Source organism: Peromyscus eremicus, chromosome 7 (assembly GCF_949786415.1).
Source record: "Peromyscus eremicus chromosome 7, PerEre_H2_v1, whole genome shotgun sequence".
In the NCBI taxonomy this organism is placed as follows: Eukaryota; Metazoa; Chordata; class Mammalia; order Rodentia; family Cricetidae; genus Peromyscus; species Peromyscus eremicus.
Window position 1 is genome coordinate 22,902,618 of NC_081422.1, and position 70,114 is coordinate 22,972,731.

Genomic DNA, 70,114 nt, shown 5'->3' on the forward strand with positions numbered 1-70,114 from the left:
CCAAGTCTCCTAGCTTACAGCCCTGAAACATAATATGCTGTGTCACCAAATTATTTAGTATGCTTTGTACAGACTGCTTCCCTCCTGGTCTAGGAGCTAACGGTGATAGGAATATGAGTTGTTACCATCTCTGGCACCTCCCCATCATGTGCCAGGCATTAGTCTGGGTGCCCTGTGGCTCACAACAGCTGTGTAAGGTATACACATTTTTGGCTTGTGTATAAGCCTCCCTAACCACAGAGGTTGGATCAGTCCTGACTGCACATCCCCTTCTGGATGCAGTAAGGGATCCAGACTTCACTGCTGAGGAAATGCTAGGGGTTTTCCTGCTGATGTAGAGGTCTGGCTACCACGATGAGGAAGCTGGCAGGACTTGGAGGCCAGGTACATAGAGACTGCCCCTTTCTGTCTCCCCTTCCCCCTTTCCTGAAATCGGGAGGCTCACTGTCTATACATATATCTCATGTCCCCAGAGGCTCAGAAATTAGGATGCTGTGCAATATAGGAGAGCCTCTTCTTTTTCAATTTCTCCGGGGTGTGAGGGCATGGGAATTTACAGATCCAGCACCAAATGTGTGAGAGTACACACCTGTGCTTGTTCATGCAGAGCAGTGTGTGTCTTTGTGGCAATTATATGTATCCCTAAGGTTCTCTCTGGGCCTGTATATATGTGTGAAAGTGTGTGGGCGAGCAGGTCTGTATGTGGCAGCACAGCACCTGTCTGTGTGGGTGTTATGATCGTGTGTGTGTGTGTGTGTGTGTGTGTGTGTGTGTGTGTGTATGTGTGTGTGTGTGACTCCAGTGTGTGAGGTGGGGTATATGTGGGAGGAGGCTAACAACTGTGGTCTGCACAGTGTGGTTGGTGTGGCTGGGAGAGTTCTAGCTTGCTTGGTTTCATCTTACGTAGCAGCACCTGCAGAACTGTATACACACTCTCCCTCCATTCTCAAGCTTATACGCACCTATTTGACCCACATCCACTGACACACAGATAGCTGCCTGACATGGTGCGGCACTCATGTGGTGGTGGAGACCTAACCCATGTGTGCACGTGCCCAATCCCAACGGCTCACACAGAAATGGCTCTTCTGATCCCTCCCTCTGTACTGTTATTTGTGCTCTCTCTTTTCCTCCTGGGAGTGGTCATCGTTAGCTAGAATGCCTGACAAATTCATTTCCAGGCTTGGCTCTGGCACAGTAAAGAGGGTTTTTCACCCACTGGCATGACCAGGTTTCCTTCTAGAAATGTAATTTGTCCTCATTAATACCACTCCCGGTTCCAAGAGGCTCCTGATGGTGCCACCTGCTGGTGGCTATTCCTTAGTATTTGTAGCTGGGGGAGCTGGGTACCCTACAAACCAGGATGAAGATGAGTTTATACACGTCAACCTAGATGTTGGGTACTGTGCGAGCATGAAAAAGGTTTATTTTGTGGGGGTAAATGCTCTTGGGACAGGATCCAGATAGACAAGAAAGGAAGCATATTCTAGGGACACCCATGCTGAGAGTTCTGTTGCGGCAGACCACAGACAACCAACGTGCACCTGAACTGTGGTTCAGTGTCTATGAGCCCGACAATACCTGGGGGAGTACCACACCTGCCCACAGAGTGGCTGTAGAGTGAGTGGGCTTTGTAGGTTATGCATATGCAGTGATCTAATGGGATTCTGGGTACCAATCTACATGCAGAGTGTCCTGCCTTGATATGTGGGTTTCCATACACATGCTCTGGCACACACATGTATGTCTTCTGAACTAGTGTTTGTGCAGTTCATTGCTTTGTGTGTTCACGTGGAGATGTGGGTTTGGGTTGTAGTAACACCATATAAAAAGATCCTGGTATTTCTGTTCATGCCAACTCTCCCATCCTAGAAAACGAGCCCTGAGAGTGTCTCCATTTTCTCCTACAGTGTAGACGCCTCGTTTCCATGCCTCTGACACTTGCTTCCTCTTCTCTTCCTGTCCGCTTCATGCACTTTAAAAAATGTCCATCACTTCTGTGGTGGAGATTGACTTCGTGGAGTTCTGTGTGCAGAGGTTTCCTAACTGCTGTCATTTCAGGGTTCAAGGACTGTTGAACTAGGTCCTGATGTCCTTCCTGTCTGCCCCCAAAGGACTGTCTGCTTGGAGGATGAATGGACGCCCCACCCTGAAACCCACCATGAGTTTTGTAGGACTCATGTTCCAGAAGGAGCATCAGCGGAGGGCAGAGAAAGGGCCCTTCTCCCCACGGTAACCACTCAACCCGCCTCCCTAGTGTTGGAATGTTGCAGAGTCTGCTTGGTGCCCCTCGATTAACCTTGGGACGTTGCCAGGCAAGCAGCGCTCGTGGCAGCCTGCCCCTCTGTCCCTTTTTCCCGCATTCCTCCTTCTATCGGCTCATTGTGCTGGATTCCCATGAAACTCTCTTTTGAGAGCCTCCAACGGCCTCCCCGAACCTCCTACGGGCAGCTGCGCCTGCCCCCAAGTCCACAGGCTTTTCCTTCTCTAACTTGGTTTCCTAGAAAGGGATTGAGTCTTTCTCTGCCTATCTCTCTTTGTGTCTTTCTCTCTATCTCTGTCTCTCTCCCCCTCTCTCTCTGTCTCTGTCATCTCTGTGTCTTTCTATCTCTGTCTCTCTGTCTCTCCCTCAGTACACAGGCACCTATCTTCTGATCTCTCAGGAGTTGGGGCTCTGGATAAAATTATTTTCCCTTTTCCAAACATATTGTATCACGATTTATCTTTCACTTCATCACGCCCCCAGGAACACACCTCATACACACAAATGTCTCTATAGTTAGGCTTTCTTGGGTCCAGCAAACTGTTTCCTATGTGGATGAGTTCTCACTCTCCTTTTGTCTCTTGTTTCTAATTACCTAGAGTAGACATTGGCTGTGGGCAAGCCTTGGGATTCAGCACTAACTCATACTTCCACCCGGAGTCACAACACTTACATTCAATTGGAGGTCTCAGGATCTGCTGTACCTTGTGGGCATGCCAGTCCTTGAACTCTGACATTGGATTGGCTTTCTGTTTGCACCATTCTTCCAAGCAACCCTATTGCTATTAACTGCCAGTTGTGTGAATGCAGGGACCATGTGGAGGGGTAGTATACCACATGTGGAAGGGCAGTACACCACAGGTATTCTGTGTACTCCTGGTGTGCAAGCTGCTGAGTGGGCATTACAAAATCCTGATGGTAGTGATTGAATGTTTGATCACTGGCAGGATCCCCAGCATAGCTTTGGGAGGCTAAATGTCTTATTTAAGGATACATCACTAATGGAATGAGGCGCAGATGGGACTCAGGGCTGAAAACTCTGTGGCCAGAAATCTCTCCCTAGACCTCATTTGCTTGTGTCCAAGCACCATGGAAACTTGTTGCTGTGGTATGTTTTGTCCTGGATGTTTGCCAAGAGTAAATCGGGCTCTGTCTCTAGGTTCCCCTGACTCTGCAGCCCAGCAAGAGAAGGATAGAGAGGGAGAGAAGGAAGAAACTGAGAAGAGGGGCTTGTGGTAGAAGGGCCATGGAAGTGGAACAGGGGGCCAGGGGAAGGAGCCAGCAGGAGGATGCTGAGGGGTGGGCTGGTGAGAAGGTAGCAGTGGGGACAGGCTGGTGCTTCCCTCTGCCCTCTGGCTCCTGTCTGGTGCCCAACCCCTCCCTTCCTGCCTCCCGCACCTGGTGGAGTGCTGTTCATGCCAAGGCTCTGGGGAGGGAGGCAATGATATAAAGATGCATTGCATCTCCTGGCACTCCCACACAAGGCCCTTTTTGTGCAGAGTTGAGAGCTAAGCGTGGAGGGGTCCGGGAATGAGAGGTCTGGGGTCGAATGGGTGCCAAAAATAGACCCCTGCAAACTCTCCAGCTGTGGCTTCAGGGCCTGTGCTCCTCCCCCGTCCCCAGCCCGACCATCTGTGGGTCCACAGCAGAATCACAGCCTCCTCCTCACATCATTGGAGGGGCTTCTTTGACTCCCAGCTTCAGGAACCAAAAGTGATGCTTTCTTCTCTGCCCGTCCATAGGACCAGACCTTGCTTGTCATCTCTCTGCTAACACTGTACTAAGTACTTAGTACTTATTCGTGTTACTCTGGTTTGCCTACTCCTTGGTCTTAGCTTCACCAGTTGGCCAGTTTCCTCATATTCTTAACACACTATTCTCTCTCTCTATATTTTTTTCCTCTCCCAGAGACAGGGTTTCTCTGTGTAGCCCTGGCTGCCCTGGAACTCACTGAGATCTGCCTGCCTCTGCCTCCTGAGTGCTGGGATAAAAGGCATGCGCCACCCCACTTGATCTCTCTTTTCCTAACATGGAAGCATCTTTGTGATACAAACTGGCTAGAGAGATCAATTTATCATCACCTCTGCATATTCACTTGCCATGATCGCTTGCTGAATGTACACTCTGAGATGGACAGGAGGGATGCTCGCCGTATGGGCTTGCTCTTGCCTTCAACAGGCCACAGACCCACAACTTACTCCTCAGCAGTCTCTTTGTTCTCTTTCACTCTTTACTGAAGACTGAGCTCAGACCTTACCTACCCATACCACCACCTTCTCGCAGGCCTATGGCTGTGTGAGCTTGGGCACCGTAGTGTAGATGTGGCTTTGTCCTTGAAATGGTCATGTGTTGAAACTTGGCCACTACTGGGCAGAGAGGTGGTAGGATTTTAAGGTAACACATAGTGAGAGGAGCCACATCATTGAGTGGGCTGACCCTGGAAGGGACAAAGGTAGTTCTTGTAGGTGGGACCCTGGGTTTCTGTGATACTGAGTTATGAGAGTGAGCCCAAGCTTTGACTTGTCCTCTGGCTTCTTGTCTTGCAATGTGACCTTTCACATTTACAGTGACACTAGCCACAATTAGATCTTGCAAACCTTCACCAGAAAGAGCCAATGAGTCTTAGATTTTTATCTCTAAATTGGAGCTAAATAAACATTGTTTTCAATTTTATTTTTATTTATGTGTATGTGTGTGTATGCGTCACGTGCCAGCCTATGCCAGAAGATGGTAGAAGAGTGGCAGCTCCCCCAGAACTGGAGTTACAGCTGCCTGTGAACCATCTGACATGGGTGCTGGGAGTTGAGTTTAGTCCCCTAGAAGAGCAATCAGTGCTGTTAACTACTGAGCCATCTCTCCAGCTCCCAAACCTCTTTGTTTTTATTTTTTACCAGGGAAGTTACCAGAACAGGTGAGATTGAGCAGTGGGTACAAAGTGATTGCCAACAAGCTGATGAACTGAGTTCAACTTCTAGATTCCATGATGGTGGGAGAGAATTGACTCTTGAAGGTTGTTCTCTAACTTCCACACAAAGGCTCTGGCATGTGTCCTCATACTCACATATACCACACAAACGCACCCCTACAAAAATAACAATAAATAATATAAAGTAAAATTGTTACCCGTATTTGAATATTCTGTCATAGTAACCAAAATGGACCAGGCCAGTATCTTTCTGTGGTCTAGTATTGACAGACATGCATAAGAATTGTTCACATGGTCAGACTCAAGTGTGTATCTGGGTGCCAAGAGCCTTGTCTCTGCTGTCTCCTCAATTGGAGATTTGTGTTCAAGGTCTACTTAGCCACTGGGAAGCTTTTTCTGCTGATGCTTCCTGAGCCCAAGTCCTGATCTCCCTATTGCCGGCACTAACCATGACCTGATAATTTCGTATACCTTTCTGACCCTTGGCTTCTAACAGCCTGTTGTTGGTTTCAAGGTACCAGATTCTTGAGTCTATGACCCCATGTACTTCTGGGAACACTTCTATGCTATTTTAGAATCCATGGCCCTGCAATGCTTTGGGAAAAACTCCAGATTCCATTTACCTCCTATACAGTATCACAGAGGAATGAAATCGGGTTATTGGGAGAACCTAGGAAAGAGCTAGATTGTAACAATGTTTAAGTCTTCTCCTGCAGACTTCAGTTCCTACCAGCTTCTACTGTCTCTTCTGTAGTTGGAAGAATAATAACTTAAATGAAAGGGAGTGATCCAAACCCCTAATCTGTTGTGGCTATGGCTTGAGCAATCCAGTAGAGAGCAGATTTTTAGCTGTCTGTTAGACTTCTACATGATAGAGTGTGGAAGTAAGGACCATTTCCACCTATCTGTGCCAGCACCTTACCACTGAATCCTTTAGCCCCGGGCAGGCACAGGTATACCCAGGTGTACCAGAGTTGTCCCAGGAAGCCAAGAACCACACCTTTCATAATGCAGCCTTTGACAAGGTGAGGAATTATTGAGGGGCGATGGTGACATATGCTGGGTGACAGTCCACAAAGAAGGCTATCACTCAGATCCTGAGTTCTGTGAGACAAACGTCATGCAGAGCAGCAACTCTCCCTTTTGTGCCCCTGAATGAAGCCACACAAATATGGCATGTGTCTTCTAACACCAAGAGAAAAGAGAAAAAGAGTGAGCATGGTTTTCAAATAGAGACACCTAAGTTATAGGTGCCTTGCTCCTTTTTTTTTTTTTTTTTTTGACCAAGCAAGAAATGAATATAGTTTGTCTAAAATTCCAGGAATTAGCTTCTATTGTAGTGGTATAAGTATGTGTTTAAGAACCACGACTTTCAGGTTCAACATACAAGAATTCTTTATATCCTGGTCACACCTGTTGTGCACATGCGAGGTAGGTAACAGAGTCCTTTGCGTCTTCAGTGCATGCAACTCTTATTGCATCTGTCCAAGATGGCAAAGCAACAGTGAAGCAACGGGAAGCTGCTCCTGAAATGGATGGGCTTCTGGCAGACCCTCCTCTTGGGCTTTGGGCTCATCGGGACGGCACAGTTCAGAGTAGTCCAGGCATGTTTTACCTGGATCTGTTAGCACCGCCTAACTAGGCTATGACCTTTAGGGCTAACTGCAGCTGGGAAGCACAATTCTGGATAGCCAGAGAAACTTGAGTCATAATCAAATTTTAATAGAGGAAAAAGTTGTCAGGAACTTGTTTTTGAAGAGTCAAAGGTGAACTGGTAGGATAGCTACTAGGGTCTGTAGAAACAAGAGTCCACAGGCCGAGAGACAAGTGGGATGGGAGAGAAGGAAGCCAAGCAAGGGGCAACGTAGACAGAATCAGTGTTTGCATTTCAGTCAAAAGAACACGTGTTATAACTTGAGAGTCCGAGAAGCTTTCAAAACTCTCCTCCAATGGCCTGCATCAAATACCTTAAGATTGGCTATTGGAAGTCCAATATCCTTCGTGTTCAGTTCCTCCTCCATCCCCCAACCCTCCCCTCCCCTTCCCTTCCTTCCCTCTCTCCCTTCCTCCCTCCCTTCTTCTCTCCCTCCCCCAACTCTCCCTCCTTCCCTTCCTCCCTCCCTCCCTTCCTCCCTTCTTCCCTCCTTCCCTCCCTCCCCCAATCCTCCCTCCTTTCCTCTGTCCCTTCTTCCCTTCCTCCTTCCCTCCCTCCCTTCCTTTCTTTTTGAGACAAGTGTCACTGTACAGCCCTGGTTGGCTTCCAACTGACAGAACTCTACCAGTCTCTGGCTCCCAATTAATCCCAATTCTGGAATTAAAGGCATGCTCCACCAGGCTTGGCACTAAGTTCTTCCAAATCATACGGACTGGCTCTATGTTGTATTGAGAGAAAACAAGGTAGCAGAATTGGCTTCTTAAATTGGCTAGTCTTTTGAAAGTGTCAAGGGTACATCTCTGGGTCTAAGGAACATAGAGCAGCAGCTTGATTTAACATGAGAACAATCTTAGATCCAGATATTGTATGTCAAACACTTTTGTGATGGGTAACTTTAGATGTCTGCTCTATTGGGCTAAAGGTACCCCATGGTACCTTTTATGGGCAAAAGATGACTTTGTGGTGTGCTGTGAAGATATTTCCTGAAGAAGTCAGCCTTGGAGCAGTAGGCTGAGTGGGTGTCGCCTGCCACCATGAGTGGGCATCATTCAGCCTGTTGAGAGCAAGACTGAAGAGAAAGGGTGAACTGCTTTCTTCTCAAGCTGGACACCCACCTTCTGCCCTTCCGACACTGGCATTCTAGGCTGTTAGGTCTTCAGATTCCATAACTCACACCTGCTTTCGGGCTTTTGGACTCAACGCTGAATCACACTACCAGTCTCTCTGGTTCTCCAGCCTTTAGACAACATATTGTTAGACTTCTCAGCTTCCATAATTGCATGAGGCAATTTCCATATTATAATTTTTCCCAGAGATTTCTTCTAGAGTTCACTTTTTGCTTTTATTTTGAAGACTGTTTTCACAGCAAATTGTACCATTCCCAAAATGCCTGCAACGCACCCTCCATTCCACAAGCTCATCGCAGAATGTGACGCAGACATCATTGCATGGAGAGGCAGAGATATACATGGTTTCCTTTTTAGCTTGGCAGGTAGTCCACACATAGGCATGAGGCAGTGTTATCCAGGATAGGAGAATATAAAGGCTATTTCTACTTGGTTCTGTTGGGACACTCCTCTTGGAACCTAGCCACCAAGCTGTGAGGAAGCCCAGGTAGCCTATAGAGAATTTGGCAAGAGAATGAGATTTGAACCTTCACCAACAAGCCTGGCTAACAACCAGCTAACAGCCAGGTGCTTGGGCCATCTTGAGTAAAATGCCCATGCTCCACTGAAGCTAATGTTTGGTGTTCCCACTAAGCATTGCTCAAACAAGTTTAAGTCACTATAATTTTGGTATGAGTTTTTTATATGGTGAGACTGTTAGTACAGTTTTCAAATTGTATAAACACCAAACATTTTTGAATTTATTTTGGATAAATTCCTTTGGTTTATATCATCTCCTCTTCCTTCTAAGGAGCTGCCTCAATCACTGTCCTATCCAAGATCCTATCAAGAGCTCCAAAGAAGGTAAGCTCAAGCTGCTGCTTTTAGCTTGATTACTTAGTGGGTATAAAGAGGGAACCTAGGTTTTCACTGGCTGCCTTTTTATGTGTCCTCTGAGGGCTTTTGGGCACGTGAGAGTGGGTAGCCAGTGTGTTTTCCTTGGAATAACTGATCAGAGTAGAATTATGTATTTCTGGAAGTGAACTTTTCCATGAGGCTGAAAGATGACAGACCTTCTCATACCCAGTGGGCAGGGCAGTGAACCATGTACACCTATTCATAGGGCTTGGCTTGTGTTCCTTCCTCATCTGCTTCTTGGAAGCTGAGGTCCATGCTGCCCCTGAGTATTCAGCTTGATGTCTCTGCTAGGGAGGGAGGGATTGCCATCCTTCCTGAATCAAATGCTCAGCCATATGTCAAGAGGAAAAGATCCGAATGGCCTCATTCCTCTCTGCCAGTTGCTACAACATGTCTCTCTTGCGCTGATCTGAAATGAACTGACACATGTTGTATGATAATGGTCACGATGCTAATTTTTCCCCTTTTCAAATCAATTTTCTTCCCTTTCCTCTCTGCCATCACTCTTCTGTTCTATTCTATTTCCAGTAGAGTTCTCCAGATGAGATTTATTCTCTTTAGATAGTTTCCTTTGAATATTTCCCCAGTTCACTTTATTCTTTTAAGCTCTAATGTTCTTTCTTTTCTTTCTGATTTAAGATACAATTTTAACTTCCTAGCAGAAATCACCACCTTCCCGAGGACAACCTGGGTGGCCAAGCACGTATAGTGGGGGTGGATTGCGGGAGTTATTCCATCTTTTCCTCACTTTGGGACACTAGAAGAAAGTTCCTCAGAATAGATGCTCTATAGATGTTAAGCAGGTATGTCTCATCCACCTCAAGGATTCAAGGAACAGGGGATAGCCTAGGGACTCAACATTGCCTGTACCCCAGCATCAGAAGACACAGAACATCACTTCACAGGTATCAAAAGGCTGTGTAGAGCTTATGAGGGGGGAGGAATCCTGTGGTCATCAGTTGTATCACCCAGTTTTTTTGTTGACATCACGAAACATCCAAGGAAGTAGACTCCATGGAGAAAAATAGATTTACTTAGCACACAATTCTGTAGGTTCATGAGTGTGGTATCTGCGTTGGTTTATTTCTGATGAAGGTTTATATCTGATGATAGATGGGGGATGGCAATAGCATTAGTGTGTCCTGGCAACTGGCTGGATTTCAAGTCAAGGTAGCAGGTAGAGAGAGGGAGGGACCAGTCTTTCCCCCTTTATAACAGCTCTTCCTTTGGTTTTCTTTTTCTTTTTTTGAGATAGGGTCTCTAGTAGCTCAGGGTGACCTTAAATTTCTTGTGTAGCTGAGGACGGATCTTGTACTCCTGATCTTCCAAAGGCTAGGATGATTCATGTGAGCCACCATATCCATCTCTGTTCATGATAATCTTCTTATGAGAATACCAAGGGGATCCCAGGAGAATTACCTTGCAATAGCTTGCCTCCCAGCGACTTGCAAACTTCTCAGTAGACCTCACCTCTTTATGTATTTTAAATTATATGCATATGTGTGTCTTTGTGTGTGTTTGTGCACAGGAGTGCACTGCCTGTGAAAGGGTGTTAGATCCTCTGGAGCAGGAGTTGCAGGTAGTGGTGAGAAACCTGGTAAGGATGCTGTGAACCAAACTCGAGCCCTCTGCAAGAGTAGTTGATGTTCTTAACTGCTGAGCCGTTTCTGCAGCCCCTAGGACTCACCTCTTAAAGGTTCCATTCTCTTGGTACTACCACCTTGGGGATCAGGTTTCCAACATGAACCTTTGTGAGGTCACAATTAAACCATATCACCTGTTCTGCAAATGGATCCCAGAAAGTCTTGATAGATCTAAGACCCAGAGAAAGTATGTATAGGTGTATGTGAATGCGTGCAAACATGTTTGTGGGTACACATGTATATGTATGTGTTGGAGGTAGAATTGCTATTCTGTGGCATGTTGCCCGAGAATTAGTGCATCAATGAGGTCTAGAGCTTGCAGCTTTCATCAAAGCCCCAGGAAAGGCATCTTGGCCCAGAAAGAGACCATAAAGCTGAGGTCTGCATCCTCAGAGTGATACATCGTAAGTGTGTTTGCAGGAACAGAGTGAGTGGGCAAGCTGGAGGTCAGAGTGATACATCATGAGTGTGTGTTGCAAGAACAGAGTGAGTGGGCAAGCTGGAGGTGTTCAGAAGTCCGGTTCTCCAGATTATATTCAGATAGTAGAAGCTTATCAACGTGCTTGCTTCTCTGCTTAGGGTCACCAGCTTTTCATCTTCTGCATGGCAATGAGAGTGGACTTCTCTGAAAAGGCTGGCCCTCCACCATCCAAGGCCACTTTTGATGTGAGATGCACGAGTCTATGTGCACAGGTGGGCTTTTCCAGCAGCAACAAGTCCATGTGTTGTTTCGTGTGGTGCTTCATGTCCTAGAGCAGGGCTCTGTGCTTTTTGAGAGCTCTCCTTCATTGCTCCTCCATTTCCTTCCCTGGCCAACAGCCCCTCCTAGGGAGCTGTGGCTCTCACCACTGCTTACAGTCCTTGAAAGAATAAACATCTTCACCACAGCCTCAGAATGCTGGCGTGAGATGATTGTAGACGTCTCCATGACACTCACTTATTCCTGGTGTAGATACAACTGTATTGAGGGAGGAGATGAAGAGACGCTGGAGTAGGGAGCCTGGGATACAGGCAGCTCTTTCAGCTTTCTTATCTATCTTCTACAGGAATGAGAAGGACCTTTCCCTTTCCCTTGGGTCTCTGCCCCACCCCCTGATCGCTCACCAACTCCACTTTGGCTTTATGCTGCCAAAATGGGGCTGGGCTCTGAGGAAGGTAGGAGGGAAGCAGCATTCGTGTGCAGGAGAAGCAGCATTTATTTAGAAGGAGGAGGAAAAAGTTTAATTGCTCAGAGTTGGGATTTAGTAATCATGAGCAAGGATGACCAGCAGTGGGGGTGGCAGTACGTGTGCACATGTGTTCCAGAGGGGTCTGTGATTCGCCGCAGCTGAGCCAATGACTCATTCCAAATTTAGCGACTTTTAGAGGTCATTTTAGTCATCCTCCTGCCTTTGGGCTGGATGGAGCCTAACTTAATATCGCGTTTGATGGAGATAGTGTGCTCTGAGAGAAGAGAGTGCAAGGGAGTGGGGGTGGGGAGGCATCACGTGACCCCTTTGAACCGATCTCCAGCAAAGGACGTTCCCTAGCTTCCCCAGGATGCTTGGGTTTCCCCATCCTTGTATCAGCATGATCCTCCCGGGAACTGCCTTTTTTTTTTTTTTTCTTGATAGAAACCGGATGTTGGATTCTCAAGGTGGGCGGGGGCTCCATCCCCCTCGGACCTGTCAAGGGTTATTGAGACTCCTAGGGTCCCATTAGCCAGTACGAGAATCTACCATTTATTTCATCAGAAACTTGCCATGCAATCTGAGCTGAGAACAGAATAGAGCAAAGACGCTACAACGCCTTTTTCCCAGGCAATGCGCATGATTCTGCGGCTCTTTGCTCGCTACACTTCAACGCACCTTGAAATGGGCTCGCCTCCTTCGCGCAGCGACGGACAGAGAGTTAAACCAATCAGCTCCTAGATTCGTGGGCAACGTCCAATAGATAGGCGGCAGAGGCGGGCCACCAGGCCAGGCCCGGCTAGGCTTCACCGTGGACCTGGCTGCGCTCTGCCTCCGCTGGCAGTGCAGGTGCCGCTGCGCCGGGGCCCGGGAGGCTGCGCGCCGAGCCGAGCGGAGCCAGGGAGGGATGGAGAGCGGGCCGCCCGGGCTGCAGGAGCACCGGCAAGGGGTGTAGGCGGGCGAGAAGCGGGCGCTGGGGCACGATAAGAGTGCAGACGCAGGAGCACTTTGCGATAGGATGAGGCTCTTGGCTGGCGCGCGGTAGTACTATGATTTGGTATGTGGCCACTTTGATAGCAAGTGTGATCAGCACCCGAGGTCTTGCGGCTCAAGGTGAGTTGAAGTGCAGCGTCCCTTCTCCAAGTCTCCTGGCTTTCTCAGACCTTCGCTCCGGGATCTGCCTCTCGAACCCAGGGGGCGAGCCTCTGGCTCCGTCCAGGCGCACCTGGGGGCACTGGCTCGAGGGCCAGGGAGTTGCGGGCGGGAGGAACTAGGCGAGAAGGTGCGGGAGCCCTTAGGCTGCGGGGACGAGCGTCTTGGAATCGAGGTGGACTTGGCCCACCTTGGGCCCCATGGTCCACAACCGCACGTCGAACCCGAGCTTTGGGGAACCCCTGGTGCTCTAACTCTGGCTGCCGGAGACTTTGCCAGTCTTCCGGCAGGATTCCGCGCGTTCCAGCCCTCCTTGCACAGCACCGCTGGATGGAGGAGCCCTTGCAGGGAGGCGCGACCAAGAGCTTGGGACCGGCTCTCTAAGGGACCCGGTTCTCCGCCCTGCGCCCTTCCTTTCCGTATATCTTGGCAGCGGAGGTCAGATCCCGTTGGCAGGTGACAAGCAGAATTGACCTAGCGACTCCGAGCAGCATCTGCTCTTCCTGGCCCTGGCGGCCGCCGGCGCCCACCCTAGCCGCACCTGGGCCCCGGCCAGGCAAAAGTTCCCGGGGAGGCGCCATCACCGCGCCACGCTCGGGGCTGCCAGGCCCAGCGGCCTGGGGGCGAGGGCCGCGAGGGAGGGGTCTGCTCCCCTGCCTCTCAGAGTCGAGCGGGATTTTTCTTCCTGCCTTCTCGAATCTGAGGCCAAGAAGAAGCTAGGGAGAAGCCAGGGCGCGGGGTGCATACTTGAGCGCGAGGGCTTTGGAGATGGCAGAGCTCTGGGTGGCACCCGGCTCTCGTCCCTTGTATGGAAGTCAGAACCGAGCCTGAACTGCCAGGACTCTGAGCTCCAAGATTTCTCCTGCGCGCGGAACGGACCCGGCTGCGAGCAAGTTCGCAGAGCAGGGAGGAGATGGCGGCGGGAGAGGAACGGTCTGTGAGTGGAAGGTGGCAGGGTGGCCGGCAGGGTGGCAAGGACCTGCGGACCAGGGAGCCTCTTGGAAGGGCTCTGCTGGAGGTGCGGGCTCCAGGCGGCTTCTTTGCACCTTGCCTGGGGGCGTGTGGGGGGGAGTGGTTTGAGAAAGTTTCCGGATTGGAATGTGTCTCCTCTGCTACTTGAGAGGAGACTCTGAACAAGAGACCATCAAAAACCGTAATGGTCGGGATGGTCCTAAAGCTTTCCGTTTGTCAGGTGGGAAAACTGAGACAGGGTGACCTCAGAAGCCTATGGAAAAAGGGTGGATCTTGCTGTGCCTCTCCCCTCCCCCGCTCCCATGCAGTCTTTCAGTGACCTCCTCCTCCTCCCGTCCAGGTTTTGGTATGTTCTGCTGTGGGACTGTCTCTGCAAGCACAAAAGGCTGTGCTGGGATCAGAATCGAAGAGACACTGAAGGAAGGCTCTGAACTAGACTCCCAGCCTCAGCGAGGGTATAGGCATGGTAAAATTAAACACAGAAAAAGGAAATTGGTTTCATATTGCAGCGATTCGCCGAGTGGCTAGACAGAAGGAGGAACTTTCCAGTGTTGAAGGTTGCTGGGCATGAAGGTTATTAGCCCTTCTCTCTGGAACCCCTGCTTCTATCTAGGAGCAAGTGTGACCCAATTGGTCTTGGGGTCTTTTTTAGTCTAAAATGGTTCTACGAGGCCATCACAGACATAGATTTACCAATAAGTTGACAGGATTCAAAGCCTGGCTATTCCATTTGCTGACCCTGTGACCTTGGACAAATCTCTCAGCTTTTCTAAATGTCACTTAAACCTCAATGGGAAAATGGGTTAGCTGTATGAACTTGTCGAGACTTGGGTTGTGTGTGAACAGTACTGTGACGGAGAAGTGACTGACTGCCTGTTGTGAAGTGTGTGCTCACCAAACGTCATTATTAGTATTTTAGTATCTGTAGGATTCCTGCCTCCTAACCAGCTTCTTTCCTTTGGGCTATTCAGGGAGCTGGGAGTTAGGCGTGTGTTGGGGGACATTCAAAGGTCTGCCTGTGAGGAGGCTAGACCCCTTCATGGGCTGACCTTGTCTGGTAGAACCTCTTGTTCCCTGCATCCTAGTGAAGTGTGGGTGGGGCATGTACAATTGCTTGGGAGTCCTTTACAAGGTCTGCAAAGCTGAAGTATTGCTGGCTGCCAGATGCTACAGGAAGGATGCAGAGTCCAGCCTACAGAGGGGGAAGGGCACCTGCTTGCCTGAGAGGCCAGGTTTGGAATGCTGGTGAGAGGACTTAGGGGGTCCGGTTGTTCTGTGAGTGGCAGAGGTGACTTCTGGAGAAATCCTCCAATCCCAGGGACTGTAGGATGCTTCTTCTAGAACTGTCTAAAGCAGGGGCCACTCTAGGTGAAAGGGCCAGGTCCATCAGACTGCCAGGTTGGGACTGTCAACTTTCAAGTCTGGGACAGAGGTGGGTATGGACTCTTTCTTTTGACTCTGGTCAGGCATTTTGGAAGAAACCAAGATCGATGTTCAGGTTAGGAAGGTAAAGAAAAGAGGAAGGCTATTGATGTGGTCTCTGCACCCCAGACATCGGCCCTTCAATCTGGGGGAGTTTCCACAGTATGCGGAAGTCATGAGCTGGGTATAATTGACTTTCAACTTCCTGTAAGGAAGAGAAGTCTGTTCCGTATTCCCAGTGCTACCTCCCCTGTCTGCCACAGTCTGTTGGTGGATGCCCTGGCTCCTGAGTGCCCAGGTAAATTAGGGTCTGACTCAGACTCTGCTTGTGGTTGGAGCAGTGCCCTCTAACTGGCTTTGACCCACCCCGCTTCCCTTTGTTGATAGAGATGGAAAGGAGTGTGTTTAAACCCCTGGACAGCCTAAAGCTGTGGACTTGGCTCAGGAAGTGGGTAGTGAGTGCTGGTATGAGTGTGTCTCAGGACATTTACACGGAGGCGGAGGTGTGTCTGGTAGGAGGCCCCCTGCAAGAAACCAGAGTGGGAGGAGGCATGATGCTGGGTACTGGAGTTAGCTCGTAGCTGTGGGCCTGTGGCCCGGCATACGTCAGTCTGTGGAGTTGTCAGGTCCTAGGTGCAGGTGGTTTCATGTTTATATGTCTGAAACAGAAAGCTGGGATCTGGTTTCTCAAGGAGCGAGGGTTGCTGAGCTAGGAGATACTGGAAGCTGCTAGCCCTGGCTTCTTTGCTATGCCTTGCCCTTTCCAGTGTCTAGGTCCCCTCTCTGCCCTCTCCTCAGCAGGGCAGCCCGTAGCTCACATATATGCCTCTGCTTTGGTTTTCTCTCAGTTCTGCTGGGTGCTCATTAGGTCTCCCTGTGGCCCCTCAGTTTGCACTGAAAATGTGGGGGTGGGAGGTGAGGCCCAGTCAGGAGAGCACTATGAGCAGTGAGTGAGATTTAACTGTTTCTCTTCTCCACGAGAGCTGCTCCCTTCTGTGGGCTTCTCAGCTGGGGGCCCCCAGGTAGTGATCCCCTTCCCTCTGCTTCCACGGATGGGTTGAGCAGTTTGTGTGAAGAGTGGATCTGAATAAGCTATGGTTGGTAAGAACTTTCAGCTTTTTTAGAAGAGTGTGCATGTATGTGCGTGTGCATGTGTGCATATATGTATGCATCTCAGTATGTGTTATGTGTATTCCTATAGGCATGTGTGAATGTGCATATTTTAAATGTATGCACACACACACATACACACACACACTTTCCTGTATGCATACATCCTTCTGTAATGGTGTTCACACTTAGACATGTGTATACATGCACTTACAAGCACTTGTGTGTTTATGTGCACATACAATGGATTACGTCAGGACAAGAGCAGTTATGTGTAAGTTTGAGGTGGGAGCCCCTCTTTCGAGTACTATGGGATGCAGGGAGACTGCTCAGCAAACTGCTAGCTTCCCTGTTCGTTGCTCTGCACCTGCATCCAGGCAGCCCAGATGTTCTCAGAGTTGAAGGCTCCAGCCCAAGGCAGGGACCAAAGACTGCCTGAGGTCCAACAGAGAAAGCCTCAGTGTCAGGGCAGAGGCTTGGCTCATGGGGAGGCTGACTGCCTCTCTTGCTAAGAGGCATTAGTTGCCATCAGCCTGGTACAGCCCAGCGTAGACAAAGCTCTGGGTGCCTGGGGAGATGGGAGAGGGTTGGGGTTGGAGAAGCAGCTTGCAGTCAGGCTCGGCCCCAGGGGCACTGCCCATGGGTGTGGCCTGGTCTGCCTGAGGCAACTGACCTATTTTTCTTAGAAATCTTCCTGCTTTCCTGTTCGCTCTTGCATGAGTAAGCAGGAGAGTGGTGAGTAGAGACGGGGCTTCTGTGAGGGTTTTGTAGGTTCAGTGGGGGTCAGGGCTGTGACAGAGGTCTCGGCCGGCCTGCCTGAACTTCTGACAAAGAGGAGACTGATAACTTGGCCTTCTGCCCTCTCTGCTCTCCCTTCATCTTCTTCCTGGTTAACTGTGCTCATAGATAGGGGGCTGTGGCATAAAACTTGTACGTGGGCACAGGTTTTACCCGGGAATCATCGTCCTCTCCCTGGTTTGGAGCAAGGATGCTGCTGTTGCTCTACCTGGAGTAATCTCTCACTAGTTACTACTGTGCCTGCCTGGCTGTGGTGCCCTCACTGGCTAGCCTTGCTGTGTGCATACCAGATTGCCCTGTGGGGTTCACAGGCTCTGTGAGGACGGGCTTCCATCCAGGTGGTGGAACTCAGGTGGTGGATGTAGGGGGTGTGGCTTCGCTTTTCTGCAGAGGAGCTCTGAACTGAGATTGAATTACAGACTTCCTTCCTGTCTGTGGCTCCTGGGGAAAGGGCTCTGGGAAATATAATCTAGCCCGGCAAATTAAGGTCGCTAATAGCATTGCCACCTCACAGTGGCTGGGGGGCAGTCCAGCCAGAAGGGTTAGAGGGTGGAGCCCCAGTCCACCTAGTACCTTGCTGTTCCTAAAGTTGGGGCTTACCTGGCGTGGCCCACTATCCCTTGGCCTTCTTGGGGAGGGGTCCAGAAAGGTTCTGAGGATACTGATGGGAGCCTCAACAAGGTAGGGCTTCTCCAGCATGTGAGGGTCCTTTCTAGGCAGAGGGAGGATAGATGCCATGGATGTCCCAAATCCATCCTCCCTGTGTGTGCCGAGAATGGGACACCTTCTTGTCCTGGGTTCAGCATCCTCGCCAGGCCAAACTCTCTGTATACTCCTCACCTGGTACTGGGTGACAGGAGCCAACTTTCTGCTGTCCTCAGGCCCTCCTCTGGGTATGTGCCTCCCACGTGGTGAGAGCCCAAGTCTGCCGGCTTCCTGGAATCTCCTGGAGCCTCCTGGCCTGTCGAGGAGGAGGGATTGGGGGACTATTGGGGGCTGTGTCTTTTTTGGACTCAGCAGGGATTATTTTTAGGCTGGCAGATGGAGGTGGCGGTGGCTGTCGCTGGTATTATTAGACAACAGGCCCGTGGTTTGAGAGTCTGGTGCCCAGAGGAGGAGGAAGAAGAGGCTGCAACAAGGAGCCATGGAGGCTGGTATTCAGCCACTTCTCTCCTCTTAGCCATGATCAGACCCAGCAGGGCTTCCAGGTCCAGGTAGAGCTGCCTTCACCAGAGTCAGCCAGTGTCAGCCAGCGATGCTCCATCTGATCCAACTGCTTTTGGGAGGCAGGCCTGTCCTGTATGCCTTCTGTGGTCTTGGAATGTAGGGTCTGAACTCTTAGAACTTATGCAGAATGTGGGTGGAAGCTATTTAGGGACAGAAAGGGGTACAGGGGACCTTGGGTTCTGGAAGGAATCCTGAGTCACTCATGTACCTTTGGGGGAGCCACATACTGCCCCCATTTGTGAAATTAAGATAGCAGGACCGTATCAGGGGTCACACTATAGGCACATAGCATCACACTCCTGGTACAGACCCTGTATATGGTGGAGCTGGGCAGTGTGTTCTGTTTGCCTTCCAGCTGGGGGTTCGACACCCGCCTCTTGCCTCTTCTCTGGGTACTTAAAAGTGGTTTTCCATCCTCAGGACCCTTCTTCGCCAGCCCTTTCCTGGCTCCAGGTTGTGACTGTTGGATGTGGGGCTGTGCCAAGTCTTGGCTGCCTTGTGGTTCTGTGCTCACAGGGTGTCTGCTGACAGCTCTGGACTCAGCTACCCACTGGGTACCACCTGGCCCAGAGAATGGGAGATTTATATCCTATGGGCTTCCCAAAAGGTCAGCCAACCTGTAGGGACCCACTCCATCCACCTGCCCTCTTGCTTCCTCTTTCCTGCTAGGCTGGCATAGTCCTAAAGTGGGCTGGGCAGACACTCAGGATTAGGATTTACTAGGCATACAGAACCATATTCTGCCCTCTTAAAAGTGCTGTGTGGGGCCAATGGCATTTGCTAGCCTCCTTTTCATGCCCACCCGCTGCCAAAGCCAATCTAAGGGAGGGATCTGTGGTCACTATTCCTGAGCATTGTCTCTCTGGCCCTCCTTCTTCCTCATCTCCTGCCTTCCAGCTATTCCCTGTGGCCCTGCTCGGGACAAATATGTCTGCCTTACCTAGGCTCGGCTCTGACTCTTGGGTTCTTTAAATTCCAGTGTCTCTTTGTTCTGGTAACTGACCTGAGTGTCTCCCAAGTTGGGTTGGGCATGCACCCAGCTTGCATGAGATCTATTTGTGCCCCCCCCCCCAAGTTCATGCCCCGAGTCTTTTTCACCCCTGGACTGGGGTTTGCTTCTCCTGTGTTTGATTTCTCAATTTCTCCTTTTGTAAAGGCCTCTTCCCACTGTATGCCAGGCTGATGACTTCTTTTTTTTCCCTCACTGAGTTTTTCTGGAGAGATGTTTATTAGACATATTTTGGCTCAGAGAAAAATCAGGCCTAGAGAGAGGTATTTGTGGGTGATAGAGTGAGGGAACACACTGTGTGTGTGTGTGTGTGTGTGTGTGTGTGTGTGTGTGTGTGTGAGTGTGTGAGAAGAGGAAGAGAAGACGACTATTTTGAGATCCAGAAACCCAGGAGAGCTTGGGCTGAGTGTGGAGGCTGAGACATGGCTTCCCCCTCGCCTTCTTTGGGGAGAAACTTGTCTCATTTTGTCTCGTCTGTCAGCTTGGGGAGGCATCCGCTTTGCAGTCACTTGTCTGTGGTCGGGATGCTCTGGAGAGGAGATGCTGGTGAGAGAGTGCCTGCCCTGCTACCTGGGGGGAGGTGTTCATGCTTGGGGCTCAAGGCTCAGCCCAGGGGCTGGCTGAAGCCAGGAGTGTGAGTCTGAAGCCTTCCTTTCAGGGCTGGGAAGGAAGGTGTGAAGAAGCTGGCTGATTGAGATGCAGTGAGAACCAGGCAGTGCTGGGTGCAAATGAGCAGCTGGCCCTGTGGGGACCCATGCCAAAGTTGACCTACCTCTGGGTATTGCTCTCCAGAGCTCTGGACTTGGCAGTCTGTTGTCCAGAGCAGAATTTGACTATTAGAGCTTCATGGTGTCCTCCAGCCCTCTTCTTTCTGCCTAGAATTTAGGGAGAAACAAGCTACCTTTAGTGGGCCACTTTGCCCACCTCCAGGTAACCTGGACCTGGGGAAAATCACTCCTCTCCTGTAATTTGTCTCCTAATCTCCTCATAGGCTGTGCTGCAGGTAGTTTTTGCATGTGTGCACACACATGCACATGCATTACTGCCCCCCACCCCTCACCCCAATTCTGGCTCATGGGTCCTGCTGGCCATTCATTCCTCTTGGTCCAGTGCTGGTGTTTGTATGCCTGGATTCAGTAGGCTTTTTTTGCCCAGGTATCCTATGGGATGTGGGGGATGCTGGGAGACACTCCCTGCAGCTGGGCCCTCTCCTTTACTGGAGGGCCTGGGCTGCAAACAGCCTGCAGCCAGATTGGAGGAGGGGAGGCTGGGAAACCTGCCTGGGCCTCTGGCAGGTGAGTGCAGCACTCCGCTTTGCTCCAAAAATACTCAGTGATCTTAGCTCTTTCTCTAGAAAACAGTGATGTCACCGGGAGCCAATAGGCTTCTGGAAGGGCTTGCCTCCCTCTCTGCCTCCTCCTTCCGCAAGTTGCAGAGAAGAGGGAGGAAGGGGGGGGGAGAGGGAGACACAGGCGACACACACTGACTCCTTGGAGAGGCACAGACAAGAAGCACACATGCATATAGCAAGCTCCACATTTCTGAAAAGCAGGCAAAATCCCTTATGTCATTGGCCAGCAGAAATCCACAGGACACGTGCACACACACACACACACACACACACACACACACACACACACACACGAGAGAGAGAGAGAGAGAGAGAGAGAGAGAGAGAGAGAGAGAGAGAGAGAGGCAGGTAGACAGAATCACCCACACAGACAGAGTAGGAGTAAGAAAGAAACAGAGATGGAGGCATTGACAGAGAGACACGAGGAAAAAGCAGGAGAGACAGACAGACAGACAGACACAGGTACACAGCACACAAGCACACATACGCACGAATGCCAGAAAGAGACAAAGACAGATACCCAGAGGAGTCAGCAAGAGAAAAACAAGACCCAGGGAAAGGAGAAAGCTGGTGCAGAGGACAGAGCGGTAGACAGTGGTCAGGAAAAACGCAGCTAGACCTAGAGATGTGAAGGGAAGAAAGAGGCATGAGCATACGGGGTCAGAGGTGCGGAAAGCAGAAGTGGTCACACAAAGCTCCCTTGCTCTCCAGCAGGCATCTTTGGGTGAGAGCGCCGAATAGGCATCAGGCTTCAAGTCTCCTGTTGGCGGCTGCTGTCCTTGGTACTGCCCTGGAGAGCTGGGCTTGGAGGATGGTACAGGGGAAAACATGTAGTTAGCTTGGGAGTCCTGAGCTGTTGAAGGCAGGCAGGGGTGAGGTGAGGCTGTCCTTCTCATTGGAAGAAGTGATCAAGGTGACCTTGTCATCTCCCTCTCCCTTCCTGGTGTGAGAAGGGTGTCTGGCTGGAGGTGGACTTCAGGTTTTGTTTGCTCTGACATGTGTGGACAGTGTCCCCAGAGTCAGCCTCTTTCCTGGCTCCTCAAGCTTGCAGTTGGGGCAGGATGGAGGCCTCTCTTGCTTCCGTCTCTTATGCTCTTCCCCATATGGGTGTGCCCTCTCTGGCTCCCTGATTTTGATGTCTGTGGAAGGTAGAGGATTGCTCCAGTGCCCCCTCCTTGGTTACCGTCATCTCTCTCCCTTAATGTCTGGTGCTACTGTGGGAGTCTAATGGATTCAAGGTCTGGAAATTGGAGGGCTGCAGTGCCTCCTGCTCCCCTCTGCAGCAAAAGCTGGCGCAGTGGGTTGGAGGAGGGGCTGGAGAGACCGCTCAGGCCCGTGGGGCTTTCCCTCTGGTGTTGCCAAGCAGCCTCCTTAGCTTGTTAGGGATTCCCCCGCTCGCTCCTGTAGGAGCCCTCTTGTTCAGTGCAGTAACACCAGGCTGAGCTGGGGGTGGGGCAGAGGAGGAGGCTGGCTCTGCCTTCGCCCACCCAACTTCACTGGGGACTGCCTTGCTTTAGAAAGAAACGCTGAATGTAAGGGCTACAGCTGGGCAGGGCCCCCAGGGCTGAAGGGGACGTGGCTCTGCATCCCCTGTGTCTATAGCTCCTGATGCTTCTTCGAAGGGCAGGGAATACCTGAGGAAGGCAGGCCAGGCATGATTATGCCTGCTGCTTTTGGGGTCTGGGATGGGAAGTCTTGCTTGCAAGACTAGAGACATTGGGATGTCCCCCTCCTTTCTTCTCCTCTTCCAAAGCTATACAGGAAAATCTTGAAGGTCCTCAGGGCACAGGGAGGTATGCATAAGAGATGGGTGTCCACAGACACTTGGCCGGGCAAGGGGCAGGTCCAGAAGTGGGGAGGGAGGTTTGGACATCAGTATAAACTGTAGGAGCGGGATCTTTTTTGCCAATTCTTCATGTGTCACCTTGGCTGTCCTTGTTAGGTGCCCACGGCCTGCGAGAGGAACCCGAGTTTGTGACTGCTCGAGCCGGTGAGGGTGTTGTCCTGAGATGCGACGTAATCCATCCAGTGACGGGACAGCCCCCGCCCTATGTTGTAGAGTGGTTCAAGTTTGGGGTCCCCATCCCTATCTTCATCAAGTTTGGCTACTATCCCCCACATGTGGACCCTGAGTATGCAGGTAAGGTATGAGTGATGAGGGCTGTCCCCCGCTTTCTCTCCACCCCCCTGTAGGTTGTGGCTGTGTGGCACCTTCCTGCCAGGACTCAGTGGTATCCACAAAGTCCCAGGTACTCTTCATTTTTATCTCTGTCACTTCTGGCCCTTTTCCTGACTGGTCCTATTAATCTCGGTTTCTTATGGTCTTTGCCCTTTGCCTTCTCTCTCTGCCCTCTAGTGGGTTTTCATCATAGGTAGGAGAGGAAGTGGGAGGTGAGGCAGGCCTGTCTGTTCAGTCTGGGGATGTGATGAGAGGCCAGGAGAAGTCCAGGGCAAGCTAGAAAGAGGGCCGGGTGGGAGGAAGCAAGGAGTAGAGGGAGGAAGGGAGATAGTTCCACCCCTCCCCAGCTATGGTACAAGGCTGCAGGATCAGCTGTCTGTGTGCCCCCCACTGTCCTGGCTCTGAAGCTGGGTGTTCTATGCCGAGCCTGGAGTGCATCTCCACTGTTTGCTGTCTGTGGCCCTGGCAGATACCCGATCTCACCTCCTCTGCCACTAACACCCACCCCCCCACCCCGCTTTCCCTGGCCCCATTTGTGTGCTACTCTGTAATTATTGTGCCAGTGTGGTCTCCCTGTGACTCACTGCTGCCACCCCGCCAGCCTGCCGGTGAGGAGGGTGCAGGGTGTGTGCATGTGTATGTCTGTGAGTGTGAACATGTGCTGGAGCTGAGAGAAAGCGAGGAGACAGGCAGGGTCCTGCCTTTGCCTTTCTTTTTCCTATGGCTTCTGAGCTCTGAATTACTTTCTCTGAGGATGCATCCATTCTTTTTCTTTTCCCTCCCTCCTCTGCCGCCTTCATGTCTTCCTTTGGTGCTGGCTGTGGAACTCAAAGCATTACACTTTCCTTTGAACCCCACCCGAGTCTCTGTGAGTCAGCTTCTCACTAAGTTGCCGTCCCAGCTTCTACCTCGCAGAAGTCTTCCCATCTTATCCTCTTGAATATCAGGGATGACAGGCCTGTACCACGGCGCCAGGCCCTTTGCTGATTGGCTTTCTGTTGAGCCTATGTCCCCTACCCTCCATTTGGCCAGGATTAACTTTGATAGACTTTTTAGGCAGGGTGGTGGCATCAGAGTTCCTGCAAGGAAGGCTTGACTCTAAGGCGGGGAGACAAGCACAGGAAACAGTGGTTTTGGTTTGGGTGAATGTGGGCTGGGGTGGAAGGTGGGGCAAGAGGGCTGCTTTGTCTGTTGGAGTGTGGGCAGGGACTCTGCTCTGCCCTACGTGTCACAGAGAGGGCTAAAGAAGAACTGCCAACCCTTGCCTTACCTGGCCCTTGTAGGGTGGTCTTTGGGGGCATATGTCATCTTGGTACTGGTAGCAGGAGTGGGAGGGACCCAAGCATCTTGCCCTGGCTTGCCTTCCCTCTGCCTGGTGAGGGAAGGCAGACAGAAGGAAGCTGATTCAGAAAAGTCCTGATGGGACCAAGATATTGTGGGTCCTGATGGGGGCAACCCTAGTCTATCCTTTTCTGTATCTTCTCATGTCTGCATCCATCATGCCTTTCTTTTGCCCAGATCTCCAAAAGAATGGGTACACTTTTTAAGGAGCAGAGGCTGTTGTCTGTGCCACACACAGCAAGTTGCCCTTGTAGGCTGGTGCAGGGCCATCTGGGGAGGGGCAGTGGCCCATGGTCAAGGCAGTTTGCCCTGGCTTTCGTCCCTGTGGCCCATGGTGGGTGCCGACTGCCATTTGGGGACACTGCCGTGGGAAGTGGTCTAAAAGTTATGAAGGGTCCCTTTGTCTTTTGCTGGGGGAGAGGGAGAGCCGATGGTTTGGCCTGATGGCTCACTGGGCTTTGTTCGCTATGTCCCCCCCAGGCCGGGCCAGTCTTCATGATAAAGCATCTCTGCGTCTGGAGCAGGTGCGCTCGGAGGACCAGGGCTGGTACGAATGCAAAGTCCTCATGCTGGACCAGCAGTATGACACATTCCACAACGGCAGCTGGGTCCATCTCACCATTAACGGTGCGTAAATGTTTCTTGGGAGTGACCAAGGAAGATGGCCTCTGGGACCTACTCTGGAGGAAGTGCCTCTACTAAGAGGAGCCCCAGTAAGCTCTGGCCCCATACGATCTTGGTTCCAGTCTTCTTTACACCTCTCAGATGGGTTCCTGGAATTCATGGGTCAGAAGCACGCATGCAAGCAGCAGATACCCTGTGTGTGGGGTGACATCAGAGTTCCTCTCAGGAAGGCTTGAATCTGCTTCTGGGCACCAGGGGGTTTGAATTGGCCAGTGTTGTATCATTTCTCGGCCTGGGATGACTCTGCTAGCCCAGGGAATGTCTTTTCTCAGGTGGAGTTCCTTGAGTCTCAGCACGACTCTTCCAGGTTGCTCACTTAGTCCTTGTTAAGTGCATTTATTTGGATAATAAGTACCAAGGGTCTATTATGTTCCTAGCCCTGCACCAGGTGATGGGTAAATAACGTTGAGTAAATCCAGACCCATTTCCTGCTTGAACAGGGTTTACCAGCTAATAAAATGTGAGAATCCTGGGAAGAAGAACTGTTTTAATGGCTGTCAGTTATTTATAGCGCATGTTAAATGGATTGTGCTATGCACAGACGCTTTTCAAGTGTCAGACTGGGGCAAGGAGGCCTGGGTGAGCTTGCTGAGCTCCAGGGTTGATTTACGCTGGAGTGTCCTGGGTCCACAGTGGCGATGGTCTTAGGGGCTGAGTCTTAAGGTCTCCATATAGGATGAGGTTTTAATAGCATCCATGCTGAGATGTGCTGTATCTGGGATAAATCTGGGATTATATAGATTCTGTGGCCCTGAGAATTGATGCTCCTAAATTAGAAATTTCTCTCGAGATGATTCTGCCTTGAAGAATGGTTCTCTCTCCCCTTTCTAGTGGGGTTGGGTCGACTTATGCTCTCCCTGTATTTGGGAGCCTGTCCAGATTCTGGGAGAACAGAGGATTTTAGTTTTTTCTTAAGAGATAAATATTTATTTTTCAGTGTTGGAAATGAAAGCCAGGGCCTTGTACAGGCCAGGCGCATGCTTTGCCAAAGTTATGTTCTTAGCCCCGGAAGAGATTGTTTTAGCAGGAGTGTTGGCCTATAGTGCAGGACACTTTAAAGCCGGTGAACCCAAGGTGAAAGGCAGGCTTGTCACTAGCTGTTGTCGGCTCCTGCTGTTGAAGGCAGCTTTTCTAAACCTTGTGTAGATTTTCTCCAGCAGCAGCTGGCTTTCCCATGACCATTTGAGCCAGTTGTGTGTGCAGGGAAATCTCCTCTCTTTAGGAACCCAAGCAGATCATAACTCAGAAGGTAGATTTGCTGCTCAGGGCTTCCGTGATTGAGCAACAAGTGAGGAGATCCTGTATCATCATCATTACCATCATCATCATCATCACCATCATCATCACCATCATCATCATCATCATCATCATCATCATCATCATTTTCTTTTTTTTTCTTTTCCTGTGCCTTTTCCTACTGCCTGAAACTGCCTCGAGGTGTGGCCTAGCTCTCCCATCATCCTGATTGATGGTGTCTATTCCGGGAACCCAGACACCAGCTATGCAGCCAAGATTCATGTTCAGGAAGGTAGAGTCGTTGCGAACTTACTTTCTACTGGATATTGTCTTCATATGCATGAGTTGACTACTCAGGCATTTCTAGTTTCTCAGAGTGGAATAGACATGGACCAAGACCTGTCAAAGATGTGGCTTATTTTTTGAACCCATTGCGTAGTAAGTCAGTGGGGCCAGTTAAATCACCTCTTTGAGTTTCAGCTTTCTCGGAAACAACCTGTTTGCAGGATGTTGCAAGATTCAGGGGACTGCTCTGTGAGATTGTGTCTTGAGCACTAATTATCCGAGGGTAGTTATGGGCAAGATGGCAACCACATATTCACAGTGGGGAAGGGGCAAAATGTGGGTGGCAGGAATAGCAGCCTAGAGGGCACTGAGGTCCTTGTGAATCTACCAAAAATTATCCATTCGAGATGTATTTCTGGACAGAAAGGAGCGGGTGCCAGCCTTGTGCCACACCCAGAGCAGAATGTATAGTGTCAGGCATTTTGTGACAGGAATACCTTCGGAGCTAGAAAGCCCAGGACGAAAATAAGCTACAAAAAGTGGTCTCATTAGCCTCCTGTGTTTTCTCTGAAGACTGGTGGGGTGGAAACAATCCCAATTATTCCTCTGTCACACGTAAAATACCTCCGAAGCCCAAGCTGAGTCTTGCTTTAGGTCTGGTGTATGGCTTGGAGGAGAGGCCAGCTTATTTTCAACCTGCACTATTAATTATAGGGCACTTGCAAGAGGAATTAAGCCTGGAAATGCAGCTGGCAAGCTAACACCTAATTCAGTAAATAATTGAGAGTCAAACCATTATTTTCCTGAAAACTTGAAATTGTTCAAAGTACTTTCCTGATTAGCACCTAAATAATAAAGTAATTATGTAATTAGTAATTAATTTGTCACTTCAGGACATAATTTAATTTATTATCTTTTCTTTTAAGCTTGACACCAGAGGTAATAGAGGCTGTAGTTGAGTTAACTGAATTTCAGGGGCAGGGCGGGTGAATGTAGGCTCTGGTATGAGTACACATTCTCAGTGCTTGGAGGCCGGAGTCCCAGCACACCTTTACAAGGACTTAGGAAGGCTTGTCACCATTGCTTTTAGTCTTTCTGAACGTGGGCTGAGCACTGCTTTTTTTGAGGATGTGCGTTTCATGTGACGGAATGTACTTTTTTATTCACCCTGTAATTCCAAATGTCCTGTGTACCCACCCAGCTATACGTATTGGAGATTTGAGGCCAACGTGGCCCTGCTTGGTCTTGCTTCCTCGAGGACTGATGTACTTGCATTTGTATTGGGCTATAGACGTGTACATTGTAGGTCTTCATTCATTTATTTCATTCATTCTTCCATTCAAGAAATGTCTGTTGAGCACTCTACATCCAGGAGCGACAGGAAATTTGAGTATTCAGTGGCACTAGGGAAAGGCACCTGCTCACGTGCATCAACGAAATGGGATCTGGATATAGAGTTCCAGGCCGAGTGAGAGCTTCTGCAAATGGACAGTCTTGAGGTTGGAAGTCCTTGCTGCAGAGGAGACACAGGAAGCCAGTGTCGTTAGAGTCAGCAGGAGGACGTGACCGGGAGGTGCAGCTGGTGTAGGCCGGATCCAATTCTGGTGCCCTCTGACTGACTCTTGGGGCATGGCTCTATGGAGGGGGAAAGAGCCTTTCTGAAGCTCTTCCTTTGTCTTCAGACCAAAGCCCCCCAGGGGTGATAATGGCAGTAATGATAGCAGAGCGATCAGAGTTTGCTGTAAGCATTTGTCTGCATTTTACACAGGATCTTTTGTAAACTTTTGTCCCTTTTATTACCTACCTCAATTCTAGAGGGGAGAGGATTTTCTAGAGGCGAAAGCCCAGAGAGCCTGAAGAACCTGCCTGAAATGATATGGCAGGCTAGTACTTGAACTTGGGCCCTTGAGAGGAAGCCAGGATGGCCTATCCTAGTGTTGTTGGCTTTGGTGCTAGGATTCAGAACAGCCATTTTGGAAGAGCATGGAAGCCAGTAGTCTGAGAGGTCAAAGTTGACCAGATTGTCTCTGCAAGCAGCTCAGGCGAAGGATCCTGAGTCTCTTAAAAGCCGATTATCCAAACAGGATGGAGTGTTACTCCCACCTTCAGTGCCCGGGAGAGGATAACCTCATGCAATCAGGGGAGACTTAAGAAGGTAGTAGACTGTGGAACTCACTGCTCACCTTTATCCACAGGACCCAAAGACGAGGAGGCAGGCAGGTGGGAGATTTTTCCCTGTCTGTGGACTGAGGTAAAAGTACAATTGAGCATCCTTAGCCTAGGACCTGTAGTAGGCCTTGCTGGGACTCAGTCAAGAAATCTCCTGTAAATGAATGAGCTTGGGATACGGGAAGTAGGAGCCCCTGTGCAGCGTGATAATCCTGAAGGGAGGTGGGAGATTCTTCAGTTCTGTTTGTCCTGTTCCTAGCACTGAGCACAGCAGCTTCCCAATTGTAGGTGTTCTTAAATACTTTCCTGAGTAGTAGCTAAGTTCAGCTGCATGAGTATAGAATTTGCAGACAGCCAGGCTGAGAGTAGGTCAAAGTTGACCAGATTGTCTCTGCAAGCAGCTCAGGCAAAGGGTGCTGAGTCTCTTAAAAGCCGGTAATCCAAACAGGATGGAGTGTTAATCATCCTTTCGGAGCATGGGAGAGGATAACCTCACATAATCAGTAGGTCCTAGGTCCATCATGTGTCCCGCTGCCAACCCTCCGTGATACATGATATTATACAGGGTAGAAGTCTCTGCGCTCTGCTTTTGTTCCTTTGTCCTTGCATACTACAGAGTTCTGCGCAGGTAGATGATGGAGTCCGTCTCTCACTTTCCTGGTGTTCTTTGCAGCCCCTCCCACCTTTACAGAAACACCCCCCCAGTACATTGAGGCCAAGGAAGGTGGAAGTATTACCATGACTTGCACTGCGTTTGGGAACCCTAAGCCCATCGTCACCTGGCTCAAGGAAGGGACCCTCCTCGGTGCTAGTGGAAAGTACCAGGTGAGTGCAGCTCTCATCTGGGTACCGCAACCACTCCTCCTCATCCTCTCTCCCTACCCATCTCCCATCTAAGGCAGCTGGCTGCTGATGCTATGTGTACGGGCCCAGGGTGGCGGCAGACAAACCAATGGCCTGGCTTGACGGCGAGCATTCTGCTGCCCTTTGTAGGAAGGTGAAGAAGGAGGCCCTTGTCCTCTCTCTGCCCCTGTATATGAGTCTCTGAGGCCATTTACGGCTTCTCAGAACTCATCTTTTTCTTAAGAGACACGCTGGTGCGGCCCACAGGTTGATGCTGAGTTCTTTCTGGGCCTCTAGGTGAGTGACGGTAGCCTGACAGTGACATCAGTCACTCGGGAAGACAGAGGCGCCTATACCTGCCGAGCATATAGCATCCAGGGTGAGGCTGTGCATACAACCCATCTGCTTGTTCAAGGTAGGGAGACTCTTTTAGCCTCTTTTATCTCTGGAACTCTGCGGGAGGCTTCGCGGCCTGCTGACCCCTGGAGAACATTTTCTCAGGGCGTAGTCTGCCCAACTGGGGGCGCTAGGGGAGCTGGGTGGGGCCTGTCTCACAGATATCACTTACCCCATCTCCCACCCTGGTCAACTGAGGAATGGCGTGGCAGGAGGACAGGGAGTGTGCTGAGCCGTTTCTGATTCCCTGTTGAGAGGGCATTCGGGCCATTGTCTCCCCCTTCGTCAGGGAGGAAACACCTTACGGTCATCTATCCATTAGGGGCGGCATCAATATATAAGGACAGGACAATGATCCAAGCCCCTGACATTTAAATAACGTCAGGGACTTTGAGTAAAGCGGGGTTCTGTAGTGAGCTGCGAGATGTTGGCCTGACTGTCTGGTCCCAGAGTGCCCTGAAAGGGGCTGAGCATCCACTGCCCAGGATGGGATGGGTGTCAGGTAGGGGTCTCTGCATGCCGGAGTAATGGTGGGAGTTAAGGTGCTTATGTCTAGTTGGCAGGGCAACCGTGGTGACGTTCTCTCCTTTGGCCTCTGAGGGCTGAGCGGGAGCTGAGGCGGAGGGTGGGAAGCGGCATACCTCCTCAGGGAGGGCCGAAGCCTAGCTCTGCTGAGGTCTGGCTTGCCAGTCCCAAGGCTGGCTGTGCTTTGCCTCTTTGCTCCCCAGACTCCTCTCCTGAGTGGCCAGAACCTCCGACTAGGGAACAGTATAAGAGTCTGTCTACTTCAGAGACAAGATCAGGCCTTGTACCTTCTAACCTGAGCTCTGTTGGAGAGAGTTGGGCAGGAAAGTTGTATGGAGGTTATAAATGGCTGGTCTGGAAATCATGGAGCCATTGCAGATGTGGTACAGTAGGGTGCCCGAGCCTCACAGCAGCTGGGAGCATCTCCCTGATGACTGCCTGGGCTCTGCTACTGAGACACCCCATCTTGAGCATCCCAGAGCTTCCTGGGAGGCTTGGCATGGTAGCCCTCCCAATCAGGAGAGGTGATGTTTATTCCCTGTTCTCCCCAGGGCCTCCCTTCATTGTTTCCCCTCCTGAGAACATCACCGTCAACATCTCCCAGGATGCTCTGCTTACCTGCAGGGCAGAGGCGTATCCCGGCAACCTCACCTACACCTGGTACTGGCAGGATGAGAACGTCTACTTCCAGAAGTGAGCAGCACCCTGCTCCAACCCTCTCACATGGGTCCCCACAGGCCCCTACCTTGAGAGAGGGACCCTGACAGTGCCTGGGAACCCAAAGTCTCCTTGCTGCTCTAGGGGAGGTGAAGGGACTCATTGCTACCTTGCTTGTATCTCTGCCAACATCCCTCTTCTCCTTGCTTGCTTGTCACTCTTTTGCAGTGACCTGAAGCTAAGGGTGCGGATCCTGATTGATGGGACACTGATCATCTTCCGAGTGAAGCCAGAGGATGCTGGAAAGTATACCTGTGTCCCCAGCAACAGCCTGGGGCGCTCCCCCTCTGCCTCAGCATACCTGACTGTGCAGTGTGAGTAGGGGTGAGGGAGAGGGTTCTGGGCATTCTAGTAGGTGCAAGCTGCACTAGCTAGATTGGAAATTGAAGACCCAGCATGTTTCTGAGGACTAGAGGAACACCTGAGGGAGGAATAGTCCTCCTCTAGAGGACGCCATGACCAGTCTGGCCAATAGAATGAACTGATAGTGGCAGATGTCTTCTGTGGGCTGGTCATCACTGGGTGTCAGCCAATTCATTGGTTCAAGTTTAGGTCATGTTCAAGGATAAACAGACCTTCACTTTGGACATTTGTCATTCAGAATGGTGATCCTTGTGTTATTATACCGGTTTATATCTGGGCCTTGAATTGGTTGTTGCTGGGCACATTTTCCTAGGTGTCTGAGGGAGAGGGGTTAGGTTCTCTGCCAGTTGTCCTCTATCTTTCCACACGTGGACATTGTGTACTGAGTGGAGCAGGACCTTTCTGGGTGACTTGGTCTGCTTCCATACCTGGCTCCCTTTGGCTCCCCAGTCCCTCTCCTCAGAGTCTGTAAGACTCGAATTCATGAACTGCTGTTCCACCAGGACCCGTAGAGGGCTTCTGTGTGAGCCCTAGATCCCACCTAGCATTAATACTTGGGCACCTTGGGTTGCTTCCTACCCTGTGACAAGCTGGACATTGTGACAAAGTGAGATGGGAAGATGGGTAATGAAGATCAATGTCTTCCTTTTGACTCATGGATGGCCCTGTCACTCAGGCAACCAAGGCCGCAGGTTGTTGCTATAGGTGACAGACTCCCATTATTGGAATGCTGGTGTGGGAGAGGTATGGACACCCGAGGACATGGAGTGGCAGGGAGGAACGATGTAACATGGTGGTCTAAGTCAGCCTCTGTGCTGAGGACAACTAGAGGAACAATTGATGGCCGCACAGGTCCGAGTGTTTGCATGGCTCTGCTGTTGGACAGGCAAGGTCACAGTGGTGAAGCTCCATTGGGCCTGCGATGTCCCACCTCACTCCTTGTGCTACGTGTTTTCTCATTTCTGTGGGGTGACTTTGCTGGTGGAAGCAGAGGTCTCAGTTCTCTGGCACTGCTGACGATTCGTGAGGATTTGTAGCATGCTGTGGTGCAAGTTCCAGACTTTTATGAGTCGGGAAGCCCAGGACACTGGGTGTGTCCCTCTCGACCTGTAATGGGAAAAGCAGGAGACGGGGTGTGCTCCTGCAATCCTGGGGACTCCAGGAAGGGGCTGCTTCACCTGGCGGGTATGTCTCTCCCTCTGGGCTGGATGTGGGCAGTGCCACAGGAGCCCGAAGGTGGTAGGTAGTGTTGCAGGCGTGAGCAAGCCAACAGGGATCAGCCTTCAGAAGGATGCCAAGCCAGCCAAGATGACGGCTCCATCCTGGGAGCTGTGGGCCACTATTCTCTTGCAGAGGCGTGTTGGTTTCCCTGGCTCTCCTCAGCACCAGCATTACCAACCACTCCCACTTGTCCCTTTTTACCTCCTTCCTCCCTTCAAAGAGAATCCAGGGAGTTGAGATTTATAGGTGGGTGAGACAAGGATCTTTATTTCTGCTAAAGAGCGGTGCTCAGAGTATTTCCCATTCATAAACCCTTTGAAAACCTTGGAGGAATTAAAAAAAAAAAAAAGACTATCATACAAAAGTAGGAAGCTACATCTAAATATATAACCCGGCCTGGTATTTATGTAAGGCTGTTCTCTGAAGAGCTCAGAATGCTTTAAAGGTACCAGCTCATTTATCACAGCCTTCCTAGCTCCGGATCTTTCTCCTCTGTAGCCCTAGGGGTCCTGGGGAGAAATGAGAAAATGTGACTTAACTTTCAGCACAAGGGCTACTGGGCCTCTTGTTCTCTATCCTGGGGCCGTGGTGGATTTTACCTTTAACCGCAGAGTCAAGTGGGATACTGTGGCCAAGGGAGGCCAGACATCCAGCGGAAGGAGTATCAATCCTTATGCTTGGGACAGCATTGTACATAGACCTGACATTGCTCTTTTGGTTTAGGATGTGAAGTAATTAACTGCTTACTCCTGAGAAACTTCAGGATGCAAAGTAGTTGGAGAAGTGCATGGTCATTGTTGGCTTGGCAGGGCTGGAGTAATGTCTGCGGTGAGAGCCATTTCCGAGTTCTGAAGAGTAGGGCCGTTTGAAATGTGCCTTTGGATGCCTCCATGCATTCTTGCACATCCTAAGGTTCTTAAAAGCATAGCAAGTTGGGCAGGTGAAAGAAGTGTGCAGCCTGCCCCAGCCTGCTGTGTGTGGTCCCTAGGCTGTAAGTGCTGGAGAGCGGGATTGTTGGTGGCCCAGGCTCCTAGCACTGTGGTGAACATTGAGAATCTGAAGTAGTAGATGTAAAGGTTCTTTTGCAAAGGAATGGGGAGTGTGTGCTCACTTATCTTCTGCTCTGAGTGCTCACGTGGCTTCTCATGTTTTTCTACACCACCCCTCTCACAGACCCAGCCCGTGTCCTCAACATGCCCCCTGTAATTTATGTGCCCGTGGGAATCCATGGCTATATCCGTTGTCCTGTGGATGCAGAGCCACCTGCTACTGTGGTGAAGTGGAATAAGGATGGCCGGCCACTGCAGGTAGAGAAGGTATGAGTGAGATGCAGTGCTGGGACTCAGAACGAGGAGCATCCTTCTGACAGTAAAGGTGCTGCCTCTGGGCTCTGGTGCTCTGCCAGCCCCAATCCTCCTAAAAAGCCTAGGCAAACAAAAAGCAGTGATCGGTCAGGAGTTTGGCTGTGTTCCAGGCCCACAGGGGATGCCAGTGCCAGCCTGTACTTGGTCTAGCCCAGCTCAGACCCTGCCTGGAAGTGGCTGGGGTGTAGTGCCTGTGTCCTGACCCTGGCTCTCTGCTCTCTTATCTGTGTCTGGCAGAACTTGGGTTGGACCTTGATGGACGATGGCTCTATTCGCATTGAGGAGGCCACGGAGGAGGCTCTTGGCACTTACACGTGTGTGCCTTACAACACTTTGGGGACCATGGGCCAGTCTGCCCCCGCACGGCTTGTCCTGAAGGTGCGTCTCGAGGACTGTGCATGCCCCCCCCCCCCCCCCCCCCCCCCGTGGTGGGCAGTCTTCCTGTGGCCAACCTTTCACACCTGTCTCTGTGTGTCCATTAGGACCCCCCGTATTTCACGGTGCTACCAGGCTGGGAGTACAGGCAGGAGGCCGGCCGGGAGCTGCTCATCCCCTGTGCCGCGGCAGGGGACCCCTTCCCTGTCATCACCTGGAGGAAGGTACCTGGGCTTTGGAGCTCTTGCGCCGTAGGGGGAGGCAGGGAGGATCCAGTGGTGGTTCTGTTTGGACCTGTGGGGACAGGCCAGATGTTAGGGGGGGGAGGCCACATTGGTGGTCAGTGGTGGGGTGTTGGCAACGGGCTCAGGGATCGCTGAGACTCCTGAGTTGTGAGCACAACATCCCTTAACCTGAATCCCTGCCCCCATCCTTCTTCCCTGCTCCTTGTTTGGCTAAGGTAGGGAAGCCCAGCAGAAGCAAGCACAACGCCCTGCCCAGCGGGAGTCTCCAGTTTCGTGCCCTGAGTAAGGAGGACCACGGGGAGTGGGAATGTGTTGCCACCAATGTGGTCACAAGCATCACTGCCAGCACCCACCTCACTGTCATTGGTACGTGCTTGCACAGGCCAGCTGGGGGCACTTTTCTCACTCGGCAGGTGTCTTTCCTAAGTTAGACCAAGGGCTACACCCTGAAACCCTTGACCTCAGGGGACTCCGGCAGGGAGGCTCAGTGTCCATGTTTGTCCCATCTTGGGGAGGACAGGCACGTGGAGACTGGAGTAGGAAGAGTGAGAATCAGATGTGGCACCTTGGCCAGGCAGGCACTGAGCTGCCTGAGGGTAGTGCTGGTGTCCGTAGCCTGGGGCATGAGGAAGCGACTAATACCCCTTGTTCCGATGACTCAGGACATGTCAGCCGGAGTGTAGTGTAGCCTGTCTCTTTGGGGCTTGACAGCCACAGTGGTACCCTAAGCCAACCCAGTATTTTCTTGCCAGTTTAGGCTGTGAATAAAGTGGTCTGCATCTTGTCGTTCACAGCCTAGCAGGGGAGCTCCTGCTCAGAGTCACATCCTTCATCTGCAGTAGGTGCTGGCATGGCCTTAGACCTGGCTCCCTGTTGTCTGCTGTGTGGAATGTGGCTGTCTCTTGTAGCTAGAGATTTAGGGGATGTGACTTTTGGTTTTTCCCAGGGTGTCAAGGGAATGCTTTTTTTAGCTCACATGATGCATGGGAATTTGGTCAGGATGAAGAGGGTTCTGTTTTCCCTCTGGCCTGTGTCCTTGCTGGTGATGCTGGCCTATGTAGCAGGTGGGCTTTATCCTCCTGACTCCAGCAGAGCCAGGGTGGGCTTGGGATCCTGCCCTCGCTGCTGCCGCCACTTCCTATGACACATCTTGGTACTACGTGCTCTGTCCTCCCCTGAAGATGATGGGGACCTAGCATGTGGGCTCGGCTTCTTTGGGTCTGAGCTGTCTTCCTTGGTCTCCAGGCACCAGTCCTCACGCCCCAGGCAGTGTCCGGGTCCAGGTCTCCATGACAACTGCCAATGTGTCCTGGGAGCCAGGCTATGATGGAGGCTATGAGCAGACATTCTCAGTTTGGTACGGACCTCTGTGAGTCAGCCCCGCATGCTTTGCTCTCTGCTTCTCCCTCCTTTGCCCCACTTAGGGCATCCAGTCTGCCCCGTCCCATCCCATTCCACCCCATGCCATCCCATCCCATCCTGGGGTGGGTGGTGGGCCCAAGGAGGCTAGGATCTGTACTTGCCAGGTCTGCAGACAGCAAAGTGGGCCAGGCAGTGATTGAGTTCTCAAGGATGCTAGGGATGTCTATAAGGGACTCCGTGCATCCTTGCATTACCACCCTGGAGTCTAGAATGCTGATTTGGGCATAAATTGTCCCCCCCTCTGCTCTCTCTTGGGCTCTCTCAGTGCCCCCTCAGTCTTTCTCTAGGTTCCTGATCCTGATGGTGTTATAAAATAGCATGTGAAGTGTAGGGTCTAGTTTTTATTCTGTTCCTTGCCCAGAGGTCCTAGGTACCAGTTAGGAGAACAGGTCTCCTGCTCCCGTCCCTGCCCTTGCCTCCACTGTCTGTATTCTCTCCCTAGGACTTTGTGCATGTCATTTTCATGTCTGTTATTAACCAGATCAGGGACTTAAGATCCTTGCCCAGACCTCGGGGTGGATAGGTCTCACAAATGCATGGACCAGGATGAGGACCCAAGGCACGGGATGGTGTGAAGAGAAGCCGAATGGCATTCCCTTCCTCCCCATATCCCCAGGGCTTCCCGTCCTAACATTCCCATCCTGAGCTGGGAGCTACAGCCTCCAGCTTCACGGACAACCTCCTCAAGTGGGGAAGGCGGCCCATTGACTTCCTTCTCCTTCAGCCTGGTTCAGCCTGAATCTGGGGAGGAGGAAGAAGCAGATGTAAACCTGAGAGAGCCTTCAACAGCATGAGGTTGAGGGGCCCTTCCGTTTCCCCAGCAGTTCTCAGACTGAACGCGTACCTTGGGAGTTTTGAGAGCCCTGTGGATGAACTGTACCTGGACTGTCTGTGTCCCTCGGAGTTGGGGAAGGGTGGCATCTGGTATGGCAGAGCTGACTACTGGGATGGACAGACATTTGGGTGCAGAGAAGGGCTCCCTTGTTGCCTGTGGTGCTGCTCTATACTGCTGCCCATCTGTATCACTTTTATCACACTCTGTTCACTTGCTTTGGTTGGGAAGGTCAGTTGCCAAGGTAGAGGAGGTTTTCCCTTCTTTCTGACAGGCCCTGGCTCATTGTACTGATATGGTCATTGGCTCCTGCTGTCCCCCTCCCCCCTTTTCATCCATGCTTTCTTTTGCCTCAGCTCACATTATTGGGCATACCTGGTAGTGATAGTGAGTCTTAAAACCTAGAGAGGAACCTGTGGGTGTCAGTTACCCAGGACAATGTCTCCCTCCTGTGGTGTCATCTGGGACTGCATCCGTAGCAAGTGGCTTCCTTGCCTATTGGGAGTTGAGGAGGGCGGCTTTAGAGTGGAAAGCCTCACCCCTGGTCTCTTTACTCTCCATCACTGTAACTTTCCCCTTGATTGTGATTTCTAGCCTTCAAGGCCTTAGGAGTCCTGGTCCTGCTACGAAGCAAACGCTGATCATTTTTGTTACATGCCTTGGATATCCTCAGATGACCCAAGTTGGACTGGACTGAGCTCAGCATCCTGGATGACATTGGGCCACACTTTTGTCTCTCCCTGGTAGGGTAGACAGTCAAGGTTATCTAGGTCCCTTTTCTAGCCACGTCATTGCCTAGCTGCTCATTCTCAAATCCAGTGTCCCTATTCTATCAAGCAGAGCCCGTTTATAAAGCAGCGCTTCCAGTGGGATTCTCTCACAGAGCAACTGGTAATCTGGCCAGTACCTTCAGCATGACTTACACCCGAGGACCTCTTTTCACTGGGGAGGTACCACAGTGGGGTATGCCCTGGTGCCATGAAAGTTGGCATAGCCAGAGCCAGGCAGGTAACCCCACCTTGGTTATCCCTCTTCCTGCCCTTGAACCTGAGAATGCTTGACCTTTCACTGCCTTTTCCTTGGGGACCCTGTGTGCATGCTCTTCTCTCCAGTGTGACCCACCCCACCCCTTCTCCCCCATCCTCTCTCTCTCTCTCTTGGCCAGGATGAAGCGGGCTCAGTTTGGGCCCCACGACTGGCTGTCCTTGTCAGTACCACCGGGGCCCAGCTGGTTGCTGGTAGACAGCCTGGAGCCTGAGACTGCATACCAGTTCAGTGTCTTGGCCCAGAACAGGCTGGGAACCAGCGCCTTCAGTGAGGTGGTCACTGTGAACACTTTAGGTGAGGCCCTGGGCTGGGTGTATGGGGGCTAATTCTTAGCAGATCTGGACAAAGATGGTCACAGAACTAACATTAGGGCTGAATGTGCCAGTACCTTAGTAAGTGTTCTCTGTAATGGTTTCTTTTGATTTCCCAGTAAGGACTTGACATTCTGAAGGGTTTGCCTGGTCCCATATCATGGCAGTTTGGCTATTTTCCTTTTGAACCCTCAGATGGAATGGAGGGGTTCAATGATATGTATAAATGTTCGGCCATTCTACAAGGGAACAGGGGTCCTTCTGCACTCTCTGACTGCAGTGGTGTGTCTTCTGGGGTTCCAAGAACAGGCCTTGGCAAGCAGACTCTTTTCACATGGACTAGAGGTCATGACTCCAGCCCCCTTTCTGCCCTGTGGATGGCAGGTGTAAAATGCTCACTCCAAACTCTGAAGTTCCTCTGCTGGACCTCATTTTTTGTTTGTTTGTTTGTTTGTTTGTTTGTTTGTTTTTGAATAGGGTCTCACTGTGTAGCCCTACCTGGCCTGGAACTCACTTTGTACCAACTCACAGAGATCCGCCTGTCTTTGCCTCCCAAGTGTTGAGATTAAAGGTGTGCACCACCAAGTCTATCCTGGGCCTCGTTTTGAGCTCAAAGGCTCCAAATGGAATCAAAAGAATGACTCATGTGTCGTGAGCAGAACTTACCAGTTCCTGGGATGGGAACAGAAGATACAATCATGTACCGCTTAATAGTGGGGAAAGCATCGGAGGAAATCACATCTGAGGAACCTGTCATTAAGCAGCGAGGTCATTGTGTAGATGGTTCGGCACCTGAGAAAACAATGCAACCAAGAAAGACAGGGAACTTTGGATCAGTGGAGCTGACGCAGGGAGAACAGCGTGGGCTGTTTTCATTGGAAACCTTTTCTGTTGTTGGAGTACACGCTAGCCATGAAAAACAGAGCATAGTGAAAACGTAACCTGGAGCATGGTTGGGTGCTACCCTTGCCACATGTTCTGCACTGTACACAGCTGCATGCTATGTTACCCTCAGTGCCGTAGATTCACACCAAGGTACCTCACATGTGTGAGGAATCTGTTGTTCTCTGTTATAGTACTACTCTCCTGCTAGCTGATAGGAATTTTTCAGCTTTGTGATTTCATGGGGCCACCGACAGGGATGGTGCTGATGTCGATGTTATGTGGCACGTGGCTGTGCTCAGCACTGGATTTTTCTCTCTTCTCTATGGTGCCCGCTGCTTCTTCCCTTTTGAGGAGGCTTTTGGTCATCTTGCAGTTGTCCTGTTCTGAAAAGAGTCACAGAGCTCTGGGTCAGCAGCCCTGACTTACCTTTCCTAGAAACAGGAGGGCTACTGTAGGTGACACCCTCTCATCTCTCTGAGACAAATTTGTCCTTTGGTAGGCTCTGCCTCCCACACTGGGTTGGGGGTTTGTGGTCACCATCTCTCTTCTTCCTTTTCCTGTGACAGCATTCCCTGTTACAACTCCAGAACCTCTGGTGCTGGTGACCCCACCAAGGTGCCTCACAGCCAACCGGACCCAGCAGGGTGTGCTCCTGTCCTGGCTCCCTCCTGCCAACCACAGCTTCCCCATTGACCGATACATCATGGAGTTCCGAGTTGGGGAGCGCTGGGAGATGCTGGATGATGCCATTCCAGGCACCGATGGAGACTTTTTTGCCAAGGATCTGTCACAGGTGGGGACTTTAATTTTCATGCCTCTTATTCTCAGTTTCTGGAGTGGTCATGACTATTTGCAAAGCCACTGAGCATTGAGTGACCCACCTCCAGAGCATCAGGTCAAGCCCAGCACTGGCCCTCTTTATCTGTGGTCTTAGACTCTCCCTAGTTTGCTACCAAGGGTTGGATTGGTCCCCAGACTAGAGCTATCTTAGTGGCATTGGGGACCAATGCTACACAGATGGTTTTCCTCAAATACAGACACTAACTAGGGTAAAGCAGGGTGAGGCCAGTAGGGATCATCAGACCCCAGACCTCAGTTTCCTGGGTTCCAGCTAGAGTGGACTAAAGAGGCCCTGTAAAGGTTGTCTTCTAGGCTGGCCAAGAGAAGGGCTCTTCTTTTAATAATTCAGAGTCCTGGGAGGAAACACATTCCCTCTTTATTTTGGTGGACATCTTTTAAGCAGGAACATCTTTTTCTTGAGAGAGAAAGCAACTTGCTTCATAGATAGAAGAGATCTCACATATCCTTCCATTTCCCCTTTCCTCGATGCTCTCTATGGCTGCTGGAATTGATTCATGATGCTTTTTGAGAGAACATTGTGTATCTTTCTCTGCAGTCTTTCAGTGGACTCATGGGCATAGCTTGAAGTCCATAGCTTGAATGGTGGGAATATGTACACTATAACATTGGCCAATGCAAGCAGTCACCATTAAACACTTCTTGGGACCAGTGCTCTGGGCAGCCTGTTCTATGGAAGTCATGCACAGGGTCAGTGACTGTTTTCCTAAGCCCTGCAGTTGACTGGGTATTGTCCCTGGATTGTAGGATACATGGTATGAGTTCCGGGTTTTGGCTGTCATGCAGGATCTGATCAGCGAGCCCAGCAACATCGCCGGTGTCTCCAGCACAGGTACTTTGGGTCCCCCAGTTGTCTAACAACAGCCAGGGCATAAGCCTTAGAGCCACATGAGCGTCCTTTTGTGGAATAGCTCATCTGGGAGGACAGGCTGGGTTAGAGACTTAAGCAGGAGTCTAGTTGAAACCTCGTGAGTCCTCGCATTTATGAAGTCCATCCGATCTGTGATTCCATGACACATTGTTTTATCCCACCATGGAGCTGGGCTTCTGATACCTTCCGTAAGATAGCCGAGGAGGGAAACCCATTGCATCTTGTCGGTGGGTGCTGCTTGCTATACACTGTTTGCTCTCGAGCACTGCTGTGTAATGGGGCGGGCCCCCTGAATTAGAGGGGAGATCCCGCAGGTCAACACGTGTTTGCTGCATGCCTATTATAGGCTTCCTTATAATTATGTGGGTTTTATTTGGAAAATTGTTGTTTGGTGTTGTTTTCCTTCCTTGCTTCCTCTCCCTAGAGTTGTGTTTTTTTTTTTTTTCTCTCAGACTAAATAAAGCCAACTCCCTAGCATTTTCTCCATTTATCTTTTTTTTTTTTCTTGGCACCAATCCCATTTCCACATGTCTTCTCTGCATTCCAGAGTTCCTGAAACACAGCAGAGACCCTCCCCAGGGAAGTGGTGTCCTTGGTGAGGGAGAGGCTCTGGCTTAGTAAGCCAGCCCAGGCACCATTTCCTTGGGAGCAGTGTGTTCTGAGATCTCTGGGGCCAGGTGGCAAGGGTCTTGGCCAGAGAGCTCTAGTAGGGACCCTCTCAGAGTTACAAAAGCATTGGCATGGGCAGATGGGAGGAGAGATGTGGAGCCAAGGGCACTGTGGGGAAGGGGAGAGTGTGATTTTTTTTTCTCTCTCCTATATTAGGCACCCTGGGGTGCTGTGTAAACTCAAGTTATCTCCCATAGGCAGCAAAACTTAGCTGCTTCTGTTCTGGCTTCCCTCCAGGGAAGAGACTCAGAGAGATGGAAGAACCTAGAAAAATAGCTTCCAGCCAGAGCCAGCGGAGAGGACTTCAGTGTTTTGCGTGCTCAGTTCTGTGAACTGTTCTTACTCAGTAGCCTTGTGCCTGACCCCCAAAAGTTAAGGAAGCGTGCCCATATGGGTGAATGAGGCTGCAGCAACAACAGCATTCCCCGTAGTTAACGCCCCTATTTTTTCAAGATGATGGTCCATCCGTGTGACATGGATTCTTTTTATCTGTTATCATTGTTGATGTGGAAGTGAACTCTGGCCAGCCGTATCACAATGTTTTGGACTTCCCTTTGGCATTCTTTGAGAGTGGCACTTACTGATCTCATGGCCTGTGTGTCCAGTGCAGTGGGCTGGGGTCTGGTCCTGGCTCTGTCACTAGCTGGCCTGTGAATCCTGCATATCAAGTTCGTTCTTGAACTGTGAGAGGGAGAACTGAGCCCTTCTCATCCTCTCTACAGCTCCAGTCTGCTTCTGGAGCCTCAATGATCAAGATACACTAGTCCTTGCTATAGGAAGCTGCCAGCCTGTCCTATAAGGAGTTAGAAGATGGATGGGCCTATATTCTGTCATAACAGTTCCTCTCCCTGATTTAGAGTTGTATCCCCAAGGTATCTTCATTCTATAGATGGCATGGGAGAAGGCAGGAAATCCTGACTGGAAATCGGAACAACTGTGCTCCTGCTAGGGTACCAATAGCAGAGTGAGCCAGTCACTCAAGCTTTGCCAGTCAGTGTCTTCGCTTAGAGAAGGGGAGTCTGTGTAGCTCGCAGGGTTACTCTGGGATCCCCGATAGCGTGCATGGTAGTACTTTGCTGCACTCACAGTGATAGACAGCTATAGAAGATGATTGGGATTATCCTCACAAGGGAAGATGCCCGGATCATTTCTTCTTCTCTGTAAGCTACAAGGAAGTTGCTTGACTGTCATAGACTGCCCCTTTCTTAACTCTCTTCACACTGCTGCACCACCCTCATTACACCTCTTTAGAGGCTCATGTTAGAACCGGGGTGGAGGTCAGGCCCCAGCCTTGTCTGCCGTAGGGAAAAGTCCCTAGGGATCAAGCGTCAGAGTAGGTGGGGACAACTCGGGCGGGCGTGAGACCCATGAGTGCCCCTGGCCTTCCTTGCAGACATCTTCCCACAGCCGGACCTGACCGACGATGGGCTGGCCCGGCCAGTGCTGGCTGGGATAGTGGCCACCATCTGCTTCCTGGCGGCTGCCATCCTCTTCAGCACTCTGGCCGCCTGCTTTGTCAACAAGCAGCGCAAGCGCAAACTCAAGCGGAAGAAAGGTAGGTGTTTGTCCTTCTGCCCGGGCCTGGCTGAGGTCGGACGTTCTCTAGCGGGAGGCAGGCAAACCACCCGTAGTGTTTCTCCTCCGGAAAAAGGGGCACGGGGAGCAGCTTGCAGGCAGAGCTGTTGGTGCGAATGGAGTTTTAAAATATTTTTGTTCATTTCTGGAAAATTCCATATACCTATTATCTCCCCCCCCACCCCCAACACCTATCTCCAGCTCCCTCCAGGACCCACCAACCCAGCTCCATCCCCACTTCATGTCCTCTTTTATTATTATTATTATTGTTATTATTATTATTATTGTTATTATTTTGACAGAGAGCCCAGGCTGACTTCAAACTCGAGATTCTCTTGCCTCGGCCTCCCAAATACTTAGATTATAGGCATGTGCCTCCATGCCCAGTGGGACTTGATTTGAAAGGGGGAAGAGGAGAGCAAGGGTATTGGGGAGAAGAGAATGGGCCAGGGCTACAGGGAGAGAGGGCCTCTGAGCTGAGCAGAGAGCTACCAGGCAAGCGAAGGCTTTTCCCTCTGTGACTATACACCAGGCCTTTCTGTGGGTCCTGGGGGAGAGGGTACCAGTTTTGGTTTTTTGTTTTGTGGGCTCAGGTCTCTTCCTTTTGTTTTCTTTCCAGATCCTCCGCTGTCCATCACTCACTGTAGGAAGAGTCTTGAGTCTCCGTGAGTATCTCTGGCTGTTGGGGGTCTGTAGGTAGACGGGGGAGGCTGGACATAGGTAGGTAAACTATGAGTTTTAGTTGGCCCCATTTCCCTAAGATGTTTTGTGTTTATGGATTGGCATGTCAATTTTAAGTTGTCCACATGGATTGAGGGAGTGTAGTCTAGATGATGCAAGCTGGTAACTTATTTGTTTAGCCTTGCAGTGTTTTGTCCTTTGCCTGGCTAGAGTCGGTGTTAATATTAGCTTGCATTTCTTGAACAACTAGGGAACAAAACTGGAGTTGTGCATAGGCAGGGTGTACCAAATTTAGGGGCTGGCCAGAAGAAAAGTGGCAATGTGGGTGTTCATTCCAAAAATGGATGATACGTGTCTAGACAATTGAGAGAGTTGGCCAGAGTTTCTGACCAAAATATTCAGCCCATCCACGCCTGTTCCCTTTAGAGTCAGTGTTATTGAGAAGAAGCTGTAGGCTGTGTACAGCACCCATTGTCACCTTCTGTGCCTTTCACTTATAGCTTGTCCTCTGGCAAGGTGAGTCCTGAGAGCATCCGCACACTCCGTGCCCCATCTGAATCCTCTGATGACCAGGGCCAGCCCGCAGCCAAGAGGATGCTGAGCCCCACGAGGGAGAAAGAGCTGTCCTTGTACAAAAAGACCAAGAGGGCGATCAGCAGCAGAAAGTATAGTGTGGCCAAGGCTGAGGCCGAGGCTGAGGCCACCACGCCCATTGAGCTGATCAGCAGAGGCCCCGATGGCCGCTTTGTCATGGGCCCCTCTGAGATGGAGCCCCCGGTGAAGGGCCGGCGGATCGAGGGCTTTCCCTTTGCAGAGGAGACGGACATGTACCCTGAGTTCCGGCAGTCGGATGAGGAGAATGAAGACACACTGGTGCCCACATCTGTGGCTGCTCTGAAGCCCCAACTGACCCCTATGTCTTCCAGCCAGGAATCTTACCTGCCACCACCAGCATACAGCCCTCGGTTCCAGCCTCGTGGGCTGGAGGGCCCCAGTGGACTGGGAGGACGACTTCAGGCTACTGGCCAAGCGAGGCCCCCTGCCCCTCGGCCCTTCCACCACGGCCAGTATTATGGGTACCTGAGCAGCAGCAGTCCTGGGGAGGTGGAGCCTCCACCCTTCTATATGCCAGAAGTGGGCAGCCCCTTGAGCTCAGTCATGTCTTCCCCACCCCTGCACACCGAGGGGCCTTTCGGCCACCCCACCATCCCTGAGGAAAATGGAGAGAATGCTTCCAACAGCACTTTGCCCTTGACTCAGACACCTACAGGAGGGCGCTCCCCTGAGCCCTGGGGCCGGCCAGAATTTCCCTTTGGGGGACTGGAGACCCCAGCCATGATGTTCCCCCATCAGCTGCACCCCTGTGATGTGTCCGAGAGTTTGCAGCCCAAGGCCTGCCTGCCCCGAGGACTGCCCCCAACCCCCCTCCAGGTGCCTGCAGCCTATCCAGGCATGCTGTCTCTGGAGGCGCCAAAGGGCTGGGTAGGCAAGTCACCGGGCAGGGGCCCCATTCCGGCGCCCCCTGCGACCAAGTGGCAGGACAGACCTATGCAACCTCTGGTCAGCCAAGGGCAGCTAAGACATACCAGCCAAGGTATGGGGATACCGGTGTTGCCTTACCCCGAGCCAACCGAGCCCGGGGGGCACGGTGGCCCCAGCACATTTGGCCTGGACACCCGGTGGTATGAGCCCCAGCCCCGGCCCCGGCCCAGCCCCCGGCAGGCCCGGCGTGCCGAGCCCAGTTTACATCAAGTGGTGCTACAGCCCTCCCGGCTCTCACCTCTGACCCAAAGCCCCCTCAGTTCCCGTACTGGCTCCCCTGAACTTGCTGCTCGCGCCCGACCTCGACCAGGCCTACTGCAGCAGGCTGAGATGTCAGAGATCACCCTACAGCCGCCAGCCGCGGTCAGCTTCTCTCGCAAGTCCACGCCGTCCACTGGATCTCCTTCACAGAGCAGCCGCAGTGGGAGCCCCAGCTACAGGCCCACCATGGGCTTCACTACTCTGGCCACAGGCTACCCTTCTCCTCCACCCGGCCCGGCCCCTCCTGCGCCAGGGGACAACTTGGATGTGTTTGGACAGACGCCTTCCCCTCGCAGAATGGGGGAGGAGCCACTCCGGCCAGAGCCCCCAACAACCTTACCTAGTTCAGGGTGAGTGTAAAACCACTGTCTCTGGCCTACTTCTGGTCAAGCTCCCCAGGCCTTACTCTGTCCCCTACCTCCCCAACATCCCAACAACAGGCTTTGTTTGGGACACACTGCACCACCCCTGGGAGCGGAGCTCTGGCCACACATTGGCAGTGTCTTCGCTTGGGACTGATGGGCTTACCTGCTGGTACCCTGCCAGGAGCTTCATGAGTGGCCTCACCCAGCCCAGAGTTCGGTGAAGGCTCTCGGTGTATCAGGAATGTGGGGGAGGGAAAGGGAACGGTAGAGCAGGCAGCGATGACTGTGAATGCTGCCCTTGAGGTGGAGGCGGACCACATCCCTGCGATCTTGGTGTTGGGTAGTGGTGATTCTCTGCAGTTGCCTACAGATCTCGTGTCTGAGTCTCCTCTTCACTCTGCACCAAGCAGGGCCACTGCTCAGGGGCCCCTTAGCATGCCCAGTAAGTGCTGAACTCCAGGTCGTCCATAGTCTCTCCAGGAAGGTACCCCTGGAGGCTGAAAGCAAGCTCAGACCTGTGTGTGTGTCGGGGGGAGTCATATCCCCACCCACCTGTGTGCCTCACAGGAAGCTACAGAGGGACAGACAGACAGACAAGCTCCCGAGATCTGCCCGTCTGAGAGAGCACACTCTGTACTGTAGCAGCTGGTATTCCAGGTACCAGTCGGCCTGGACGCCTGTCTGTACCTCTTCATCTGTCCACCTGCCCTCCTCCCTTCCTCCTGGCCTTTGTTCCTTTTCAAGGCAGTCTGTCTTCCTCTTTTCCTTCTCCGTGGCCTTGAGGTTGACCCGATTTGCTCTGAAGAGTCTGCCATGCCTCTGCTGTGCCCACCCTACCCTCTTCCCTTGCCTTTACCCTCATCCTTTCTCCCTTCTCTTTCTCGCTCTTTCTCTTGGGTTCAGTACTTCCGTCTCTCTTCTTGATGTAGAGAAGGCTGTCCTGCTGGTGGGGGGATGGGAGGTAGCTGGAAGAGGAGGGAGCCCAGCCCTCCCCCTCCCACCATTCTGGTCGCTGGAAACTGCAAGCTTACCTCCCTCCGTGCCAAGGTGGGCGCTCCTGGTGGGCAGGCTGTGTGGGGATCTGAGAGGCTAGCTAGGGTGCCCGCCTCTGTCTGCAGGAGTCGCTGTCGTCATTCCCTGTCTGTGCCTCGTACAGCCCGCTCACCGTCTCTGTTCCATCATGCCTTTGGTTCTCTGGCTCTCTCTTCTCCCTCACCCATTCTCCGGCCTCGCCTGTGGGTCTCTGCTCGCTGTGCCCCCTTCCTCCCCTCTGGGTGTGCGTGGGTGGTTCACCTGGCCGGTGTTGGTAACTGCTTTGTTTCTGATTATCTCAGCTATCTGGGCAGTGTTGTCGAGACAAGCCTCTCCTCAGCTCAATAGGTAAGGGAGCTCATCGGCGGGGCGGGGCGGGGTGGGCAGGTGGATGGGGCTTCAGCAGGGCCATTGCTTCTGTAAGAGGGGATCCAGAAACACATCCCCTCATTGCCCTACCTGGGCAGCTGCTGCTCCTGGGTTCCCATGGCTTCTGGGTTCCCCACATCGCACTGCTCTGCTGCTCCAGCTGCCCAGCCGGCCATGCCGGGGCACTGCCTAGCTGTAGCTTTTAACTTCCAAGCCCACACCCACCTTTCCAGAACGGGACGCAGCTGTTCTCACTCAGACCCTTGCCATCCTGCTGCCAACGCCCACATAGACCCCTCACGGCAGCTGCAGGACCCTGCATGAACCCCAAAGGACCTGGAATTTCCACGATCAGCTTTGCATCTCTACCCTTGGGGACCTGTTTGGGTCCATCAAGGGATCCAGGGCCCTCTCATCCTCTCTACCCCACTGTTCAATTTCTCCAGCAGACTCAGGGATAGTGTCCTCCTGCCAACCCCTCTCCCTAAACTCGGAGCTTTTCATGGGATCACCCCCCGCCCCTTCCTGGGGCTCTTAATGATAGAGATCCCTCTTCCACATCCATCTGGGTCCTCAGGGTCAGGTGCCTTCCAGGTCTTCGGAAGCGGGGAAGTATACCACTCCTATGCTCCTTGCATTTTGCAACCCTTGCACGGTTGTTGCCGGACTGAAGTGTGACCTCGTCCTTAGAGCCACATTGCTTTCAGGGCCCCTGTAGAGGCTATGCTGGCCTCCTTGGGTCATGTTCTTGGGAAAAGGCCTGGGGAGAACTCATGCCAGGGAGAAGGGATTGAGCTGGCAAAAAAACCCCTGAAAACCCAAGAGACCAGCACGGTGCCCTCCCCTGCTGCGGCTGGCTCCTCTAGCATCCTTCCAGGTGGAATCCAAAAGACGGGGCTCCCAGTGAAGGAGACAGGTATCTCTTAAAGATGCTCGGGACACTCAGAGCTCCCTCTCTGTCAAGGCAACCTAAAGAGATGCTTGTTTTTTTACACGTGCTCCATTGCCCATGCTGTAGAAATGGCAAACTGCACCAGGCTCCTGGGTGGGAGGGAGGGAGCTTTTGTCTTGGTGCTTTGGCTTCCAAGTAAAAAGAAGCCCCACGCTTCCCTCCTCACACACGCCATGGCAGGCTGCTCTTCACAACTTAGGACTATAAATCTCATTGTGTCATCAGAGAGGCCTCCCATAAAGAGACTGCAGGGACGTTTCTTTATGACCCGCAGCTATAAAACTGTCAATCAGTATCCCAGAGGCCCTAAATGTTAGCCCGTAGCCACCCCTGTTGGCAGGATCTTATAGCGCTTGGGAGCTCACCTGCTTCCAGGGCCTCCTGGATGGATGCTACAGAGTGGGGAGAATGATTAGCTTCCGTGCCCCATGCCTGTCCTCCCCACTATTCCCTGGCATAGTTCCTTTGTTGCCCCTGAGGTTTGGTAGCCCTATGGCAGCTCTTACCCAGTTCCTGGAAATTAGACAGACTTTCCTGTCATCTGTGATTTCCAGTCCCACCCCCACCCCCGCACCTGACCCCCTTCCCCCGACAACTCCACTGACCCTGTCTTCATCATGTCAGATCTGAGAGAACCCAGCCACATTATCACTGTGGCAAAACCCAGAATCCAGGGGCAGCAGTGAGGGACGGTTGTTCCTCTCCCGGGCCTGGCTAGCATCCCCAGCCCAGAAGAATGAAGTCCTGGACATGATCCGAGTTAGGCCTTTGTGGTGCTAGGCAACAGGAACCTCTGCTCATCCTCCTGCTTGCTGAAAGAGTCCCTGGGGCACAGGAGCTGCTGGGCCATGGGGAAGCAAGCGGTGGCTCCTCTCTAGAGGCTGTCTTCATGCTGCGCCTTTGCATGTGTCCCCCTGGTCTTGCTTGGAGAAGTTGTGATGCTTCTTGTCTGCGTTTGTCCTTGCTTTGTTTCTCTCCCCTCAGTTTCTGTCCTTTCCTCCTGTTCGTCCCCGTTGCTATTCCCCCACCCTGCCCTCTCTATCCTCTTCCCAGCTCCCATCTCAGTATGCGGGTCTATTCTTCCGTGGGTCACTGGGGGCCCAGCCACTTACTCAGGGTCCCTCTGATGCTGCTGATGCTCAGATGTTCCATCTCTGTCGAGTTCCATTTCCCCTTACAACCTACTGTGCCCTCTGTCAGGGACCTGGAAAGCCTAACCTGATCCCCTTTTATTTAGGTGTATTCTAAGAAGGAGTCCCCATTTGGATACAAGTGTTTCCTGAGTCCTGAGGCAGAACACTGGGTCTGCACCCTGACCCCCACCAGAGAGAGATCCCTTTGTGATTGGGCTGGCATGATGCTGGCTTGTGAGTTGCTGGCTGTCTCTGGGGTACACAGAGAATGCTTTCACTTTTTCTCTGGCTATTATATGTGCTTGAATAGATTTCCCTGTCCCTTGACCCGTGATGACAGGAGGCAGCCTCCAAGCTATTTCTTTCTACCTACTATCTGGGGGAGTCATGGAGAACTGTGTTGCTCTAATTTCCTTTTCTGTTACTATGATAAACACATTAACCAAAAACAACTTTGGGGAGGAAAGGGTTTATTTGGCTTACAGATGCATCATTCAGGGAAGTCAGGTCAAAAGCTCAAGGGAGGAACCTGGAGTCAGGAACAGGAAGCAGAGACCGTGGCGGGACACTGCTTACTGGCTTGCTCCCAAGCTTATGTTCAATGACCTTTCTTATAAAGGCCAGGCCTACCTGCCTAGGAATGGCACCGCCCACAGAGGCTACACTCTCCCACATGTAGCAATCAAGAAAATGCTCCACATACATGCTGACAGGCCAGTCTAATGGAAGCAGTTCTTTAGCTGAGGCTCCCAGGCATGTCAAGAATTGCTGTCTTATGTGTCTTAATGGCCAATTCTTAGGGCACTAAAGCAAGGAAATGGTCAGCTGGATTTTGACTTTCCTGGCCAAAGGTTTTCCTATGTTGTAAATCTGCTACCTCTTTTCTTAGTGGCTCTAGGGAGCAGGGTGCTAGGCAGATAAGACCTCTTGGGTTGAATGGGTGGGATGGGAATTTTGTGTCAACTGGCATGGGGGTGGATTTTAAAGTACATGTTGGCAATTTTTGGTAATCCTGAGCTGCAAGGAACACTACCGGATCACAGAACTGGGATTTACATGAAATGTGAGACCAGAAAAGCTCATAGGTTTGGAAGCCTTTGTCTGTCAGCAGTATATCAGGTCATCTCCTGGGACAAGGGGACCTGAAGTGTGCAGTATTCCTCTATGTGGAGAAAAGTCAAGACTGGCCAGAAGGAGAACAGAGCTTCGCCTTGGGAGACCAGGGTTGGAGTCTGTCATAACCACCTCACCGACAGGTCAAGTCAGGTTTATTACAGAGTTATGCGTCCTTCATCCTGATTCCTATCCCAGACACCAACGCCAAAAGTTTCAAAGGTCGGGGAGGGTTGCCAGGTAGACTTGGTATTGACATGAGACACAGTTATCCTTCCTAAAACCGGGAGGCAGGTTGATAACCAGAGGACTCTCAGCGCTGTTCTTAAAGTGTACTGGGAAATGTTTCATGTCCTTTCTGTAACGCTCACTCAAAACAGATGCATTATGTCTGCCCTTCTCTTCCCACCTGTCCTACTAAAGACTTGCTTTTATTTTTGCCTCTGGCATTACGCAAGTATATCCTGGTGCCTCCAGGAGACATTGTCTGCTGTGTTGCCGTGTCTGCGTCCTGAGCCAGGAGCTCACACAGGTGGGCAGCAGGTATCTTGGAAGGTCTGGAGCTTGGCTGCTTCTCAAGTGAAAATTGGTTTCTTTTCTCCAAGTGCCATTGTTGTTTGGGAGTTTGTGCCTGAAGATGAAACTTTAGCGGTTTGCCCTGTCCCTGGTCTGTCTTATTCTGTCACACTGAAGCAGAGGGTGGCATCGGTCAGTGGACCGCAGAGCAGGCGGGGGAGCAGGGAAGCTCTGCTATGTCTATTGTAGCCTCTGTACCCATTTTACTGGGAAGAAATTTAAAGAGCAGGTTAGCCTAATACTGAAGAGTCTGTCTGATGGATTATGTCTGGCTAAGTTGCTCTCTTTTCTAAAGTTGACCTCCTTCATCTAGAATATGGCTAATGTAGTCTTCACCTCTTAGACTCATTACAGACGTGGTAAGTGGTAAGCACACATTATATAATACAGGTGATAATAGTAATAATATGTTAATTCTGCTATTGGTATCCCACCCCCTGAAAATTTCACCTACCTTGAAGAATCATTGGGAATTTTCAGGGTGACTCTGTTCCAGCTTCTTGTATAGCCTGTGCCCTGACCCCACCACCAAGGGATCTCTCTGTGGTTGGCTGGGTTGGCACTGGCTTTTGAACTCATGGCTATCTATGGAGCACATGGAAAGTGGTTTCACCTTTTCCTTGGCTATCATGTGTTAGTAGATTGTTTTTCCCATCCTACCATCCACACAGTAGGGAGACGCAGCTCCCATGCTGCTTCTGCCTGTTGGCTAGGGAATAAGGGAGAACTGTGCTGCACCTGTGGGTCATCAAGAATTGTGTCAGGGAGCGCTGTTCCTGCCTGTCACATGTCTCCTCTGACTATGTATCTCACCTCACATGGCCTTTCTGAATACTGGCCAGGATCCGGATTAGAGATGGCAAATGGTGGAGGATTCATGTCTTTGATTTTCCTTTCAGGCAACACAAAGAACATTGTCCAAGCTGAGAAGGGGTAATGCAGGCTCCCTCCAAAATCCCTTCCAGCTGCAGCTTCTGGGGAAGATCTCTGGGTAGAACTGGGTTGGGAGAAGGGAGAGGGATTGGGCACTGGCGTATTGGGTCTTTGGGGGGCCTTGCTTACACTGTGAACTAGATCCCTTTTCCATGGGGCATGGGTACCTGTGTGATGTATAGTGATGCAGTGGGGGGCTGTGGAATGTTAAGGAGCTGCCTCTGACTTGAACTTGAGAGTGTTTCTTGATCCTCAATGCACTAAAAGACTTTGGAACAAATGGCATCCATCAAGGAAGATGGAGGTTCCTTCACTGCCAGTTACTTCCAGAGACCAGAGGCTTACCTACCACAAGTCTGTAAGTTTCTTCTTCCCAGTGCTTGTAGAGGCCTTCCGTGTTGGAGAAATGCTGTCTTTTCATCCCTTTCTCTTTGCCGCCCCCTCGCTCTCCCTTGCTACCTCAGATAGCTTGTGGACCCTTGAGGACTTCTTTACTCTCACAGGACTATCTTTTTTTTTTTTTTTAAATCAGGATTTGCTAAAACCTCACTGTGATGGACGTGGGGAAGGGAGATGTGGTGCTTGGAGACAAAAGAGTCACCTTTGTCTACCATAGCCCTGGAATGTCCCTGCCTTTCCTGGTCTCATTCCAATACCAGTGTTTGTGGGAAGAAAGCATGCCCCGCCCTTCTCTTGCCCTCTTTGTTCCTCAGGCTCCAAGTTGTCTTACTTTAAGAAAAACTGAGATTGATAACATGTCTTCTCCATTTTTGTCTTTTATGGCTCTTGGGAAAAGCTCTTTCTATAGGCACAGTGTCTCATACTATTCTCCTTTCTGTTTGCTTTGGTTCTCTTTGTGACCTAGGTTGCAGAGGCTCTGGTTAAATGGCTGACTTGATCCATCCCATAACTGGGGTGGAGAAAGAAGGGTCAATATGTAGGAGTCTCCTCTCTCAACAATCTTAACATTTAGGTTGAATCTTAAGACACAGAGCTCGCTGGAGTCTCCTCTCTCAACAATCTCAACATTTAGGTTGAATCTTAAGATACAGAACTCGCTGGAGACCAGTGACACACAGCGAGGACTTTGTGAGGCCGTAAGATTTGAACACTCGGCCCTGTCATAATCTACATCTACTCTCTTCTATATTTTCTTATGAGACTGAGGAAGTCTGAGCCTAGTCTGCAGAGTGTCATGCGGACATGCCTGCTGAAGATGTTGGTGTGCCACAGCAGTTAGCTGTGAGGTTCTAGATGAATCTTGCAGACGGAGGGCGTAGCTCTGTGAAGCTGGGTTCTGCAGAGCCCACACCTCACTGGCTACTTGCCCCTTCCTGTCTCTGCAGATGGGAGGCAGCTTGCTGGGACTGGATTTGCTCACCTCCTCCTGCTTTAATCTGCTCTTCACTTTTTACTTAAAGGTCTTGATGATGGTGAGTTCTAGGAACCGACTCTTCTCTGGCACTTGCTTATCCCAGCCTAAGTGATGTGTGGTGGGCTTACATTAAAGTCTCTCTCTCCTTTCCTAGGGTCTTCCGATTGCTCCACAGGTTGCTTTCCACCTGAGCTAGGCCTCCTGCTGCTGGAGCTTTCTATCGGGTTTTCTCCTTTCCAGGAGCAGTAGGAAGGCAAGTGTCCGGGAATGATCGTGGACAGCCCGGACTCCATCCCTGTGCTCCATCCTTCAATGGGCAGCCTTTTGGCTTTCTTCCAGCCCTCTTCAAAGGCTCCTTTCTGGGAGCTGACCTGTGCCTCTCTAATTGTTCCTTGCAGAATACTTCCACCTGCATCCGGGAACGCTGCTGTGCCTGAGAGGCTGGAGGCTCTGAGATACCAACGGATAAAGAAGCCCAAAAAGTCATCCAAGGGCTCTTCGAAGTCAAAGAAACGATCCGGTAAATGGTGGGAAGTACCGCTCCTCTTTCCACCGTGCTTGTCCCATTTGACGAGGATTGTGGGCCCAGGATCCCAACCTTGGGTGTTCTCTAGAAGTGAAGCCAGCTTCTCTTGTTCTTGATTTCCTTTTAAACGTTCGTTTTCAATAATGCACCCATGATTTTCATATAAAAACACAAGAAAGGTATCTGATTGCCTTCCCTTCCCCGTTCATTTCCTCCCACCTGGGGAGCCATTGCTCTGAGAGTATGTGTGCCTATAGAGACTTTTCTGTATTCACAGCTTTAGAAAGTGCACCATAGTGTTTCAGTGTGTTTTTTGAGCAACGTAAGTAGTGTCCTATTCTTTCCCATTCTGCAGCACACCTTGCTGTTATCCCTGTCTCCTTGTACGATTCTCCGTCACTGTATCAAGCCCTCTAGTTGAACACAGGGCAGGCGTGCTAGAGCTTAGGGTCATGTGGCATGGGCCAGTCTCTGTGTTGACTAACCTTTTCCAAGAAGAGAGAGTGAAATCCCATTGTCTCCTAAAGGGCACTTCCACTGAAATATAGTTGATGCATATCCAGCAGTGATGGGTAGCTTGTGAAATAGTGCAAAAAGAATTGATCGTTCATTTAGAAAAGCAGTTGATGTTTATTAGATATTCTCTTTGTGTCAATGCTTATAGGAATGTTATGACAGGCTGTCCAGGAAGAATGTTCAGCAGTTTCTTTGCATATCTTTGATGACTACTATAGAGTAACTGTCTTAATAAGCCAGGTGTGGGAAAAGGTCCCAGAGAGGCCAAGAACTCATTGATGACTTAGCCTTTGGATGTGGCCAGTTTCCTATCAGTTTGTTGATGGCAATACTTGAGACGGAGTCTGGTTAGATAGCTCAGGCTGGCCTGAAACTAGCTGTGTAGCCTAGGCTGGCCCTGAACTTTTGGTCTTCTTGCAACCCTTTGGTAGCTAGGATTACAGGTGTGTGCTGCCATGTTCAGCAAAAATGAATTTTCTGAGGCTTGGGTCAGGATTGAATCGAAAGCTGAACTTAAACTCATTCAATTTAAACATATACACAACATACATACATATATATTCCTTTTGTGTGTGGGTGTGTTCGTCATTTAGTGATAGGAATACATTCTGAGAAATGCACTGTTAATGATTTGGGTACTGTGTGACCATCACAGACTATGCCTATATTAACCCGACAGTCACTATGTAATACAGTCTATGGGACTGTCATTGAATATGTGACCTGTTCTCCATTAAAATATTGTTGTGAAGTGCACAACTGTCCATTTCAATAAATAAATGTCACCTAATTATTGTAAAATAAGCCACATCAGCTGCACATGTTCTCTCTTGTGCCTGCTTTGTGTTAATAGCTCTCTGGTGTCTGCCTTTAGCCCAGGTGTCTTCTCTGACACCTTCTCTGACATCTTATATTTCCGGTTGGCCATTGAACCTCTTCCAGTTCCCTTCAGTGTGTAAAGGCTGCATTTATGCTCAGCTTCTCCCTGGACTCTTTTGCCCTCATGGCTCCCATCTGATCCTTTGGGTGAGGTGTGTTGGGTCAACCTTTGCGATGTTTCTGACCTTCTTTGGTTGTCCTCACTGCAAAAATGGAAACTCCAGTCCCTTCCTCTCCTTTTTGGACTGGTGCAGTACCTGGCAGTTGCCCTCCTGCTCCATCTACATTCTTACAGTATCCCATAGAGGTGACACCCTGAACCTTACCTAGGGAGATAGCCCTCGCTCATTGATCACTTTGCCTTTGGGGTTGGCTGGTTTCCTGTCAGTCTGTGAATGGGAATACTGAAGCAGTGAAAAAGAAAATTATTTTTGTTACTGTTTTGAGACAAGATCTCACTGTACAGTTCAGGCTGTCCTGAAACTAGCCAGGTCTGGCCTTGAACTTTCAATCCTCTCGCTTCCACCTGAGTGAGCTCTAGCTCTTTTTTTTTTTAACATGTGTGTGTACAGACACACATGTACACACACACACACACACACACACACACACACACTCACACAAAAATCTTCTAGAAGCTTTTCCTTGAATCAAGTAGAAGTTTTAAACTCTCTCTAGAAGTTTTAAACTCTCTCTAGAGCATACTGTTGGTTCTTCTTCTTCTTCTTCTTCTTCTTCTTCTTCTTCTTCTTCTTCTTCCTCCTCCTCCTCCTCCTCCTCCTCTTCTGCTTCGGCTTCTTTTCCTCCTCTTCTTCCTCTTCCTCCTTCTTCTTGTTCTTCCTTGTTCCTCCTCCTTTTCCTTTTTAAAAGGCAGGGTCCCACTCTATAGCCCAGTGGCCTCAAACTCCTAATCCTATTGCCTCAGTCTTCCAAGTATATATATATATATATAGCATGCACCGCTATACTGGCTTACACCCGCTCTCAACTTCGGGTTTCTGCACTGGCTGTTCTTATGATGGTAGCCATTTTCATTGCTCTCTGGGGAAGACTCCTGGTTCAAGACTCCAGCCAGATATTAACACTTGGGGAAACAGAAGCAGGGCCCTGGCCGTTGCCACATTCCTATTACATCTTTCTTTGCTATTGTACTTGCAACACCTAAGAATCCAGTTTCTGTGTCTTTCAAGTCTTGACCGTTTGTCTCTTCCTCCCTACCGCCCTGCTGAAGTAGAATCTAGAGAACAAAACCTCTCCACCGTATCCTCAGAAGGGCCATGAGGCAGAGGAACGGCCCTGGCAGTGGTAGAGGTGTGCGGGCCTGACTGTCGCTCATGATTGAAGTCTCAAGTCTCGTGTAGTGTCTGTCATTGTTTGGCGTAGATGGTAAAGATATAGTGAAGCCCTGCTTCCTGCCACCTCGGAGGACAACTGGTATCCAAGAGGCACAGGAGAGCACAGCGCAGCAGACATTTGTAGACTGATGGCTGAAACAGCTTGATCCTTGAGGTCCAAGAGTTCATAGAAGGGAAAGTACCTACCTTACTTCGTGGACTCAAGGCTGGGTTGCTGGTTGCTCCAGTGGGGAAAGAGAAGGTTCTCTGTGGCGGTTTGGTCTCAGAGCCGCACACACACACAGGTGCTCCCTCGGTTTCAGTGGCAACTTGGACGTCAGCCCTGGGAGATGCATGGAGTGTGTGAGGATCTGACCTACCTTTTCATGCCTCTTCCTTTTGTGTGTCTGTCTCCTTCTCTGTAGACGGTTCTGCCTCCCAGGCTCAGCAGCTTCCCAACTCTCAGGTTCTGTGGCCCGACGAAGCTGTCTGCCTCCGAAAGAAGAAGAGACACTCTCGTCCTGACCCCTTTGCCCGGCTTTCGGACTTGTACCACCGTCAGCTTCCAGAAGACCAGACGGCGATCCTCAACAGCGTGGATCATGATGACCCAGGCCACGCTACTCTGCTATGACTTGACGTCTCTCTAAGTGTCCCCAGGGAGGGGTGCTAGGCTAAGGGGGCAGAGAGGGACCACTGTACAGGGCCTTGTCCTCCTCTGCCCATCATGGGATGGCTCAGGCCCTTGTCCTATGTGTGTTCCCTCCTGCCAGTGGGCCTCTCCCTCACGATCTCGCTGGCTATCCTTGCCCGCAGGATAGAGGACTGGGGGAAGAGCTTTTACCTGTGGGTCAGTTGGGAGTGTGTGAGGACAGCGAACATCTGCCTCAACACTGTCTCTCCCACTTTACTAGATTCTTCTCACCTCTTCAAATGTCTTAGGAAGTGAAGAAGAGGAAATCAATGGCTTTTCCTACTCTGCGTTTGTTTCCGTTTTCCAAGTCCTGGGAGGGGGTTAGAATTACATCCTGTCCTCCAAACTCCACATATATATAGATATAGATACAAATACACTTGTGTGTAGTTGGTGGGTTTCTCTATGTGTATATATATGTACATTGAAGCAAAGTGCTGTTTCTCCCTGTGCTCGGTGAAGGACTGAGGGAGGTACTGAACAGCTGAGCTTGGTGAGCAGGGCGGGCTGTGGGCTGGTGGGTGCCCTCATGTCTGTCTTGGGAGGAGATCATTCCAGCTGAAGCAGGATTCATGCCTCTCAGCTGACTTCACCATTGTTCTAACCTTTACCATCTAGAGCAGAAATGGGGCCTTGCCATGATTCCTAGCTCCCTGCTTGCGGGGGTTAGCAACAAGTTACCCCTGAACTAAACCCAAGCCTTTATTGCCTGCTTGCTGGGTCAGGCTCAAGGCCAGACTGACATCTTCCTTTCTTCTGCAGTTTGGCACTCACCATACAAGTAGTGGTGGTTTAGCCGCGGGGCTGACAGGCAGGCCTGGTGTACAGCCCCGTTCGTGTGGTCATGCGTCGGTCTCTTCTGGTCCAGCCAGGGCTAGGAGCCCTGCAGCCAAAGGCCCTCCTGTTCGGTAGCCACCTGTGCTGAGCACCAAGCTGCCACAGCTCTATTTATACCCCTCTTGGCTCTGAACTCAGAGCACTGCTCCCCCGCGGCCCGTTGGCTCCTCCTTTCCTTTTGTGTCTGCTAATTCTCCAGATTGATTAATTGCCGTTTGTGGGGGCTGCCTGTGGCTCCTTGGCATACCCTCCGTGCGCCGCCTGCCCACTCTGCTTTGCTTCGGGGTCCTTCTCCACCCCCTGGACCCAATCTCCAGTGCATGGATGAAGAAGTGAGGGTACCTCAGATGGCTGAGTTCTGGGCTGCTCTTTCTTCACTGCTCCTATGTGGCGCTGGCTGAGGCACAGGAATGATGTTGGAAGGAGCGGTGGGCAGGCACCAGGGCCCTAATCCTTTCTCTGTACAAATCCCTGGTTCAAACTGTTAGTATTTGGAAGTTTTCCTGATGCCATTTGTCAATTCAGATACTTCTCTCTCTCCTTGAAAGGTTATGGTGTTGCTCAAGAGTAGAAAAGGTGGAGAGTGGGCCCGCCCTCTCCTTCCCTCCTGCTTTGCCTAAAGTAGTGGTAACTGCCAGCTTCCTGGAAGTATTCCTTCTTGGTGCTGCTGTATCCATCTCTCCCCAGTGACCTCATCGGGCATTAGCCATGTCTACTGGAAGGCTTCTGCTGGGTCCCACAGAAGCTGCCAGTCACTTGGCCTAGTGACTTTGATGAGGTCCCAGGGGCTAGGAAACTGACCTTTCTTAGCGCTTCCATCTTGGGGGATCCACTGCATCCCTGCAGCCAGGCCTTGGTGCTTCCTTCTCTCTCCCAGTGAGCTAGAGACGGACTCCATACTTGAGGCTTCACCACACGAGCCGTACTAGCGCAGCATTCTTCCAGACATATGGGGAAGAGAGGTGCTCAGGGCAGAGTTTCTTTTGCTCTGAGATTAGGCCGTGTACCTCAGACCATCCAACTGATGTGATTCTCAGAGGTGTTGGAGAGCACTTGACCTCTGGACCTCAACTCCGTCAAAATAGAAGAGTTGAGTTGGAAGACTCACGTCCTTTTTCAGAAGTGGGCCACTGCTTCTGCCACTGTGCCACAACGGGCTGCTCACTCACGTGTCTCCTGGGGCTGTCGGGAACAAATCTACCTGAAATCCTGGGGTAGTATTTGGAGGCTCACAGTGGCCTCGTCTGTGGTCTTTGTTCTCTCACAGCACGTCTTTCCTGAACCATGGAGTATAAAAGTAGGTGGTTGGGGCTGGTAGACTTTGTACTGAATTTGGCCAAGTGTTCAGAGGGCCCTCCTGGGAATTCTGGCCCTGATACTGTCTGGGCCTTGAGGTTAGAACGGAGGGGAAGTTGAGGTGGAAGACTGCTTCTTTTGGATGTTGTATGGCCAAGAGCCAAACCTTGTGGGCTGAGATGCCTCAGTCCCTGGCTAGGCTTGCAGGTTGGGCTTGCAGGCCGGGCTAATAAAGGTGCTGACTTCTTCCTCTTCTTGCCTCTGGCAGTGCCCCTTACCTCTGCCTAGCTGACCAAATGGTAGAAACTGCTTGTGACTGGCCACTGGGTGGCAGTTGTGCTATTTGTCCCCTGGACCAGAAGGGGCACAAGATCTATCCATTCCAAAGTGGCCTCTGATAACATTCTTCTTGTGACTTTTCTTGGAGGGAGGCCAGCAGCATTCCTGCACTTTGGGAAACTGTTTCAGCCCTTCCTTTGGTGGCTGCAAAGCAAATTGGCAGGATACAGTCCCCATGGTCAATGCGATTATCGGGTGTCATAGGCGCACACTCTCAAGTGCTGGATCTGGGCACATGTTTGACAGTCTGGTTAGAGGTGTGTGATGTTGGGGTGTATCCACTTCTAGGGACCAATGATCTTTACACTCTGCCTTTGAACTTGGCAGTGACCACTATGAGCTTCCTGGGGCTTTCACCTTCCTTGCTGTGGGAGATCATGTCTTCCAAAGCCTCCCTTTGCATCTGGTAGCCTTGCAGAAGTAACCCAGTTCAAAATCTATTCCTGTACTCAATATTTTCCTATCTTTTCCTTCTGCACCTTGACTGGAAATGCTATCTCAGTGTTTAAACTACAATCCAGAAAGAGAGTATACTGGTTCTCTAAGTGGCCAGAAAGACTGCAATTTGGGGGAGAGAAGATGAAAACTAAGAAGTGAACTTCTTTATTTGGTGGCTGACCATACAGAGCTTCGCTTCAAGGCTCTGAGTGGAATTCTGTGCATCCATGGTCATTGGTGGCTGTTGGTCCAGCACCTGATGCTGGTCCCTCCCTAATGGCCAGCCTATCTTCTCCCCAGTTTTCTTAGAGGGACTAGGATAGGAGAGAAGAGGTCCTTAGAGATTCTTTCTCAGTGGAAAGGGTGTTGGATCGCACAGCATGAGCAGGAGCAGTACTCTATCTCCACAGGCTTGGGTTATGCATTTGGGGGAGATTTCAGCAGGGTGGAGTAGAATAGTTACTTACTGACATTTTTTTCCAGTGTATTCCCTCTTGGTTTCTGCACAGTGATCCAAACTATTTGAGGCTGAACAGATTTTAGTTGTTCATTCTTCTGCCCTTTTTATACAGAGAGAACTGGGTAAGATTGAGATGTGGGATTCCTTTCTTTCCCTCCCCTGGTGAGATTGGTACATGCTAGTTTCAGGGGAGGCATCCCAGAACGTTAGAGCATCTTAGTTGTAGCTTGTGTAGCATCTTGTATAGCTTGAGCCAGTTCTTCTGATATTGATAGCAAAATCCTTTAGAGGGCTTGGGGTGGGCTGGGAGAATTGTAGGTAAGGACATTTTATTACTATGTAGAGAACTCTAGGAATTGAAAAACTAATGGCTTGGACTTGCTTTGCTTGCATGTAAAAGTGCTTTGGGGGGCACTGCAGGACTTGGGGGTAGGAGGATAGAATCAAGGGCAGAGATGGGGGGTATAGGGAGGTGCCATTAATGCTTTCTCTGGGATCCTGAGCATTTTTCCACTAGTGCTCATTGTCTTGGCCCTACCCTCTCTGCAGTCTCCAAGACAATGGAGGCTCAAAGTCTTGTGGACTACCTCTGTCTCTTTGGGAAGGGCCTCAGGAAGAGCCAAAGTAGCTAGTCTGCATTGGATACAGTAGTTGATAGGGTAGGTGTGATTCAGGAAGAGAAGTTAGAGGGTTGGACCATGGGGAGAAGGCTTGATTGTGATCAGGTATGTGAGATTGAGAGGGATAGAGTATTAAATCCATTGTAGAGAGTACAGGAATCCTGGAATGATGAGGTCAAAGCCCAAATAATGCACCAAGCTTCCAGTTCTCTTTATGGCCACTCTGCTCGCCCAGATGACAGTGCAGATGGTTGGGGGCGGGTCCTCACAAGGAAATGAGTAACTGCCAGGGAGGGTCATGAGGAGCCGGTACCCCTGATGTGGGAAGGATGTATCCACGGAGACCAGGTTGTGGGCAGGGCCTGGTAAGCAGGCCCAGACTGGATCTTGGAAGAACTCTTGCTTAAGGCAGGGCTTTTCTGCTTGTAGAACCGGCCTCTAACGCTGAGTGCCGAATAGAGACTTCTTCAGGTTTTTTTTTCTGTTTGTGGAACTTCTCCGGTGAACATTGGGAGACTGGCATTCACATGCCACCGGTAACTGCTTTCTGGTGGGGAGGGAAGGTTAGTTTTAGGAGCTTGGTGCCCATTCTCCTGGCAGCTGTGTCACACTGTGCTGCTTCTCGTCTGTGTCTGAAAATGCCCATTGGACACTGGTGCTGATGGTGGACAGGAGGCGGGGCCTCCGGACCTGTCACTCTTTCTTGAGCGGTAGAGAATTTCTTCATCCTGGACACAGTGGCCTGGTGTCTAGAGGTTTTGCCTTCAATTTATTTTCCTTTGATAGGTTGCATTTACCGCACTGTAGCTAAGAGAGTGAAGTAATTTCATCTGAAATCAGAGACCATCTATTCTCTACTCCTTAATGTATCCAACTTCCTCTTGGATCAAGAGGAATAACGGAAAATTTTTTTAAGAGAAATCGATAAACGAGAATCAAAGCTCTAGTTGGACTCTAGTAACTCTTACCAACTCATGCAACTTGGTATTTGCATGGAGCTGGCTTGTAACTATTTCACCTTTGATGCTGAATCAGCATGAGTCTAGAGCCTTATATCTGGGCCCCTGTCCATACTTCCAAATAAGCCTTTCAGGAAAAAATACACTGTCTACACCAGATGTTTGGTGTCTTGGATTGCCAAGAGGGTAGAATTCTTTTTCATGACCTCATTTAAAATAATAATAAGAATAAAAATCCCTAATCAATTGAGTCTGATCCAAAGACACTCCCAGATCATGGGGATTTCTGTGTAGATTAAAAAATAAATGCATTAGTGCAAACCTTTTTAGTGGCTGGTTGTGCCTTAGGAGGGGAGAGTTGGGGTGTCCTAACTGCTAAGTAGTTGGGTAGATCAGCAGCCAGCCATTGAATCACTTGGACAGTCTCTTCTGCAGTGGGTTGGTTGCAGCAGTTAGGGATTCTGAAGAGCACTGATGAACAGTGATCAGCTTTGGACCCCTGGTTAGGGAATTCAACCAAAGCATCACAAGGAACTCAGCTCGCAGCCAGGGCCATGACTACCTTTCCCACCCACCTTATCTAGGCGGCAAGTGATTGACAGGGCTTGTTCTTCTGAGTCCTGAGGAAATGGATCCCACCAATCCTGTCTCCAACTGGTGTTGGATTTCCTGGATCTGTTTCAGGAAGGAGAGCAAGCTCTCCCTCCACCCACATTCTACCCTTCCGGCTCTGTTTCCTCCTTCTCCCCACTTGTGTGCGGCTCCAGGACCTCTGGCTTGTGCATGGTCTGCAATAGGGAGGTGGTTGGGTCGGGGAGAGAATTGGGGAGGGTGTAGGGGTTGGACTGGGGAAGGGAATTTGCATTTTCAACCTTAAAAATACTGTAAGCATGTTTTGGGGTGACCCAGGATTTTCACATAAACTATGGTTAGGGAAAATGCCTGATGCTCCTCCTATGGGAGGTGGGGACTTAGGGGGCATTTGGCTTCTTTTTGGCTTAGGGATCTATTTTATTTGGTAGAGGAGAATAAGCCTCCTCACAATCACCCTGCAAACCTTAGAAGGGAAATTCATTCTATCCCTGAGTATATTGCCTACTGAGAACAATTAAACAGTCTGTCACAGGTTGACCTTGCCCTGGCTGGGTTGGAGAAATGGAATGATCACACGTGTTTCTCTGTAGGCGTCAGGTTATCTGCCTGGTCATGAACCCCTGGCCAACTGTTTATTCCAGTGTTCAGAAGTAAGTGTGTTAGATGGGTGTGAGTATCTGGGATGGATGTGGTGTATGCAAGGTATCTGTGTGTGCAGTGTGTTTGCAGTATGGTGTGTGTGTGTGTGTGTGTGTGTGTGTGTGTGTGTGTGTGTGTGTATTGTATGGGTATGGTTTGTATGTGTATTTGATATGAGTGTGGGTATGAGGGAATGTAGAGACACCGCTTTGCCTGGGTAGCATCAGGCCTAGTTATGGCTGATTCTTTCTTTGCTAGACAAATTTCTGTTTTGGTAGGAGGGTCATACTCATAATATACCATCTTGAGTGTATTTTTTATGGAGATTGTATATAAAATTATATAAATATATATAACTTGTTCTATTTTAAGGTGAGATGAGACTTATTGGGGGGAGGGGGAGAATCAGATGCAATAGTGCTGACTAACAGTGGGAGCTTCAGGTAAGTTGTCCACATGGGGAGTGGGAGGAGGGGGTGGGGAAGCCATGTTAGCCAGGCAGGAGTGGAGGCTCGTGCCCTCGGCACTCATATATAAATATAAAGAAAACCTATATAAAGCTCTCTATCTAGCATATCTATATATCTATATATCTATATGAAGTCATAGTTTGCTTTATTTTTGTACCTGTGCTTAGAGACACTTTGAGCAGTATCACCTCCCCCAGGTGGTCTGGGGTGCTAGCTCATGCCTTGACGCCACCTACTTCTCCATCCTTTCTGAGATATGCTGTCTGTTTGGAGCTTCTCCAGTCTTTCCAATAGAAACGTGTATATATGAAAAAACTCAAGTCATCTACAGGAAGGGCAAGAGCGCTGAGCAGGGAGGTTCTGCTATGTCTCTTGTCTGGAGGGTTCCCTAACTCATGCTATTTGGTAGAGGTGCTCAGTATAGAAAGGACGATGGAGAGCTAAGCATGAATCCATGCCCCTATGGCTAAGGGTTGGTACTCAGTTCCTTGAAAAAAATCTAGCTCAGCATCTTGGACAGAGGGAGGTCAGGTTGTCTGGGTCTTACAGCAATACCTGTCCTGGTTTGTGATGCCTGGGCTCAAGTAGTCCCCTGTAGAAGGTGGTGAGATTTTTGAGGCTGACTGCGTGGGCTCAGTTTTGGAGAAGATACACCCTGGTAATTATTGCTGCAGATTCTTGGAACCAGTGTGAATGTGATATCTAGTATAAATATAGCATCTGTGCTTTTTCACTTATTTTTAATTGGAAAATAAATTGTTATCGGAAATGGGGTGGGTGGTCTAGTCCTGGAACACTGAATGGAAGAGCAGGAATGAGAGACCGATGCTGGGCAGGACTTGAAGGATGAATCCCACTGCTTTCTTCCTCCTACTCAGCCCAGGACTCTGGAACTAAGTAATGTATTGGAAGAATGTGGTGTGGATGGGAGGAGTTCCTTTGTGTTTTGGTAGGAAGCTGTGTACTCTGAGGAATACCTCTCTGAGAATTCGAGACCTCACATATTCTGTAAGGGCCACACTTCGCAGCCTTAGCTGGCATCTCCTGGTGCTAGCTCTTTTTCTCATGTGCCAAGTGATCAGAGTGATATGCTTGAAACTGCTGCAGAAGCCAGGAGAGACTCAAGGCTCTAGTCTAGGCTTCCTGCTTCTCACTCAAGAAAGAGCCGAAGAACCCCTCTCCCCAAGCAGAACATAATGCTAGCCAAGAGCTCCTACTCCAGATGCCTCAACCATGGGATGGGCTTTTTGGGGACTAGGGGTGATAGGCAGAGTAGGGTGGAGTGGAGCTTGAGTCGAATTCCTGAGCTTTATGGAGACCTTGTGATTCCCTTCATGATCTGCTCAAAATACTCGAATTTTTCCAAGGATATTGTGGGAAAATGGGCTCTGTCCATGTAGTACTGGATGGACTCCAGCACTGGATCTAACTGGAAGTGTTAGGTGTAGGTCCTACCTGCAGCCTCCTCAGGAGACCAATGGAGGATAAGGCTAGGTGTTTTTTGTAAATTTTCTGAGAGATTGAACAAGAGGAAGAACAGCAAATTCTTTGTCCCTTCCTAGCTTGAGTCCCCTCCTTACGGAAGAGGGGTTTCCATTACAATTTTTTTGGTTCTCTTTGTATGTAGACTCTGTCTCACTTCTGGTCCTAGAGACCAGCAGAGTTCATCATTTTAGCATCTTAGGGCTCATACTCCATGAAGCCCAGGTTTGCTCTGACTCTCTACTCTTTCCACATTGAGCCAAAAGCTTGGTCCTTAGAAACCTCAGCAGCATTGAGATACATGAAATCGCCATCCTATTTCATGATGTCCAAATGGACCCTTCTGTGGAAATGGGAAGATGGACATGTCCCTTACCCTGAAGTTTTAGGGCTTGGGCAGTATGTTACCTTTGCCCTTTCTATGACCCAGACCTCAGGAAGATGGTATAAGGTGAGCACTGGAGGAGAAAGGTCTGGTGGCCCAACATCAGTCACCTAATCTGCAGAAGAGCCAGCTTTTCACAAGGGAACACAGAGCAAAGAAGGTCAGGGTCTGGTTATATATGGAAAAGGCCAGTTGTCTTATCTTTGAATCTCTCAGTTAATGGGAGGGGTGCTTTGATAAAGCTGCTGCCAGGACCCTGAACTGTTTTGTATACTTGTGATTCATCTTGGTCCCTAGGTCATGGGAAGGTTTTTGAACTGTGAAGTTCTTCCCTGTTGGTAGGAGACAGAGGGAGTCTAAAGAGATTGAGTTTGGCTACCTCTGCTCTATGGAATGAGTGTGGAAACCGATCTGGGATTTGCTCTCCCAAGGGTTGCTCTAGCTCTGTCCTTTCTCCACTGTCCTCAACCAGGAGCCTGGGGGAAAGGGGCACATCCACCACTCCTCAGTTTTTGCCTGGGCCTCACCTTGTGTAAGGTACTCATGTGGAACCATTTTGGGCAATATAAAAGCATGAGGTGGGGGGCAGGATACAGCACCCCTCCTGTGGGTGAGGGGTGGATTATGATGTTGGAGTAGGAGTTTTTGTCCTGTTGTTGAGGTAGTGACGAGTGCCACCTTCAAGGTCTGAAAGGAGTTGCTCTGTGGAATGATCTTGATGTCGGAATTTGAGGCTGAGGGGTCACAAAGGGAGCGGTAGACCAATGCTCTGCTCACCGAGTCCTGTATATCACTCACAGAAAGTCTTAAAGCTCCATTCAGATTTAATTTCTTAACTGACTTTTGTGGGGCCAGAGAATGAGGGCAGGGGTGGGGCATGCTTTCCCAAGTTACCTGTCCTTGTGTGATCCCCGACTGAGCAGATGCTGGCCTGTTTTGGTCAGCCACTCTGGGGCTCTCTTTATCACCGCCTGTTTCTTTTTCACGAGGAGGGACTATATCATCGTGGACATATTTCTTCCCTCACTCACCTAAAGGCAATTTTTGTATGAATTCCTCCCGTTACCCGCCCCCCCCCCCCCCCCCAGTCTGTAGACACAGAAATGGGAAGGTGAGGGATCCTGGAGCTCCCTGCCGGGGTCCCTCACAGGCTGTGCACCTCTTGCACCTGGCAACCTCTTGGCTGTTAGTTTTAACATATCTGGACATGACTATCAGTTTTGTCATGAGATTTCTTCCTCTCATTTCAAACCTTTACTCTTCCCTTGACTTCCTTTGGGGTTCTTCCCCACCCATGCCTGGTCTTCTTATGGAGACCATTCAGACCTCATTTCCATCTCTTGAATGTTGAGTATTATTACATCACTGCGCTAGGGTGCTTCATGGTGCTGCTCTGGAAGAGGCCAGCGGGACGAAATCAGCCACCTTCGTTCCTCTGCTTCCCTAGATCTTGCTGTATTTTTGTCTCTATTAGATGTTTTTCCCTAGGGGATTGGGGTGGGAGATTTAGGGGTAGCTTTTGTGTTCTCTCTCTCTCTCTCTCTCTCTCTCTCTCTCTCCCTCCCTCCTCCCCCATCCTCCTCCTCTCCTTCTTTCCACTTTCTCTCTGTATGTATGTATGTATTGGTTAAAGTCAGTTATCATGGGCAGCTGACTTTGGTTCCAAATTACAGTTAAACCACACATTGTACAGCTGCACACAGAACACCTTTGAGTGTGAATTTGGATGGCAACTAGAGGCATACTTTTTGAACTTCAGGTATGTAACTGAAAAGTAAATAAAAACACTATTTTTTCAGTAAGCTTTTTTTTTCTTCTAAAAGATAACTTAAAAATCAAACTATACGAACATTAAATTGGTGCTGTACCAAAGCCTTATGACATATTCTACACTCTGTGTATTCTGTCTCTGGGGAGCCCCCTGCTTTATCACTCTTCTCAAAAGCCTGGGAATGCCAGTGTGTGTCAAGCCTGGGGCTGCATCCTGGAGACCTGTGGGTCAAGGGGACTCTTGGGAGCAGAAGATGATGGTGGAAGTGGGGTACCCATCTTCTGCCTGAGCAGACACTGAGGGGGAACCAGGTGTTGGTGTGTGTGGCATGCATGTGTGTGTGCGTGCATGCATGTGTGCATGAGCTCACCAGTGCATAGTGCCAAAGTGAACCTGGGGATTGAAAGAGAGACCCAGGTAGGCCTGGGTGTGGGGTGGCCATGGGAGTGAGGGGCATGCTCCTTCCTGTTTCCCATTTCCCCTTTGTTCTAGGTTAGTAGTTGAGGTGTAACAGAAACAGCTACCCTCTCAAACAGGTGCTTTCCCCCTCAAAATCTCCAAACTAATTATCTGTGAAGGGCCTGTCCATGGGGCAGGTACCTCAGCTACCAAATCCTCACCGCCTAAGGCTGGAAGGAACCTCTTTCCTCTCTAGCCCTTGCCTAGTTTCTTGGGGACAAAGTTTCCTCCAGGGATCTCCGCATCTCCGGTTCCTCGGCCTGGATGGGCTTCCTAGCCCATTGAGAAGGCCTCACTGTGGATGACCCATAGCTGTACCTGCTCCGTGGTCCCAGTCAATAATACCTGCCCTGGCTGCTGAGGACAGTGACTCCACTGGCCTCAGACTTGTCAGTGTAAAAGCTGAGCACCCACCCAGATTCACCCAGAAGGAGATGTGCAGTCTGCCTTGGCCTGGACTGTTCTTCCAGGCTTCACCGGCTGGCTCTTTCAGGCTTGCTGAAACTAACCAACTCATCACCCATAACACTGCATGCTCATTTCTGCAAACAGACAACAGTACATAAGCAAACACGGGAACCGTGAGAGAAAGAAGGCACATCTAGTAGCCAGATGTGTAGCCAGTGAAGGCACCCTTGGGGACATTGCAAGCGAAGCTGATTATAAAACGTTTAGTATTTAATTGCTCCTCATGTAACATTACTCTGCTTCAGAAATGTTTTGTATTTTGATATAAATAAAAATTTGCTTAAAAAGTTTGTTTTCTATTTTTTTTTCTAATATCTAGAGTATTTGCTAATGGTATCATAGTTTTCATCCTGGCCCCAGATCTCCCGCATCAGCTCATTTTAGCTCACGGTTCAATGTGATTCTGAACTAGTTGTTCTTCATTTACTGGTTAGGTATGTTCTGAGGGGTTGTTCTGCATGAGTCCCTGTAGTCTGCACCTGGGATCCACCAGGGGTAAAAATAGATACGCCTCCTTGTCCACTAGAAACTTCCATTGTAGTGGTGCCCAGGCAGTCAGCAATGATTGCGGTAAGAACTGAATGGGATGTTATAAAGTGGTTAGTGACTGGAAAAAATGGGGTAAACATGAACGGGAAAAGTGGGGAAAGGTGCAACTCAAGTGTAGAAGGAAAGAGTCAATTGCGGGCTAAAAAGATGTTCAGAGGCCTCACAGGGAAGATGACATTTGAGAAAGAGCCAGAAGGGAGCTTTGTCTCTACCAAAGGCCCGTGCAGTCTTTTACTTCTGCCTGGAATCATGTGTGCCAATGGTCACTTTCTAGTTAGACTCCACCTTTGTGAGTCTACAGCCATAACTAGCTGAGTCTCAGCCCGTTGTGATAGTCTCATTGATGAGCTTCAAGGGCTCAGGGACTGACTTCCCTTCCACAGGAAGGGATCAGCAGGCTTGCACTCTTACACTCAGTGTTTTTTGGTGGGTGTGGCTGCCACCACTGGCACAGGTTCCTTCTCTGACCACACTGCCCTCAGGCCTTGACACCCCTTCTTCTCTGTTGTTAGGCAACAGCCCTCCTTATTTTGTCAACTCTATGCATAGGAAGTTTTGTTTTCGTCTTTTTTGAGACAGAAACTTGCTCTGTAGCCTAGGTTGGTCTTGAACTCACCATTTTCCTGCCTTCTAAACTTTATTTGGGACTTGGTAGAGGACACATACCAAACATGGGCTTTAAAAAATATATGCCTATGGTTCTGGGTGAAGAAACCAACCAACTAACTATGCCAGTCACCATTCCAGCACAGTGACAAAACACCCAAGAAGACAAAATTAAAAGCTATTTCAGTCTATGACTGGGGAAAAGTTCCAGTACTCTCTTAAGTCCTACCACCTAAAGGATCCCTGATCTTCCAGTAATATTCAGGCTTCAGACAAAGCTGTTAGCATGTAGCTCATGCTATAAGTCATAGCACCAGTCAACCAATCC

At 50.4% G+C, this 70,114-nt stretch overlaps 1 protein-coding gene across 3 annotated transcripts; it reads left to right on the top strand.

Moving 5' to 3' along the window:
• Window positions 1–12,588: 12,588 nt before the first annotated feature.
• Window positions 12,589–58,801, top strand: Igsf9b (immunoglobulin superfamily member 9B). 3 transcript variants are annotated; one of them, XM_059267546.1, is made up of 20 exons: window positions 12,589–12,792; window positions 22,663–22,860; window positions 24,721–24,867; window positions 29,288–29,439; window positions 29,755–29,872; window positions 30,930–31,071; window positions 31,264–31,409; window positions 33,853–33,995; window positions 34,281–34,421; window positions 34,526–34,642; window positions 34,879–35,029; window positions 35,909–36,032; window positions 38,083–38,258; window positions 39,727–39,953; window positions 40,766–40,850; window positions 42,952–43,113; window positions 43,753–43,798; window positions 44,315–45,967; window positions 53,864–53,985; window positions 57,146–58,801. In XM_059267546.1, exons 1-20 carry the CDS (start codon window positions 12,729–12,731, stop codon window positions 57,352–57,354), a joined length of 4,323 nt encoding a protein of 1,440 aa, XP_059123529.1. In that variant the 5' UTR covers window positions 12,589–12,728; the 3' UTR covers window positions 57,355–58,801. The 3 variants fall into 3 exon arrangements, with proteins under 3 accessions (XP_059123529.1, XP_059123530.1, XP_059123531.1); XM_059267547.1 differs by having other exon boundaries at window positions 35,909–36,020; XM_059267548.1 differs by lacking the exons at window positions 38,083–38,258; window positions 40,766–40,850; window positions 42,952–43,113; ... (2 more) ...; window positions 53,864–53,985; window positions 57,146–58,801 and having other exon boundaries at window positions 35,909–36,020; window positions 39,727–39,933.
• The last annotated feature ends 11,313 nt before the right edge of the window (window positions 58,802–70,114 follow it).

Coding starts and splice junctions, on each gene's coding strand:
- Igsf9b (XM_059267546.1), top strand. CDS start 12,729: ATGATTTGGTATGTGGCCACTTTGATAGCAAGTGTGATCAGCACCCGA. Junction 39,954..40,765: donor TTGCCAAGGATCTGTCACAG/GTGGGGACTTTA, acceptor CCTGGATTGTAG/GATACATGGTATGAGTTCCG. Junction 43,114..43,752: donor CAAACTCAAGCGGAAGAAAG/GTAGGTGTTTGT, acceptor TTTTCTTTCCAG/ATCCTCCGCTGTCCATCACT.